Source organism: Hypanus sabinus, chromosome 6 (genome assembly GCF_030144855.1).
Source record: "Hypanus sabinus isolate sHypSab1 chromosome 6, sHypSab1.hap1, whole genome shotgun sequence".
NCBI lineage: Eukaryota > Metazoa > Chordata > Chondrichthyes > Myliobatiformes > Dasyatidae > Hypanus > Hypanus sabinus.
This window is the reverse complement of record NC_082711.1, coordinates 3,752,280-3,824,368: the sequence shown is the minus strand read 5'-3', so window position 1 is coordinate 3,824,368 and position 72,089 is coordinate 3,752,280. Positions and strand designations below refer to the sequence as shown.

The 72,089-nt window shown below is 42.2% G+C and overlaps 1 long non-coding RNA gene across 1 annotated transcript; it reads right to left on the bottom strand.

Moving 5' to 3' along the window:
• Positions 1-13,377: 13,377 nt before the first annotated feature.
• LOC132394950 (uncharacterized) lies at positions 13,378-68,202 on the bottom strand. Its single transcript, XR_009512458.1, has 3 exons — positions 68,107-68,202; positions 16,132-16,178; positions 13,378-13,456 (listed from the first exon to the last, which is right to left on the bottom strand). It is a non-coding gene; the product is annotated as an uncharacterized LOC132394950 (long non-coding RNA).
• Between the last annotated feature and the right edge of the window lie 3,887 nt (positions 68,203-72,089).

The following is a 72,089-nucleotide window of genomic DNA, read 5'->3' as shown; positions in this document are numbered from 1 at the left end:
AGGACATGTCTAACATGCCGAAGAGAGATGTTATGGATGCAATGAGAGGTGAGGACCTCGATACAATAGCTATCACTAAAGAGGTAGTGCTGAGCAAACTTGTGGCCCTGAAGATGGAGAAGTCCCCTGGTCCAGTAATTGTTATATGGTTATATAGGTTTGATATTGTCACTTAAAAGAAATTGTATAGGTATATGGACAGGAAAGGAAGGAGGGTTATGGGCTGAGTGCAGGTCGGTGGGACTAGGTGAGAGTAAGCGTTCAGCATGGACTAGGAGGGCTGAGATGGCCTGTTTCCATGCTGTAATTGTTATATGGTTATATGGTCCTGATAGAATGCATCCCAGGGTACTGAAAGAAAAGGCAGAGGTTATAGTAGTGGCGTTGGTGATAATTTACCAACATTCTCTGGACTCTGGGCAAGTCCCAGCAAACTGGAAGGTCTCGCCACTGTTCAAAAAAGCATGCAGGCAAAATGCAGGTAACTATGGGCCAGTTAGTTTAACATCTGCAGTTGGGAAAATGCTTGAAGCTATCATTAAAGAAGAAATAGCGAGACATCTGGAAAGAAATGGATCTGTCAGGCACACGCGGCATAGATTTAGAAAAGACAGTTCCTGTAGACAAACTTATTGGATTTCATTGAGGATATAATGAACACAGTGGATAGAGGGGAACAGATGGACGTTGATTACTTGGATTTCCAGAAGGCATTCAATAAAGTGCCACATAAAAGACTTAGCTATAAGATAAGGAAGGATGCATAGAATTGGGGGATGATGTATTAGCATGGATAGAGAATTGGTTAACTAATAGAAAACAGAGAGTTGGGATACATGGGTGTTACTCTGGTTGGCAATTAGTGGTGAGCCACGGGGTTCAGAGTTGGCCCTGTAAATGTTCACGATATGCATTAATGATCTGGAACTGAGTGTAGTGTATCTAAGTTTGCTGATGATACTAAACTGAGTGGAAAAGCATATTGTATAGAAGTTACGGAGAGTCTGCAGAGAGATATAAATAGGTTAAGTGAGTGGGCAAGGGTCTGGGAGTTGGAATACCTTGTTGGCAAATGTGAGGTCATCCACTTTGGAATGTAAAATGGGTCAGATTATTATTTAAATGGTGAAAGATTGCAGCATGCTGCTGTGCAGAGGGGCTTGGGAGTGCTTGTGCATGAATCACTAAAGGTTGGTTTGCAGGTGCAGCAGGCTGTCAAGAAGGCAAATGGAAGTTGGCCTTCATTGCTAGAGGGATTGAAGTTAAGAGCAGGGAGTTTGTGCTTCAACTGTATAGGGTACTGGTGAGGCCACACCTGGAGTACTGCGTGCAGTTCTGGTCTCCATACTTGAGGAAGGATATACTGGCTTTGGAGGTGGTGCAGAGGAGGTTCACCAGGTTGATTCTGGAGATGAGGGGGTTAGACTATGAGGCGACATTGAGTCGCCTGGGACTGTACTCACTGGAATTCAGAAAAATGAGAGAAGATCTTATAGAATCATATAAAATTATGAAGGAGGTAGATCAGATAGAGGCAGGAAAGCTGTTTCCACTGGTAGGTGAGAGTAGAATTAGCTGACATAGCCTCAAGATTTGGGGGAGATGAGGAGGAACTGATTTTCTCAGAGAGTGGTGAATCTGTGGAATTCTTTGTCCAATAAAGCAGTGCAGGTTACCTCAGTACATATATTTACAGCCATATAACAATTACAGCACGGAAACAGGCCATCTCGGCCCTTCTAGTCCATGCCGAACGCTTACTGTCATCTAGTCTCACTGACCTGCACTCAGCCCATAACCCTTCATTCCTTTCATTAGGGTTAAAACAAGGTTGGATAGAGTTTTGCATGGGAGGGGAATTAAGGGTTATGAGGAAAAGGCAGGTAGGTGGAGGTGAGTCCATGGCCAGATTGGCTACTGCTGCTCCGATTACTTATGTCCTTAAGTTTCCTGCTGTATGGATCCGTGATGATCACCAGGTGTGCAGATGAAAGGTTGGTTTTAGAGAATATGCTTAAGTAGGAAACAGACAAACCAGACTGGAGCAGGGCAAGGGAACGCAATTACAAACCTGCTTGTGCAGAGTCCAAAGTAGACTGGGAGTGGTTACTTGAGGAATACCTATACCAACATGTTGGAGTCATTCAGGTATGAAATGCTGAGAGTTTAGTTTCATTATGATCCTTCCAACAAATAATTTCACTCTTGCAGTGCGGACCCTAGCTTTATCCTTCTCTTAACCTCTTCTACTCCGCTCTTCTTTCCATCCAATCTCTCCTCTATCCGTACCTTGCCAACACTTACTCGCTTTCTGCTCCATTGATCATCACTACCGATCGCTCATCTTCTCCTCTATTTCCCTTCCTTCTCACGTTGTGATCTCTCTTTCTCTGTCCTCCCTTTTGCTCCAATTTGTTCTACTCCCCAATCCATCCAGTAATTTTGTCTCTTTCTTCTGTCTCATAGAAACATAGAAAACCTACAGCACAATGCAGGTCCTTCGGCCCACAATGCTGTGCTGAACATGTCCCTACCTTAGAAATTACCAGGGTTACCCATAGCCCTCTATTTTTCTAAACTCCATGTATCCATCCAGGAGTCTCTTAAAAGACCCTTTCATTTCTGCTTCCATCACTGTTGCTGGCAGCTCATTCCACGCACTCACGACACTCTGTGTAAAAAACACACACCTGACATCTCTTCTGTACCTACTTCCAAGCACCTTAAAACTGTGCCCTCACATGCTAGCCATTTCAGTCCTGGGAAAAAGCCTCTAACTATCCACACGATCAATGCCTCCCATCATCTTGTACACCTCTATCAGGTCACCTCTTACCCTCTGTCACTCCAAGGAGAAAAGGGAAAGTTCACTCAACTTATTCTCATAAGGCATGCTCCCCAATCCAGGCAACATCCTTGTAAATTTCCTCTGTACCCTTTCTATGGTTTCCATGTCCTTCCTGCAGTGAGGCGACCAGAACTGAGCACAGTACTCCAAGTGGAGTCTGACCAGGGTCCGATATAGCTGCGACATTACCTCTTGGCTCTTAAAATAAATTCCACGATTGATGAAGGCCAATGCATCGTATGCCTTCTTAACCACAGAGTCAACCTGTGTAGGAGCTTTTAGTGTCCTATGGACTCGGACCCCAAGATCCCTCTGATCCTCTATACTGCCAAGAGTCTTAAAATTAATACTATATTCTACCATCATATTTGACCTACCAAAATGAACTAACTCACACTTATCTGGGTTGAACTCCATATAGAACCATAGAACACCACAGCACAGTACAGGCCCTTCAGCCCTCCAAGTTGTGCCGACCCATATAATCCTTAAGAAAGGTACTAAACCCACACTACCCCATAACCCTCTATTTTTCTTTCATCCTTGTGCCTGTCCAAGAGGCTCTTAAATACCCCTAATACCCTCCACCACCATCCCTGGTAAGTCATTCCAGGCACTCACAACCCTCTGTGTAAAAAACTTACCCCTGATGTCTCCCCTACAGTTCCCTTCCTTAATTTTGCGCATATGCCCTCTGGTGTTTACTATTGATGCCCTGGGAAACAGGTACTGACTATCAATCCTATCTATGCCTCTCATAATCTCGTAGACCTCTATCAAGTCCCCTCTCATTCTTCTACGCTCCAAAGAGAAAAGTCCCAGCTCTGCTAACCTTGCTTCATATGACTTGTTCTCCAAACCAGGCAACATCCTGGTAAATCTCCTCTGCACCCTCTCCATAGCTTCCACATCCTTCCTATAATGAGGTGACCAGAATTGAACACAATACTCTGTGTGGTGTCACCAGAGATTTGTACAGTTGCAACGTGGCCTCTCTACTCTTGAACTCAATCCCCCTGTTAATGAAGCCTAGCATCCCATAGGCCTTCTTAACTACCCTATCAACCTGTGCAGCAGCCTTGAGGGATGTATGGATTTGAGTCCCAAGGTCCCTTTGTTCATCCACACTCTTAAGTAACTGACCATTAATCCTGTACTCGGTCTTCTGGTTTGTCCTTCCAAAATGCATCACCTCACACTTGTCCGGTTTGAACTCCATCTGCCATTTTTCTGCCCAACTCTGCAGCCTCTCTATATACTCTTGTAACCTTCGACCACCTACAGCTCCATCCACAACTCCTCCAATCTTCATGTCATCCACAAACTTACTCACCCATCCTTCCACCTCTTCATCCAGGTAATTTATACAAATCACAAATAGCAGGGGTCCCAGGACAGATCCCTGCAGCACTCCACTAGTCACTGACCTTCAGGCAGAATACTTTCCTTCCACAACTACCCTCTGCTTTCTTCCTTTAAGCCAATTTTTTATCCAAACAGCCAAGGTTCCACTTATCTGGATGAGTTGCTCATGAGGGACCTTGTCAAATGCTTTGCTAAAGTCCATGTAGACCACATCCACTGCCCTGCCCTCATCAATTTCTTTTGTTACCTCTTCAAAAAACTCAATCAGGCTCGTGAGGCACAATCTTCCCTTCACAAAGCCATGTTGACTATCCATGAATAGACTGTACTTCTCCAAATGCTCGTAGATCCTATCCTTAAGAATCCTTTCCAGTAGTTTGCATACCACTGACATAAGACTCACCAGTCTAAGTTCCCAGGTTTCTCCCTATTACCTTTTTTAAACAAGGGAACTACATTTGCCATTCTCCAGTCCTCCGGCACTTCCCCTGCAGCCAAAGAGGATTCAAAGATTATAGCTAATGCTCCTGTGATCTCTTCTCTCAGTTCCTACAACTACCTGGGGTGTATCATATCTGGCCCTGGGGACTTATAAACTTAATGTTTTTAAGAAGATCCAGCACTTCTTCTTCCCTAATCTCCACATTGTCCAGCACACAGGCCCACTCTACTTCGACCTCATCCTGATCAAGATCCTTTTCACTTGTGAATACAGAAGCAAAGTATTCATTTATGACCTCCCGAACCTCCTCTGCCTCCAGGCACATGTTGCCCTCTTTATCCTTTAGCGGTCCCACCTTTGTTCTCATCATCCTCCTGTTCTTCACATATGCATGGAATGCCTTGGGGTTCTCCGTAATCCTACATGCCAAGCCTTTCTCATGCCCGCTTTGAGCTCTCCTAAATCCTTTCTTTAGCTCCTTCCTGGTTACCCTATATTTCTCATGAGCCCCTCCTACTTCCTGCTTCTTATATCTAACATATGCTTCCTTTTTCCTCTTGACGAGTTGCGTATTTCAGCAGCCACAGTTCCCTTTTCCTACCATTTTTTCCTTGCCTCAGTGGGACAAACCTATCCTGAAGCCAGCTCAAGTGGTCCCTAAACTTCTCCCACATTACTTCTGTGCTTTCCCCTTTGAACATCTGTTATCAATTTACTCTCGCTAGTTCCTGCCTCATCCCTTCAAAGTTAGCCCTTCCCCAGTTAAGCACTTTACCATTTCATCTGATTTTATCCCTTTCTATAGCTATGCTGAAGCTAAGGGAGTTGTGGTCACTCTCACCAAAATGCTCCCCCACCAAAAGGTCTGTCACCTTACCAGGGTCATTACCCAGAACTAGATCCAGTATGACCTCTCCTTTCGTCGGCTGGTCCACATACTGTGTCAGGAATCCTTCTTGAACACACCTGGCAAAATCAGCCCCATCTATCCCCCTTGCACTCAGGAGGTGCCAGTCAATATGAGGGAAGTTGAAATCACCCATAACTACTACCCTGTATTTCCTGCTCCATTCTAATATCTGCCTGCTTATCTGCTCCTTGGTATCCCAAGGGCTATTTGGAGGCCTATAGACTACTCCAAGCACAGTGATAGATCCCTTCCTATTTCTGACTTCCACCCAGACTGACTCCGTGGACACTCCTTCTGCAGCGACCTCCCTTTCTATAGCCGTGATACTATCCCTGACCAGCAATGCCACTTTTCTACCTCCCATCCTATTCCTTTTAAAACACCTGAACCCCAGGACATGCATCATCCAATCCTACCATTCGTCCAACCATGTTTCTGTAACAGCCACAACATCGTAGTTTCACGTAATAATCTATCCTCTAAGTTCATCCTCCTTGTTCCTAATACTCCTAGCATTGAAATAGACACATTTCAACCCCTTCAACTGGCTATGATTATGTCCTGTCCCCTGCCTGTCCTTCCTCATCAATTCAGAACTCTTAGCATCATGCCCTTGTCCTTCTACCTTAATCTCTGCACTCACATTCTGATTCCCACCCCCCTGCCAAACTAGTTTAAACCCTCCCCAACAGCTCTATCAAACCTGCCCGCCAGGATATTGGTCTCCTTGGGATTCAAGTGCAACCCGTCCTTTTTGTAGAGGTCACACCCGCCCCAAAAGAGGTCCCAATAATCCAGAAATCTGAATCCCTGCCCTCTGCTCCAATCCCTCAGCCATGCATTTATCCTCCACCTCATTCTATTCCTATTCTCACTGTCGCGTGGCACAGGCAGTAATCCCGAGATTATTACCTTTGAGGTCATGCTTTTCAACTTCCTTCCTAACTCCCTGTAGTCTTCTTTCAGGACCTCTTCCCTTTTCCTGCCTATGACATTGGTACCTATATGTACCCCGACCTCTGGCTGTTCTCCCTCCTACCGCAGGATATCCTGGATGCGATCAGAAACATCCCGGAGCCTGGCACCAGAGAGACAAACTACCGTCCGAGTTTCTTTCCTGCATCCACAGGGTTGCCAGTCTGAACCCCTGACTATAGAGTCTCCTATCACTACTGCCTTCCTCTTCCTTTCCCTACCCTTCTGAGCCACAAGGCCGGACTCTGTGCCGGAGGCAGGGCCACTGTTGCTTCCTCCCAGGTAGGCTGTCCCCCCAACAGTACTCAAACAGTACTTATTGTCAAGGGGTACAGCCACAGGGGTACTCTCTAGTATCTGACTCTTCCCCTTCCCTCTCCTGACTGTGACCCATTTCTTTGTCCCCTGTGGCCCCAGAGTGACCACCTGTCTGTAACTCCTCTCTGTCAACTCCTCACTCTCCCTGACCAGACGAAGGCCATAGAAACATAGAAACTTAGAAATAGGTGCAGGAGTAGACCATTCGGCCCTTCGAGCCTGCACCGCCATTCAGTATGATCATGGCTGATCATCCAACTCAGAACCCTGTATCTGCTTTCTCTCCATACCCCCCGATCCCTTTAGCCACAAGGGCCATATCTAACTCCCTCTTAAATATAACCAATGAACTGGCCTCAACAGTTTCCTGTGGCAGGGAATCCACAGATTCACCAGTCTCTGTGTGAAGAAGTTTTTCCTCATCTCAGTCCTAAAAGGTTTCCCCTTTATCCTTAAACTGTGACCCCTCGTTCTGGACTTCCCCAACATCGGAAACAATCTTCCTGCATCTAGCCTGTCCAATCCCTTTAGAATTTTATACATTTCAATAAGATCCCCCCTCAATCTTCTAAATTCCAGTGAGTATAAGCCTAGTCGATCCAGTCTTTCTTCATATGAAAGTCCTGCCATCCCAGGAATCAATCTGGTGAACCTTCTTTGTACTCTCTCTATGGCAAGAATGTCTTTCCTCAGATTAGGGGACCAAAACTGCACACAATACTCCAGCTGTGGTTTCGCCAAGGCCTTGTACAACTGCAGTAGAACCTCCCTGCTCCTGTACTCAAATCCTTTTGCTATGAATGCCAACATACCATTTGCCTTTTTCACCGCCTGTTGTACCTGCATGCCCACCTTCAATGACTGGTGTACAATGACACCCAGGTCTCATTGCATCTCCCCTTTTCCTAATCGGCCACCATTCAGATAATAATCTGTTTTCCTCTTCTTGCAACCAAAGTGGATAACCTCACATTTATCCACATTAAATTGCATCTGCCATGAATTTGCCCACTCACCTAACCTAGCCAAGTCACCCTGCATCCTCTTAGCATCCTCCTCACATCTAACACCGCTGCCCAGCTTTGTGTCATCCACAAACTTGGAGATGTTTCATTTAATTCCCTCGTCTAAATCATTAATATATATTGTAAACAACTGGGGTCCCAGCACTGAGCCTTGCGGTACCCCACTAGTCACTGCCTGCCATTCTGAAAAGGTCCCATTTACTCCCACTCTTTGCCCCCTGTCTGCCAACCAATTCTCTATCTACATCAATACAATACCCCCAATACCATGTGCTTTAAGTTTGTGCACTAATCTCCTGTGTGGCACCTTGTCAAAAGCCTTTTGAAAATCTAAATATACCACATCCACTGGGTCTCCCCTATCCACTCTACTAGTTACATCTTCAAAAAATTCTATAAGATTCATCAGACATGATTTTCCTTTCACAAATCCATGCTGACTTTGTCTGATGATTTCACTGCTTTCCAAATGTGCTGTCATCGAGCTGCAGCTCCAGTTCCCTAACACAGTCCCTTAGGAGTTGCATCTCGATGCACCGTGTGTAGATGTGGCCGTCCAGGATGCTGGGAGACTCCAGGATTTCCCACGACTAATACCGACCACAGAAAACTGGCCTCAGACACATACTACCTCCTTTTGCAATCAACAACAGCCTCACCTTGTCCTGTTACCGGTGAAGCCTGTTGAGCCAAAGCCCTTTCACTCTGCTGCCCGCTCCCAATACTGCCCGCTGGATTTGGCTGCCTTCTTTTCAAACTGTTCGTGCTCAACTGACTGACATCACGCCCCTGTGCAGTCTGCCTTTCTCTTCCCCCGAGAGCTCAGCAAATTTACTTACCCCTTCCTCCATTTCCTTGTCCAGGTCATTTATGAAAATCACAAAAAGTAGGGGTCCCAGAACAGATCCCGACCTTCATGCAGAATATGACCACTCTTTGCCTTCTGTGGGCAAGCCATTTCTGGATCCACAAAGCAATGTCCCCTTGGATCCCATGCCTCCTTACTTTCTCAATAAGCCTTGCATGGGTACCTTATCAAATGCCTTGCCTAAATCCACATAATAGACAATAGACAATAGGTGCAGGAGTAGGCCATTTGGCACCCCCCCTGAGCCAGCACCACCATTCACTGATCATGGCTGATCATCCACTATCAGTACCCCGTTCCTGCCTTCTCCCCATATCCCTTGACCCCGCTATCTTTAAGGGCTCTATCTAACTCTTTCTTGAAAGCATCCAGAGAATTGGCCTCCACTGCCTTCTGAGGCTGAGCATTCCACAGATCCACAACTCTCTGGGTGAAAAAGTTTTTCCTCAACTCCATTCTAAATGGCTTAAACCCTTAATAATCCAATATATTTCAATCAGATCCCCTTTCATCCTTCTAAATTCCAGTGTATACAAGCCCAGTCGCTCCAATCTTTCAACATATGACAGTCCCGCCATTCCGGGAATTAACCTTGTGAACCTACGCTGCACTCCCTCAATAGCAAGAACGTCGTCCCTCAAATTTGGAGACAAAACTGAACACAATACTCCAGGTGTGGTCTCACCAGGACCCTGTACAACTGCAGAAGGACCTCTTTGCTCCTATACTCAACTCCCCTTGTTATGAAGGCCAACATGCCATCAGCTTTCTTCACTGTCTGCTGTACCTGCATGCTTACTTTCAGTGACTGATGAACAAGGACACCTAGATCTCATTGTGGTTCCCCTTTTCCTAACTTGACACCATTCAGATCGTTATCTGCCTTCCTGTTCTTGCCACCAAAGTGGATAACCTCACATTTAACCACATTAAACTGCATTTGCCATGCATCTGCCCACTCACCCAACCTGTCCAAGTCACGCTGCATTCTAATAACATCCTCCTCACATTTCACACTGCCACCCAGCTTTGTGTCATCTGCAAATTTGCTAATGTTACTTTTAATCCCTTCACCTAAATCATTAATGTATATTGTAAATAGCTGCAGTCCCAGCACCGAGCCTTGTGGTTCCCCACTAGTCACTGCCTGCCATTCTGAAAGGGACCCATTAATCCCTACTCTTTGTCTCCTGTCTGCCAACCAATTTTCTGTCCAAGTCAGTACCCTACCCCCAATACCATGTGCCCTAATTTTGCCCACTAATCTCCTATGTGGCACCTTATCAAAGGCTTCCTGAAAGTCCAGGTACACTACATCCACTGGATCTCCCTTGTCCATTTTCATAGTTACATCCTCAAAAAATTCCAGAAGATTAGTCAAGCATGATTTTCCCTTCATAAATCCATGCTGACTCAGACTGATCCTTCTACTGCTATCCAAATGTGTCGTAATTTCCTCTTTTATAATTGATTCCAGCATTTTTCCCACCACTGAAGTCAGGCTAACCGGTCTATAATTCCCTGTTTTCTCTCTCTCTCCTTGCTTGAAAAGTGGGACAACATTAGCCACCCTCCAATCAGCAGGCACTATTTCTGAATCTATAGAACATCGGAAAATGATTACCAATGCATCCACGATTTCTAGAGCCACCTCTTTAAGTACCCTGGGATGCAGACCATCAGGTCCTGGGGACTTATCAGCCTTCAGACTCAACAGTCTATCCAACATTGTTTCAAGCCTAAAATAAATTTCCTTCAGTTCATACTTTACCCTAGTTCCTTTGGCCACTATTAGATCTGGGAGATTGTCTGTGTCTTCCCTAGTGAAGACCAGATCCAAAGTACCTGTTCAACTCATCTGCCATTTCCTTGTTCCCCATAATAAATTCACCCGTTTCTGTCTTCAATGGCCCAATTTTGGTCTTAACTATTTTTTTTGCTACTCACATACCTAAAGAAGCTTTTACTATCCTCCTTTATATTCTTGGCCAGTTTACCTTCATACCTCAGTTTTTCTTAGTGTATTGCCTTTTTTGTTATCTTCTGTTGCTCTTTAAAAGCTTCTCAGTCCTCCGGTTTCCCACTCATCTTTGCTATGTTATACTTCTCTTTTATTTTTATACTGCCCTTTACTTCCCTCGCTTGCAACACTGTGTGTCAGCCAGAGTGGTCAGCAGCACTGGGGCTCCACAGGGGATTGTCCTGTCTCCCTTTCTCTTCACCATCTACACCTCGGACTTCAAATACAACACAGAGTCTTGCCATCTTCAGAAGTTTTCTGATGTCTCTGCCATAGTTGGATGCATCAGCAAGGGAGATGAGGCTCAGTACAGGGCTACGGTGGGAAACTTTGTCACATGGTGTGAGCAGAATCATCTGCAGTTTAATGTGAAAAAGACTAAGGAGCTTGTGGTGGACCTGAGGAGGGCTAAGGCACTGGTGACCCCTGTTTCCAAGGGGTCAGTGTGGACATGGTGGAGGATTACAAATACCTGGGGATACGAATGGACAATAAACTGAACTAGTCAAAGAACACTGAGGCTGTCTACAAGAAGGGTCAGAGCCGTCTCTATTTCCTGAGGAGACTGAGGTCCTTTACCATCTGCCGGACGATGCTGAGGATGTTCTACGAGTCTGTAGTGGCCAGTGCTATCATGTTTGCTGTTGTGTGCTGGTGCAGCAGGCTGAGGGTAGCAGACACCAACAGAATCAACAAACTCATTCGTAAGGCCAGTGATGTTGTTGGGGTGGAACTGGACTCTCTGACGGTGGTGTCTGAAAAGAGGATGCTGTCCAAGTTGCATGCCATCTTGGACAATGTCTCCCATCCACTCCATAATGTACTGGTTAGGCACAGGAGTACGTTCAGCCAGAGACTCATTCCACCGAGATCCAAAACTGAGCGACATAGGAAGTCATTCCTACCTGTGGCCATCAAACTTTACAACTCCTCCCTTGGAGTGTCAGACACCCTGAGCCAATAGGCTGGTCCTGGACTTATTTCCACTTGGAATAATTTACTTATTATTATTTAATTATTTGTGGTTTTATATTGCTATATTTCTACACTATTCTTGGTTGGTGCGACTGTAACAAAACCCAATTTCCCTCGGGATCAATAAAGTATGTCTGTCTGTCTGTCTGTCTGTCTTTGGTTGTAGGTCAAAATCAACAGATAGATATATAGGTGCATGGTCACTTACATCTATTGTCCCAATTCCACAGGTGTTTATTTTGTCCTTGTCTTTTCCAAATGTTATGAAATAGTCTATTCTTGTATATAAAGAACGGGGAGCAGAATAATGAGTGTAATCCCTTCTGTCAGGGAAAAGGTCTCTCCATATATCAATTAAACCAACATCCTCAAAAAGTGCGTTAACTTCCTTATGTAAAGATTTTGTTTAATGGGTTTTTCTATTGGAAGAGTCTAAGTTTAGTTGTAATTATAAATTTAAGTCTCCCCCACATATCTGTTTCCGTTACCATAATATCAGCAATTTTCTGAAAGAAACCAATATCACTTCCCGGGGGTGCGTATATATTCAATAGAGTAACTGAATTTCTGTCTATATTCCCCCTTACCAGAATACATCTGCCCTCTTTATCTCCCATTTTGAATACTTTTTTCAAAACTTAGCTTACTTGAGATAAGAATAGCAACTCCTCTCCTATGTCCTGATTTATATGAGGAGAAGAACAGATTAGTGAATCCCATTCTCTTCAGTTTTCCATGCTCATTATCACTTAAATGAGTTTCCTGTAAATATACTACATGGGCTTGTTCTTTTTTCACTTTGGTTAAAATTCTCTCACGCTTGATTGGATTTAATAGCCCATTGACATTAAAAGAAATGAATTTTACCTTGTCCTTAGCCATCTGTATTTATCTGTCAATGCATCATTGAAATTAGAATAAAACTTAATCAATCTAATCCCTGAACAAATAAGAATCAAGAAACGCAAATAATAACACAAATGGCAATGAATGTGTGATTCCAAGGCTGAGGTCTCTAGTAGATGACCCTGCGTTGAGCTAGAGGAAATGTCTAGCTGTGGGGGATAACCCCTCCTACTTGTGAGTTGAGGGCCCCTATTGCAGTATTCATAAAAGTCAGTAAACAAATCCATTACACAGAAAAGATTTCCCTGTGTACTCCTCCTATATATATATATATATATATATATGCACACACACCCACCCACACACACACAAATACATATATATTACATACACACACACACACAAATACATATATATTACATACACACACACACACACACACACACACACACATATATATGAGAATATATATATTGTCATTTTGGTGGGGATAAAGGAGTAAGTGAGTGAATAAAGAATAACAACTAAGTAATATAGAATCCACATTATAATATGTATTTCTCGAGATAGGTATATCACTGTGTACTTTTGCTTCTGTTTAGCTTCTCAACATTTTTAAAGTTAGCCAAACCTTATGGCTCTTCTGAAGGGAGTGAGGACTGTCTTTGGGAAACTCACAGTCTCTGCCTGATATATTTCTCTTGGCCTCCTCCCATCTCCTGCCTTCTCGACTCTCACACTATTTCCCAAGCAGAGTGGGATAATTCCTCTGCCAGGCTTCCCCTCGGTTTGGTCACGTTGACGGGAAACCCTCTGGACTTCATGTCTGTAGTCGCCTCTTCCACTGTCTGGTACAACTGCGCCCTGTTGTCATAAAACACTCGAAGTTTAGCAGGGTACAGAGTTTGAAATCTAATCTTTTTTTCTTTAGTACTTGCTTTACTTGAGAATATTCTTTACGTTTCTGTAGGACCGCGGTGGTGGTCGTGGGGGGGGGGGTAATCTTGGACAAAATATATTACTTTATCATCTAAAAACACTCTCTCTTACCCCAGGCCCTTTGTAGAATCTCTGTCTTGGTACTGTACCGAAGGAATTTAATTATTATTGAGTATGGCTTATCTTGGGTGGACTTCAGGACTAACGCATTCTCTTGATTTCCAGCTCCATAGCCGGGGGAAGCCCCAGCGCGTCCCACAGCAACTTTCCGACAAACTCCATCAGAGACAAGCCCTCTGCTCCTTCGGGAACCTTGTAGATTCTGATATTTTTCCGCCATGACCTTCCCTCCAGATCAAGCAGTTTACCTTCTTGGTGATTTAATATCTTTATTGTCTTACTCAGTATCCGTTCCACGTTTTGAACTCAATCTTTCACCTTCTCAATTCGAGTCTCAATTCGAGTTTTTTGATTGATGCTGATGAGCTCTGACTTACTATCAGGTAGCTGCTGCTTTATTTCTTTCTGGATCTCCATTATTTCTTTCAGAATTTCGATCATATTTGCCACGTTGCCTGAATGAGGCCCAGCATCCGCCTGGCTAGCACGCGGTCGGGTAGGAGAGCCGCTCGCTGCACTCCTCTCGGCCGCAGGCTCCGCAGTGTTGCTTTTTTTATTTCCATTCCTTATCCCCATTCTTGCCCCTCTTTTCAGTTCAAATACTTTTTGAAAAATATTATATTTGATGGGTTAACGGGGTTTAGTGCGCATTTTTCCAGAGGAGCTAGTGACTTAACCTGCCATTCTTGATGATGATGTCACCGGAAACCCCCGATGATTGTTAGGTTTACTCTTAGAACCCTTTTTAAACAATGGAACCACATGAGCAATACGCCAATCCTCTGGTACCATCCGTGTTTCTAATGACATTTGAAATATTTCTGTCAGAGCCCCTGCTGTTTCCACACTAACTTCCCTCAAGGTTCTAGGGAATATCCTGTCTGAACTTGGAGACTTATCCACTTTTATATTCTTTTAAAGCGCCAATAATTCCTCTTCTTTAATCATCATAGTTTCCATAACTTCCTTACATGTTCCCCTTACCTTACACAATTCAATATCCTTCTCCTTAGTGAATACCGAAGAAAAGAAATTGTTCAAAATCTCCCCCATCTCTTTCAGCTCCACACATAGCTGTCCACTCTGATTCTCTAAAGGACCAATTTTATCCCTCACTATCCTTTTGCTATTAATTTAACTGTAGAAACCCTTTGGATTTATTTTCACTTTACTTGCCAAAGCAACCTCGTATCTTCTATTAGCTTTTCTAATTTTCTTTCTTAAGGTTCTTTTTACATTCTTTATATTCCTCGAGCACCTAATTTACTCCATGCTGCCTGTATTTATTGTAGATCTGTCTCTTTTTCTGAATGAAGTTTCCAATATCCCTTGAAAACCATGGCTTTCTCAAACTTTTAACCTTTCCTTTCAAACTAACAGGAACATAAAGATTCCGTACCCACAAAATCTCACCTTTAAATTACCTCCATTTCTCTATTACATCCTTCCCATAAAACAAATTGTCTCAATCCACTCCTTCTAAATCCTTTCGCATCTCCTCAAAGTTAGCCTTTCTCCAATCAAAAATATCGACCCTGGGTCCAGTCCTATCCTTCTCCATAATTATATTGAAGCTAATGGCATTGTGATCACTGGACCCGACGTGCTCCCCAACACATACCTCCGTCACTTGACCTATCTCATTCCCTATCAGGGGATCCAACTCTGCCCCTTCTCTAGTCGGTACCTCTATGTATTGCTGCAAGAAACTATCCTGCACACGTTTTACAAACTCCAAACCATCCAGCCCTTTTACAGAATGGGCTTCCCAATCTATGTGCGGAAAATTAAAATCTCCCCCAATCACAACCCTGTTCTTACTACAAATATCTGCTATCTCTTTGCAAATCTGCTCCTCCAATTCTCGCTCCCCATTAGGTGGTCTATAATACACCCCTATAAGTGTTACTACACCTTTTCCATTCCTCAATTCCACCCAAATAGTCTCCCTAGATGAGCCCTCTAATCTATCCTGCCAAAGCCCCGCTGTAATATTTTCTGTGACAAGCAATGCAACACCTCCCCCTCTTCTCCCTCTGATTCTATCACACCTGAAGCAATGAAATCCAGGAATAATTAGTTACCAAGCACACCCCCCCCCCCCTGCAAGCATGTTTCACTAATAGCTATGACATTTTCAGGTATCAATCCATGCTCTAAGCTCATTCACCCTTCTTACAATGCTCCTAGCATTAAAATAAATGCACTTAAGAAATTCTCCACCTCTTACTCTCTGTTTATCACTAATGGTGCAAACAACTTTACTATCTTCTTTTTTTTAACATGCTCAAGCTTTTCAGTCTGCTGCAAGTCATCCTTGGGGAAGCAATAGTGGTCACGCCTCTGGCACAGAGTCTGGCCCTGTGGCTCAGAAGGGTAGGGAAAGGAAGAGGATGGCAGCAGTGATAGGGGACTCTATAGTTGGGGGGTCCGACAGGCGATTCTGTGGACACAGATATGAAACGCGGACGGTAGTTTACCTTCCAGGTGCCAGGGTCTGGGATGTTTCTGAACGTGTCCACGGTATCTGGAAGAGGGAAGGAGAACAGCCAGAGGTCATGGTACTGTAACGAACCCCGTAACTGGGTCACTTACCAGCAAAGATAGAGAGGTACACTGAAGTCTGATGATACTATTTTTAACAGTATTTATTAGTAAAAATACACAAAAATAATATCAATGCAAATATACAGATAATATACATCATCAATACTAAATCTAAAAGTGCAGGTATAATAATAATCAATAAGAAATAAGCTCTATCGTTGTCTAGGGGATAATATATTGTCCGATGGAAATATAAAGTTCACTCAGTTCATGCAGGCTGCAGCCTTTGGGGACTGCTGGGTTGCAATGGTTGGAGAAAGAGAGAGATTTGGAGAAAAACTTGCCGGCTTTCCTTTTATGACTTCAAACCATCAGGGGTCCCGTTGGTGTGGCCATTCACTCGTGGCCTCTCCTTTAGCTAAGCCGTTCGTCCGTGGTGAGCCCGCCAATTCCCAGGCAAAGGGAAAAGGACACACACGAGCCCCCCACCGGCTGTCGCTATAAAACGCTGTCACGGGATTTCTAGTGTTTCTCCTGGTGCATCTAAAGGGGTTGTTCCCCAGACCCTCTTTTATCCTTACTCACGGGGTCTCAGATGTCAATCAGGTTGGGATGATGCAATCCCTCAACCAGCCCACTCTGGTTGTCCCCTGAGGGATTTCAATGAATAGTACAGTACTCAATACACAATTCCGTCTCCAAGAGACAATGGCCGTTATCAGTGGTTCCGTTTCGCTGAGGCCAGGACACATTCCAAACCCTGTGTATTCTGCGTGTCTCTCTCTCATTTCCTGGGTCCCAGACCCAAATTAATAGTGATCTTGCGATTCTCAAAGAGGAGGGGGCGACTTTGTACCCTTTGGCCCCTCAGAGTTGCTGCACATTCATAACACCCCCTTCCTTCTAAGATTTTTATCACAGGTAAAAATTAATTAATACAGAGTCTTACAGGATTTCAGAATCTAACACAATACAAAAGAGTTTTTTTTCATTACAGAGTAACACAGTTATGCATTCAATTTAGCATCTAAACAGTTAGCAATTACATTGTCACTTCCTTTAATATCTTATACCTTAATAAATTCCTGTAGCATCAGACACCAATTTAATAAGCACCTATTTTTATTCCTGTTCTTTAGCAAACAAAAACTAAAAAGTTGTGATCTTAGCTTAAGTGTATATTACAAAAGTTCATGCAAATACTAATCTTTATTTTAGTTTCAAACTTAACAGTCAATCTTCCATGGGGGTTGTCGTAATTATTCACATGCTTTGTCAAAATCCCTTAAAACTGGATCCTGTTATTTAAAGTGACATCCCGTCAACCCTTGCCCCTTTTCCAGTTAACTCCCCACGTAGTTAGCTTGTGCACCAGTGTGGAATAGGCTTTTGCATGCTCCTTTCATAGGAGTTATTTTATCAACAATGTTTTCCAAACTTAGCCCATTTGCTGAATTTCCACCCAATTCTTTATTTTTAAGTGAGTTGTTAGTTTTATCTTCAGGACCCTTCATGCTATTATTTTTCAGTTTAATATCTGCAAGCGATCCCTCTTTGTCCAAACAGCATTTCAGATTCTGCCTCTTCACAGCACACTCTTGAATAACAATAGCGTGTGGGGCACCTTTACATTCCAAATCAACCTGTAACTGATTTGCAGGCATCATGTTAACAAGCCCTTGTCCCTGCAGCCTGGTTACTGCTTCTGACATCAATCCAGACTTTAAATTTTCTTCATTCAATTTAGGAACTACAATTTTCCCTTTCCCTTCAATAATGATATTCACCTCACCACCTTTTATCTCCTCACTAACTTTTAACACACCTTCGAACACAAACAACTAGGAATTCTCACTTCCCACTATTACCAAGGTTAACCCTTTCTTCACTGAACCAAGTCCATCTGACCCACAAGGACTGCATTCCTTTTCAACTGAATCAAATACCTCAGACTTCTTCTGAGTTCCATTACTAGGTTCAGTACCATGTGCATCCACATCTTGAACACACTCAAGCGGGACAGCTGCCTCTTCCAGGCTTTCAATACCCCAACCCTTTTCAAATTCTAAGTTCCCCTGATCTTCCCAGTTACTCTCAGGGCAACTCACTTCTGGAGTAAACTCAACCCTGTGGGCTGAAACAACCTCATCTGCTAACCCAGCAGACTTCTTCAAGGTAATGGCATCCTTTTCATTGAGGACTGCCCTCATTTCATTATCGGGAACACCTTTAAATTTTTCAACTTCTTCAAACAGTTCTGTCAAGCCAGACAGATCATCCATGTCCAACCCTGGACCTTCTAACTGCCTTATCTGTTTCTCATCTTTATTCTGTGCCTCTATAAATTTCCTCCTGGCTAAGGGCAGGACTACCTCCTCTCCCTTACTCTCTTTCACTTTCCTATTCTCCGTTTTACCACCCTCTAACTCCTCTTGGTACAGTGTTGGTAAAAACATCTCGGCCAAATCGATACTGGCTGGATTTAAACTAGTCTCTTTCTCAGCTGCCTTTCTCGACATGCTGCGAGTGATTGCGCATGCGGGATAGATCTTGGAATCTAGGGGCGGGTCCTCAACACTTACAGGCTGGCTCGGCAGCTCCATGGCCGACCAAACCTCACCACCAGCTAAATCGTTACCCAGAAGGACATCTACGTCAGTTCTTGGAAATTCTGACCGCACCCTTATTTCAAATGGTCCAGATGCCAGCTCACAAATTTTAATGATCCTATGCAAAGGCACCACTTCTGTCCCTTTTCCTATGCCTCTCAAAGCTACCTCTCCAGTCTTGGGGCCAAAATCCAGTACCTGACTGCTAATCAATGACAGTTCAGCTCCCGTGTCTCTCCAGATCCGCACTGGAACTGGTGTGTCTCCCTCTCTCACAGACATGTTTCTGTTTGACAGACAAGTCTCAGACCCTTCTCGTACTCTGTCTACCCGGGGCTCTCTCGTCGATTTACTGATCACCACAGCACATCCTATAGGGACTGCTGTTTTCCATTTTCCTGTCTCCTTCCTCAGAGCAAGGCACCTAGATGCAATATGACCCACCTTTCCACAATTAAAACAGGTCAAGCCAGGACCTCTCCTGCTGTCTTGCCTTTCCTCCTCCTTAATTTTACCACTAGCTCCCGGTGGGATCTCTGCCTCAGCCGGCGGGCTTTCTCTACCATTCCCACGGTCTCTCTGGTAACTTTTATTCAAGGAAAACTTTGTCTTGTGGGTTAGGGCATATTCATCTGCAAACCTAGCAAATTCGGAGATGGACTTATTCAGCTTCTCATTCAAATACATCCGGATATCCTCTGAAACACAACCTTTAAATTCCTCAATCAGAATTAACTCCCTGAGACGCCAAATATCCTCTTCCACCATTTCTGCTGTACACCAATGGTCCAAGAGCACCCCCTTCTCATAGGCAAACTCGGTATATGTCTGATTCCACCCTTTCTTTAAATTTCTGAACTTTTGTCTATAGGCCTCAGGTACCAATTCGTAGGTCCGAAGAATGGACTGCTTTACTTTCTCATAATTCTCAGACTCCTCCTCCTCCATGGACAATGTCGCATATGCCCGTTGTGCCTTCCCCTTTAACACACTCTGTAACAACGCCACCCACTGATCTCTGGGCCACTTCTGATTCACTGCCACCTTCTCAAAATGCAAGAAATAACTATCAACATCCGTCTCCTCGAACGGAGGTACTAACCTAAACTCCCGACTAACATTAAACCGCTCCTCTCGGTCTGACCCTTGAGCTCTTCACTCTTTCCTTAACTTCTCCATGTCCAGCTCATGTTGCCTCTGTTTCTCCTTCTCCTCATGCACCCTCTCCTTCTCTTTTTCAGCCCTTTCTGCTTTTTCAGCCTTTTTCCAGCTGCTTCCAGCTGTTTTAACTTAATTTCATGCTCCCTCTTCACCTCTAATTCCTTTAGCTGGAGCACATGCTCCCTTTGCTTTTTGGCTGCTTCCAGCTGCTTTAACTTAATTTCACGTTCCAACCTTAATTTCTCCAACTCTAACTGAGCCGTCCCACTAGCTGGTACCTTTTCAGGGATATTTTCCAATGCCTCAGCTGAAAACACATTCTTCACAATATAATACTGAGTTATGCCCTCCACACCTCCTGCTTTTTCATTGACAACCTCATCTCTGCGAGGTTTAGTCCCTTCGCAATATTTATCAAGTCCAACTTTGTGGCCGCCTCTAGCGCCTCCAGAGTCAGGTTTTCTATGAATTTGTCCACGTCCATCTTTGCTTGTTTCCCGTCTGGTTACCTGCGCAACCAGACCCATGTTTGGACTTAAAAGCCCGATTCACTGACCCTTCAATTTGGTATCAAATCTCGAGACGAGCCCCCACGTTGTTACGAACCCTGTAACTGGGTCACTTACCAGCAAAGATAGAGAGGTCCATTGAAGTCTGATGATACTATTTTTAACAGTATTTATCAGTAAAAATACACAAAAATAATATCAATGCAAATGTACAGATAATATATGTCGTCAATACTAAACCTAAAATTGCGGGTATAATAATAATCAATAAGGATTAAGCTATTGTTGTCTAGGGGATAATATATTGTCCGATGGAAATATAAAGTTCACTCAGTTCATGCAGGCTGCAGCCTTTGGGGACCGCTGGGTTGCAATGGTTGGAGAGAGAGAGAGTTTTGGGAGAAAAACTTGCCGGCTTTCCTTTTATGATTTCGATCCATCAGGAGTCCCGTTGGTGTGGCCGTTCACTCGTGGCCTCTCCTTTAGCTAAGCCGTTCGTCCGTGGTGAGCCCGCCAATTCCCAGGCAAAGGGAAAAGGACGCACACGAGCCCCCCACCGGCTGTCGCTATTAAACACTGTCACAGGATTTCTAGTGTTTCTCCTGGTGCGTCTAAAGGGGTTGTTCCTCAGACCCTCCTTTATCCTTACTCACGGAGTCTCAGATGTCAATCAGGTTGGGATGATGCAAACCCTCAACCAGCCCACTCTGGTTGGTCCCTGAGGGATTTCAATGAATAGTACAGTACTCAATACACAATTCCGTCTCCAAGAGACAATAGCCATTATCAATGGTTCCTTTTCGCTGAGGCCAGGACACATTCCAAACCCTGTGTATTCTGCATGTCTCTCTCTCATTTCCTGGGTCCTAGACCTGAATTAATAGCGATCTTGCGATTCTGAAAAAGGAGGGGGTGACTTTGTACCCTTCAGCCCCTCAGAGTTGCTGCATGTTCATAACAGTACATATTGGTACCAAAGACATAGGTAAGGAAAGGGAGGAGGTCCGGAAAGCAGACTACAGGGAGTTAGGAAGGAAGCTGAGAAGCAGGACCTCAAAGATAGTAATATCGGGATTACTGCCTGTGCCATGTGATGTGAGTATAGGAATCAAATGAGGTGGAGGATAAATGCGTGGCTGAGGGATTGGAGCAGGGTCGGGGATTCAGATTTCTGGATCATTGTTACCTCTTCTGGGGCAGGTGTACCTGTACAAAAAGGATGGGTTGCACTTGAATCTAAGGGAGACCAATATTCTGGTGGAGAGTTTTGCAAAGGCTATTGAGGAGAGTTTAAACTAGAATTGCTGGGGGGAGGGGGTGGGAACCAAACTGAAGTGATGGAGGAAGAGAGGATGGCTCACAAATAGAGAAAGATTAGAGACAGTGCAAAAGGGAGGATAGGCAGGTAATAGAGAAGGGACTCACTCACATTGATGGTTTGAGATGTGTCTATTTTAATGCGAGGAATATTATGAATAAAGTGGATGAGCTTAGAGCGTGGATCAGCACTTGGAGCCATTACAGAGACTGGACGGTGCAGGGGCAGGAATGGATGCTTCAAGTGCCAGGCTTTAGGTGTTTCAGGAAGGACGGAGGGAGGCAAAAGAGGTGGGGGTGTGGCACTGTTGATCAGAGATTGTGTCACTGTTACAGAAAAGGAGGAATTCCCCATGGAGGAGTTGTCTACGGAGTTTCTGTGGGTGGAAGTTAGGAATGGGAAGGGGTCAATAACTGTACAGGGTGTTTTTTATAGACCACCCAGTAGTAACAGGGACATCGAGGAGCAGATAGGGAGACAGATTCTAGAAAGGAGTAATAATAACAGGGTTGGCATGGTGGGAGGGTTGAATTTCCCTTGAGTGAGGGGTTTAGATGGGGTAGAGTTTGTTAGGTGTGTTCAGGAAGGTTTCTTGCAATCTATAGATAAGCCTACAAGAGGAGAGGCTGTACTCAATTTAGTACTGGGAAATGAACCTGGTCAGGTGTCAGATCTCTCAGTGGGAGAGCATTTTGAAGACAGTGATCACAATTCTATCTCTTTTACAATACAATTGGAGAGGGATAGGAGCAGACAAGTAGGGAAATGTTTAATTGGAGTAAGGGGAAATATGAGGCTCTCAGGCAGGAATTTGGAAGCATAAATTGGGTACAGATGTTCTCAGGGAAACGTACGGAAGAAATGCGGCAAATGTTCAGGGGATATTTGCATGGGCTCTACATAGATATATTGCAATGAGATGGGGAAAGGATGGTAGGGTACAGGAACAGTGGTGTACAAAGGCTGTTGTACATCTGGTCAAGAGGAATAGAAGAGGTTACGAAAGGTTCAAAAAACTAGGTAATGATAGAGATCTAGAAGATTGAAGGTGTATTGGCCTTCATCAACCATAAGATTGAGTTTAGGAGCTGAGAGGTAATGTTGTAACTATATGGGACCTTAGTCAAACCCCATTTGGAGTACTGTGCTCAGTTCTGGTCACCTCACTACAGGAAGAACGTGAAAACCATAGAAAGGGTGCAGAGGAGATTGGGGTTGCCTGGATTGGGGAGCATGCCTTATGAAGACAGGTTGAGTGAACTTGGCCTTTTCTCTTTGGAGTGATGGAAGATGAGAGGTGACCTGATAGAGGTGTATAAGGTGATGAGAGGTATTGATTGTGTGGATAGTCAGAGGCTTTTTTTCCCTGGGTTGAAATGGCTAACACAAGAGGGCACAGATTTAAGGTACTTGGAAGCAGGTACAGAGAAGATGTCAGGGGTAAGTTTGTTATGCAGAGTGTGATGAATGTATGGAATGGGCTGCTGGTGTCGGTGGTGGAGGCAGAAATAATAGCATCTTTTAAGAGACTCCTGGATAGGTACAGTACACGGAGCTTAGAAAAATAGAGGGCGGGGATCACGTGAGGCAGCAATGAGGTAAAACATGCTAGCATGAGCTCCCCGAGTGTGTCTCAATAGTTATCTTTATTTTGCTATGTTACTGTTAAAACCACATTCCTAAAATTTTTAAGACAAACCTCACTTGCTTGAGGTGCATGGCAAAGTATAACCTTAGAAGTAAGAAGGATATTTTATTGTCAATTGAAGAAACAATCAGACCCTCATATTTTATTAAGATGGCAGCCGACTCTGGAAAAGTGGGAGGAGAGGGAGCTTTCCCTAGAGACAGTCACGATGGCCATTCAGGAAAGCAAGGTAGAATCATCAACACAAATTGACACTAAAATGATTAACATCCAGTCCTCGCTAATTAAAGTAGAATCTGCGTTACCAACACTAGCTGACCAAGTTAGGGAAATGGAGGGCCGTGTATCTGCCAATGAAGGCAACATAATAGAAGTCACCATGCACATCGAGAAATTGGAGAAAGAGGTGCAATTGTTGAAAGACAAGGTGGATGACCTGGAAATCAGGAGTAGGCGGAACAATCTTCAGATACTGAATCTCCCTGAGAAAGCTGAAGGTCGCGATTCAGCTGGATTTTTGGAATGAATCCTATCAGAAATTTTTGGCATCAAAAACTTTCCTACCCCCATCACCTGCAAAAGACCCCTCCACCTGGGGGTGGTGACGACTCACGGAGACCGAGAGCTATGATTGTAAAGCTCTTCGATTTTAAGAACAAGAAGATTATGCGTCTGGCCAGGCAAAAAGGAGTGATTCACTATGAAAATAACAGGATTTACATATTTCCTGATTGTAGTCCGAGATTGGAACTCCTTAAGGACACCTTCAAAGAGGTTAAGAAGACCCTGCAGGAAAGAGGCATTGATTATTCCCTGCACTATCCAGCTAAACTTCAGATTACACATAAGGGAGTCACTAGGTGGTTTGTTACTCCTGGTGCAGTAATGGACTTTTTGAAAGCTATTGATAATAATGACTGATAGTCCTCTTGCTCCATGCACAACAGATGGGTTACTGTGATGCTTAAGCACTCTATACATTGAGTGACTTTTATTTAAGTGATTATTGGATGTACTGCTGTGACTGATATGAGGACATGAGTAAGTTTCACAATATGGATACTTTCCCACCTGGCTACTGTGGAAAGTGTGTCTCCTTAATATTTGATGACATTTTGTCTCACACTTGTGCCTGGAGAGGTTTTTGATTTGCAGTGTTCCTTTGCTAAACAGTTTTATATGTTGTAGTCTGAATTCTGTTCAAGTTGCTTTGCCAGGTTTTAAGTGTGTGCTCCCAGGCCTCGATTGTACTCGTTTAGAGACTGTAGAACCTAGAATTCTTAATTAATGTGGTTTAATGCTCACTCTATTATTCTGTAACTATTGAGAACCCTTGCATATTTAGAGAGAGTAGTCTACCCACTGGGGATGTTTAGTCTAGGGGATGTCAACGGGTGGGTTTCAGATGAGGATATGGTATGATTCTGTTTCTTAATTACTCTTAGAGTTCTTGGACTATCTTTATGCTCTGAGGTATCTATTATTTTTTTACTTTAAGGTATGACTAGTCAACTTAAAATAATCTCCTCAAATGAAAGGGGGAATAATTCTCCAATTAAGAGGAAAAAAATTCTTACATATTTAAAGAGACATTCCACTGATATAGCATTTATACAGGAGACTCACCTTTCTGACACAGAACACACAAAGTTAAAAAGGGATCGGATGGTCATGTTTACTATTCTTCATTTACCACAAAAGCAAGGGGAGTAGCTATACTCGTCAATAAAAACGTGAGGTTTTAATTAATAACAACAGAAAAAGACAAAGAACGGTTGATTTCTTTTAGTTAATTTTGAACTAAATATGAACAGGGTCACACTGATTAACGTATATGGCCCCAACCGTGACAATCCCGTTTTTTTAATGATCTGGTATTTAAATTTACGACAGCTTTGGACCACTGTCTGGTTGGTGGTGACTTCAATTTGGTCTTAGACCCAGCGATAGATCGATCCACATAGATCTTCGAATCGCTCAAGGGCAGCGTCAGTCCTGGATCAGGTCATGAGGGATCTGGGGTTTTGCAAGATTTGGCATCAACTTAAACCTAATGTAGAGGATTTTCAAATGTCCATGGCTCCTATTCTAGAATTGATATGTTTTTAATATCCCAAAGTAAGGTATCCAGGGTTATTGAATGCTCCTACTTTCCAGCTATACTCTCTGACCATATTCCAATAAAGATGACTTGGAGGATGGATATTACACAGTCATCATCTTATAGTTGGAGATTTAAAACATATATGCTTAATGATCCCAAATTTCTCAGATATATGAACAGCCACATTGATCTATTTATGGAAACTAATTCAAATTCTTCTTCCTATGCTAAAATATGGGAGGCTTTAAAAGCATATAAGAGAGGATATGTCCTTTCATATAGCACACATAAGATAAGAGAAAAAAAGGAAAACTCTTGTATAAGAGATTAGAAATCTTGAACATGAACAGGCTTTAACTAAAAGTGAAGAAATACTTAATACACTGACTTTAAAATGGATTCAATACAATAATTTAGGTACTAGTAAAGCTGAGGCATATATGGCCAGAACTAACTATCATTATTATGAATTTGGAAGCAAAACTAGTAAGTTACTTGCTTGGCAAATAAAAAAGGAAGAGACCGATAGATTTATCCAGTCTGTTGTTATGGATGATGGCAGATCCTTCATTAACCCACATGACATAAGTTAAGAATTCAGGAAGTTTTATGAAATGCTATATAAGACAGATCATGATATATAGAAAATACCAAAGCAACACATTTCTTGAACTCATTAAATCTGTCTAAGTTAGATCCTGAGGATAAAGATCATCTTGACTCTGATATCTCTGAAGAAGAGGTTCTTGGCGCTATGAAGTCTCTCTAGAAGAATAAAGCTCCGGGGCCAGATGGCTTTCCAATTGAATACGTCAAAGCCTTTTCAGATAAGCTTTTAACCCCTTTAACAAATATGTTTAAGGAGGCACTGATTAATAAAACTCTGCCTAGTTCTCTGGAAATGACTACAATAACATCACTGCCAAAACCTGAGAAGGACCATCAAAAATGTACTTCTTATCGGCCCCTTAGTCTTTTGAATTCAGATTACAAGATTTTATCAAAATTAATTGCATTAAGAATAGATGACATTATCCCTAAAATCATAAATGCTGATCAGACAGGTTTTGTCAGAAATCGATTGTGGATCTGATAATGTACGGAGACTTTTTCACATAATGGAAGAGGCTCATATGCAAAATGATCCCATGTTGATAATGTCGATGGATGCAGAGAAGATGTTCAACAGGATAGAACCTACCTTCCTTTTGCAAACTTTTAAAGCAATGAATTTTGGAGAGAGATTTATTCAATACATTGAAACAGTTTTTGCTGGTTCTAAAGCTCAAATTCTAACTAATGGAGTCCTGTCGGGTACATTCCCGCTATCCAGAGGAGTCCAAGTGCCCTGCTGCAGTTCTTAATAGCTGTTGAGCTGCTGGCTATTGCTATTCGTTCTAATCCCACCATTACCGGCATTAACTTTGGCTCAAATGAACACAAACTAGTCCCTTACGCCGACGATCTCTTAGTTTTCCTGTCTGATCCAGAAAAGTCATTACTCTCCCTTTTACATTGTTTCTAGCAATACAGTGCTGCTTCTGGATATAAATTAAACCTTTCAGAAAGTGAAGTCATGTCCTTTAATATACAGGATAATAACATTGAGAACCTAGTCAAACCCTACTAATGGTGCTTGAATAGATTTAAATATTTAGGCATAGAAATTAGGAGAGCAGCAGAAAAAATCCTTAAAAATAATTACATCAAATTATTGAATCAGGTTAAATTGGATATACAGAAATGGAGGGAACTGCCATTACCTTTAATTGGAAGAGTGAACTTAATTAAAATGAATATGCTCCTCAAATTTCTATATTTATTCCAATGTGTCCCAATTAAAATTCCCAAAAGTCTATTTAATTATTTAAAAAAAATAATGTCCAGCTTTTTATGGAAAGGTAAAGTCCCTAGAGTCAAACTCTCAACCCTTCAGGCCCCTTATGCCAAGGAAGGATTAAATCTTCCAAATTTTAAATGTTATTAACTTGCAGCTCGATTCCATTCAATATGGTGTTGGTTGCACTCTGAGGACAATGAGACTAGATGGATTCCTATCGAACAATATCCATTAAAAATGTTCCCTTAAAAGTTCTTCCTTTTTTAACATCTTTTTAAAAATATTACTAAGAACCCTATAATTTTAAATTCTTTTGCAGTATGGCAAGAAGCTCATGCAGTAATTGGTATAAATAAGTCATTATTTTGGAAAACTCCTCTATGGGATAACCCCAATATCCCCCACCTGAGTGCAGACGGAATTCTAAAAAATTGGGTTAATAGTGGTATAAAAACAGTTGAAGGCTTAAATAGCCAAGAAAACCATGCCAATTTTCAAAATTTGTCTGGTAAATTTAATCTACCAAATCATAATTTATTTGAATATTTTCAGACTGGGTCTGTAATAGTTATACAGGCTATCCACAAATTCCAATAAAATCCCTGTTTGAAAAGTACTTGCTTAGTGAAGCCCTGTACCCTACAAAGGATCTTATGTCATCTATTTATATTATTTTAAACAGCAACTTGCCAATCTATACTGAGTGATAATTAAAAATAAGTAGGAATCAGATCTTGAATGCAATTACAATGATGCTGATTGGTGTAATATCCTTCAAATGTCTCAATCTGTATTAATTTCAACTAAACATGGACAAATACAATAGACAATAGACAATAGGTGCAGAAGTAGACCATTCGGCCCCTCCAGTCTGCACCGCCATTCTGAGATCATGGCTGATCATTCACTATCAATACCCAGTCCCTGCCTTGTCCCCATATCCCTTGATTCCCCTATCCATCAGATATCTATCTAGCTCCTTCTTGAAAGCATCCAGAGAATTGGCCTCCACCGTCTTCCGAGGCAGTGCATTCCACACCTCCACAACTCTCTGGGAGAAGAAGCTCTTCCTCAACTCTGTTTTAAATAACTGACCTCTTATTCTCAATCCATGCCCTCTGGTACTGGACTCTCCCAACATCTGGAACATATTTCCTGCCTCAATCCTATCAAATCCTTTAATTACCTTAAACGTTTCAATCAGATCCCCTCTCAATCTCTTCAATTCCAGCGTGTACAAGCCCAATCTCTCCAATCTCTCTGCGTAAGACAGCCCTGCCATCCCAGGAATCAACCTAGTGAATCTACGCTGCACTTCCTCAATTGCCAGAATGTCCTTCCTTAAACCTGGAGACCAAAACTGTACACAATATTCCAGGTGTGGTCTCACCAGGGCCCTGTACAAATGCAAAAGGACATCCTTGCTCTTGTACTCAATTCCCCTTGTAACAAAGGCCAACATTCCATTTGCCCTCTTCACTGCCTGTTGCACTTGCTCATTCACCTTCATTGACTGGTGAACTAGGACTCCTAGGTCTCTTTGCATTTCTCCCTTACCTAACTCTACACCATTCAGACAATACTCTGCCCTCTTGTTCCTGCTTCCAAAGTGGATAACTTCACATTTATTCACATTGAATGACATCTGCCAAGTATCTGCCCACTCACCCAGCCTATCCAAGTCTCCCTGTATTCTCCTAACGTCCTCTTCGCATGTCACACTGCCCCCCAGTTTAGTATCATCAGCAAACTTGCTGATATAGCTTTCAATGCCCTCATCTAAATCATTGACATAAATCGTAAAGAGCTGTGGTCCCAATACAGAGCCCTGTGGTACCCCACTAGTCACCTCCAGCCAGTCCGAGAAACACCCATTCACTGCTACCCTTTGCTTTCTATCTGCCAACCAGTTTTCTATCCATGTTGAAACCCTGCCCCCAATGCCATGAGCTCTGATTTTACTCACCAATCTCCTATGTGGCACCTTATCGAATGCCTTCTGAAAATCCAACATCCACAACATCCACTGGCTTACCCTCATCTAACATCCTTGTTACACCCTCAAAAAACTCCAACAGATTAGTCAAGCATGATTTGCCCTTGGTAAATCCATGCTGGCTTGGCCTAATCCTATTTCTGCCATCAAGATGTGCCACTATTTCGTCCTTAATAATAGACTCAAGCATCTTCCCCACGACTGACGTTAGGCTAACAGGGCAATAGTTCTCCGTTTTCTCCTTCCCTCCCTTCTTGAAAAGTGGGATAACGTTAGCCACTCTCCAATCTTCAGGAACTGATCCTGAATCTAAGGAACATTGGAAAATGATTACATCCTTGTGCAGGATTTTCTAAAAGTTAACCTCCAACTTCAGTCCATAGTGAAGAACTTGAATGCATTGTTGGCATTCGTTTCTAGAGGTATAGAATATAGAGCAGGGATGTGATGTTGAGGCTCTATAAGGCACTCGTGAGACCACACTTGGACTATTGTGTGCAGTTTTGGGCTCCTTAATTTAGAAAGGATATACTGACGTTGGTGAGGATTCAGAGAAGATTCATGGGAATGATTCCAGGAATGAAAGGGTTACTGTATGAGGGACATCTGGCAGCTCTTGGGCTGTATTCCCTGGAGTTCAGGAGAATAAGGGGGGATCTCAAAGAAATATTCCAAATGCTAAAAGGCTGGAACAGATTAGATATGGCAAAGTTATTTCCTATGATAAGGGAGTTTAGGACAAGAGGGCATGACTTCAGGATTGAAGGACTTCCTTTTAGAACTGAGGTGTGGACAAATTTCTTTAGTCAGAGGGTGGTAAATCCGTGGAATTTTTTGCCACGAATGGCTGTGGAGTCAAGTCATTGTGTGTATTTAAGGCAGATATAGATAGGTTCTTGATTAGCCAGGGCATCAAAGGGGTTGGGGTGAAAGCAGGAGAGTGAGGTTGACTGGAAGAATTGGATCAACCCATGATTGAATGGTGGAACAGACTCGATAGGCTGAATGGCCTACTTCTGGTTCCTATATTGTATGGTCTTATGGTCTCTCCCTCCTCTTTGTGTTTTGGCCCTGTGCTCTCTCGCCCTCTCCTAGATCTGTCCTCACTACTGCTCCGTCATCTCGCTTACTACTCACCTTGTTCGTCTTCTCTAGCTCCACTCACCAATTTCCTGTCTCTTCGCTCTTTTTTCTTAACCCCTCTGTAGACCTGTGATACATATGCCTCATGTTATTTTACTTTCATGTTTTTTCTTTCCTCTCACTTGGTCGTACCTTTAGTTTCACTCCGTGTCTCTCCCCACCTCTCCTTTGCCTACCTGGACACATCCATGGACTTTATTTTCTGCAATGAATAACAACTTTATTTCCTTATCAATGAATAATGACCTTCCCTTCTTTCAGTGCATATCTTTCTTTGAGAAAGCTGTCATACGTACTCAACATTTGGGTCAGATTTCAAAAGCAAGAAAAGTAATCTCCATGATAAACAAGGAATTTACTTGGTAATAGTTGATGACTGTCTCATGAATCAAGGTGCAACGGAAAGCTCTTATTTCCTTGCCAAGTAGGCAGTGAATTGCATCGATGTTCAAGGCCTGCAGCAGATTTATTATCAAAGAATATACATGTACTCATTCACTTGCAGGCACTTAAGGGGAAAAAATGTAGTAGAATTTTATGAAGGAAAGAAGAGGGGAATGACAGACAACCATCTCCAAATCAATCAGAGCCAAACACTGCCAGACAACAAATTTGCAAAGATTAACTCTGCAAATAAATCCAAAAAAGAGAACATTATGTGCAAAGAATCACTTAACGTTCGTCAGTTCAGAGTTCAGTTGAGTTATCCACACCTGTTCAGGAGCTTTATTACTCACATCCTTCATTTACATGAGGAGTAAAAAAAAATTAAGTCATGTCTCCATCTAAATGTGCAATGTCCAATGCTTAATAATTTAATAATAAGTGGCATGTCAAACAGGACAATTCAATATAACCTAAAAATACAATTGTATCAGCATGAATTAATCAGTCTGATGGCCTGGTGGAAGAAGCTGTCCCGGGGCCTGTTGGTCCTGGCTATTAAGTTGTGGTAAATGTCCTGAATATTGGGAAATTCACATCTGCATATGTGCTGGGCTGTCCACACCACTCTCTGCAGAGTCCTGTGATTGACTGGAGTACAGGTCTCATACTGGGCAGTGATGCAGCCAGTCAATTGTGTCCCTGTAGAACGTTTTTAGGATTTGGGGACCATGCCAAACTTCCTGAACCATCTGAGTTAAACTAGGCACTGTTGTGCTTTTTCACCACACAGTGGGTATGTGCAGACCACGTGAGATCCTCGGTGATGTGGATGCTGAGGAACTTAAAGCTGTTCACCTTCTCAACCCCAGATCCATTGATGTCAATAGGGGTGAGCCTGTCTCCATTCCTCCTGTAGTCCACAACCAGCTCCATTGTGTTTGTGATATTGAGGGAGAGGTTGTTTTCTTGACACCACTGTGTCAGGGTGATGAGTTCTCTGTAGTCTGCCTCGTTATTACTTAAGATTAGGCCAATCAATGTACATCATCAGCAAATTTAATTAGCAGATTAGAGCTGTAGGCTAGAGGATGGGTCTATGGGACAAGAAATGTTGGGAGGTTCCCCCTGGGTGGGCCAGCTTCCCAGGCAGTAACATAGGGGCCTGGGCAGGTCACAGGGCACCTGGGCAGGATGCATGGCACAACGTGTCAGTAGTGAGTGGTAGGAAAGGGCAGAGACACCAGTAGACAATGGTAGTCCAGCCTGCTTGCCCAACAGAGGCAAGGGATAGGAAGGGAGCTCAGTCCAGGGTGACTCCGAGACTGACTCACAGAACTAGTTCATTGATGGTGGGTACTCTAAGCTGGGGCAAACGGGACAAACAGAACAAAACCAGAGAAGTATAGGTGGAGAAGATGCGATCAGACAGTACCCAGGAAAGGAGCCTATGCTGGCCGTGTATTTCTCTTTGTCCCGATCTAATCTCCACTAGTCTGTGGAGTACCACATATTCATGGTGGTTGGTCTCTGGAAAGTTGTTACTGCTTCTCATTTGAAGCCTCTGCATTTATCCTGTTTCCTCAACATTTCAAATGTCACATTCCTCTCTTATTCAATGTGGGTCAACTGACTGAAATATATAACCTTCCACTTGCCTCTGGTCCCAGCAAGCATCCATTCATTGCTGTCTTCTGCAATTGATAACTATTGCTCTTTAATTCTAAATCTGTTTCCAAACCCTTAACCAACTCAAATCACTCAGGGCATACATTAACCTCACCATTCACACACCTGCAAGTTAGATCATACCAAATAAGACAACACAAATAACTCCTTATTCGGAAGTTTTCCCTGGTCCAGCAGATTTCATGCATTATCATTGCTTCTACTTTAAAACATGGATTCAGCCAAGCAAAACCAGTTCACAAAATGGAGGATGCAGAACAGCTTCACAAAGTGCAGCAGCTATTCCTTCAACCTCATGACAAGAACAAAGACAATTGGTCTGTCTGCTTCCTCTGTCCTTGCTTCATTTGAATTCACTTATTTGTAGACTGGAGTTCATTCTGCCCATCAGATTCCTCCTCTTGATCTAAACATATTCATCCTAGGATCGTTCTCCTCCTCTCGTTCTGTTGATCACCCATACGACAGTCATGGAACCCCAAACGGTGTGCTACACTTGTATTACATAAAGATACTGAGTTCATGAACTCTTTACATGGAAAACCATCATCCTCTACCTTTTGCATAATTTCATCTTTCCTCCTTCTGGGGTGAATCACATTCAACCGTATAATTATCAGCATGCATAAAATTAATATTAGAGCAGCCTGTGATAATATCCTCACCCAAGAATGGATTTCAACATTTCATTCCCAATTCCAAAACTTATCCCACAAGCCTTGGTAATGCAATATTTCATTTGTCTTATCACTGTGTGTGTCGTAATTACTTCTGTAGGTTTAGTCCTTTGACGAATTATCTCCCTTCCCTCCTTCACAACTCTAGTCCATTCTGCAGTCAAGTGAGGAATTGGTGGCAACTTGGTAACAGCATAGTCCCTCGAGTATCGATCTGTGTCAGTTTGTTGGATTGTGAGTTTCTCCTTCCTCACAATATCCACTGATGGCTGAGGCAACATTTGTCCTCCAATAGTCGTATATCAAGTCTAGCTCTCAACGACAACATTGTGCCTTTACAAAAGACTTCTTAATAAATCTATCACTTTCTCTCTACCATTCCCAACAACAGCGTGTGTTGGTGAGCTGCCTGGTGTAGTTTCAATTACAGTAGTTAAGCTTGTGGGGTGGTCAATTTTCAAGCCATTTTGAAAGCCCAGAAAGGGCCTGCACCCTGAAAGAAACTATTATCTGTGTCCTTTAATGCCTCTGCGATTCTACTCTCCCCGAGTGCTATATTCTCCTGTAGACAGTTTATAATGATTGAAGCAATATTTGAGAAATGCTTGGTGTGGCCAGCCCAATTGATACACCTCGTGTGAATCAGTGTTCCTCTATATTCAGATATGTGTGATCCCACAGAACGGTCACCTTACCATGGCCAGTATTACCCGAGGGCTGTTCATTAATTAGATCTAAAAATTAACTATTATTCCCTCTGGGATATTTGACGTGAGCTTTCACCTTCATAACTGTGTTCTTCTACCCTCACATATATCCAACAAATGACTCTCCTCTCACCATTCTGTATAGCCAAGGAACTATTTACAAAAAAGGAGGTTTTCCTTTGAGTCTGTGTTCTCTGGTATTGCTTTCTGTTCTCTTTTCGATTCCCCCTTATTACTTTGATACAAATGGTCCCTTAAGGTCATTTGTGGTCGTGTCCTGACTCCTATGCAGTTTGCATCTGCAGCATCTGCAGATTTTCTCTTGTTTGTGAGCAGCTATATAAATATGTGATTTCAGAAGTTGAGGGAATTAAAGCTGAAATGGTGTTTGGATCAGTCCAATATTTAAAATAACCTTCCATTTGCAATTTACATGACAATGCAATGAATGCATCCAAAGCATGTTCCAAGGAAGGATGCTTACGTGAGAATGCCGTTTTTGGACTAGAATTCAGCATACAACACCATAATTCCCTCCAGGCTTGACAAGAAACTTAGAGACCTCAACCTTCACCCGCCTTGAGCAGCTGGATCCTGGACTTCCTGTCAGATCACCGGCAGGTGGAAAGAGTGGGCTACCTCACCTCTAACCTTTGACCCTTAATACAGGTGCCCCTCAATGTTTTAAGCCCCCTGCTTTACTCCTTGAATACCCATGACGGTGACACCACCCACGGCTCTAATCTGCTAATTAAATTTGCTGATGACAGTACATTGATTGGCCTAATCTGAAATAATAACAAGGCAGACTACAGAGAAGTCATCACCCTGACACAGTGGTGTCAAGTAAACAACCTCTCCCTCAATATCACAAACACAAAGGAGCTGGTTGTGGACAACAGGAGGAATGGAGACAGGCTCACCCCTATTGACATCAATGGATCTGGGTTTGAGAGGTTGAACAGCTTTAAGTTCCTCAGCATACACATCACCGAGGATCTCGTGGTCTGTACATATCAGCTGTGTTGTGAAAAAGCACAACAGTACCAAAACAGTACATAAAAGCACCAAACAGTAGCGTGGATATTGGTTACAAGTTGATTAGGGAGTTAGCATTAGCATGTGCTAAAGGTAATGCAGTCGTTATGGGAGATTTCAACATGCAGGTGGACTGGGAGAATCAGGTAGGTGCTGGACCCCAGGATAGGGAGTTTGTGGAGTGTCTAAGGGATGTATTTTTGGAACAGCTTGTGCTTGAGCCAACCAGGAATGAGGCTATTTTGGACTTGGTGATGTGTAATGAACAGGAATTGATAAGTGATCTTGAAGTAAAGGAGCCATTAGGAAGTAGTGATCATAACATGATAAGTTTTTATCTACAATTTGAGAGGGATAAGGGCAGATCAGAGGTGTCAGTGTTGCAATTAAATAAAGGAGACTACGGAGCCATGAGGGATGAGCTGGCCAAAGTTAAATGGGCGGATGCCCTGGCAGGAAAGACAGTGGATCAGTAGTGGCAGATATTCTTGGGCATAATACAAAAGATGCAAAAGCAGTTCATTCCAATGAGAAGGAAGGATTCAAAGAGGGGGAAGGGGCCACAGTGGTTGACAAAGGAAGTCAGAGATTGTATAGCATTAAAGAAAAAGAAGTATGACAGGGCTAAGATGAGTGGGAATACAGATGATTGGGAAAGTTTTAAGGAACAGCAGATCTTAACTAAAAAAGCAATACGGAGAGAAAAAATCAGGTATGAGCTCAGTCTAGCCAGGAATATAAAAGGGGATAGCAAAAGCTTTTTTAGGTATGTGAAGAGAAAGAAGATAGTTAAGAACAATGTTGGCCCCTTGAAGAATGAATTGGGAGAAATTGTTATGGGAAACAGGGAAATGGCAACAGAATTTAATGCGTACTTTAGATCTGTCTTCACCAGGGAGGACACAAGCAATCTCCCAGATGTATGGATGGGCCAGGGTCATAAGATATCAGAGGAATTGAGACAGATTGACATTAGGAAAGAAACTGTGATGAGTAGACTGGTAGGACTGAAGGCTAATAAATCCCCGGGTCCAGATGGCCTGCATCCGAGGGTTCTAAAAGAGGTGGCTCAGGAAATTGCAGATGCATTGGTAATCATTTTCCAATGTTCCTTAGATTCAGGATCAGTTCCTGAAGATTGGAGAGTGGCTAATGTTGTCCCACTTTTCAAGAAGGGAGGGAAGGAGAAAACGGAGAACTATCGCCCTGTTAGCCTAACGTCAGTTGTGGGGAAGATGCTTGAGTCCATTATTAAGGACGAAATAGTGGCACATCTTGATGGCAGAAATAGGATTAGGCCGAGCCAGCATGGATTTACCAAGGGCAAATCATGCTTGACTAATCTGTTGGAGTTTTTTGAGGGTGTAACAAGGATGTTAGATGAGGGTAAGCCAGTGGATGTTGTGGATGTTGGATTTTCAGAAGGCATTCGATAAGGTGCCACATAGGAGATTGGTGAGTAAAATCAGAGCTCATGGCATTGGGGGCAGGGTTTCAACATGGATAGAAAACTGGTTGGCAGATAGAAAGCAAAGGGTAGCAGTGAATGGGTGTTTCTCGGACTGGCTGGAGGTGACTAGTGGGGTACCACAGGGCTCTGTATTGGGACCACAGCTCTTTACGATTTATGTCAATGATTTAGATGAGGGCATTGAAAACTATATCAGCAAGTTTGCTGACGATACTAAACTGGGGGGCAGTGTGACATGCGAAGAGGACGTTAGGAGAATACAGGGAGACTTGGATAGGCTGGGTGAGTGGGCAGATACTTGGCAGATGTCATTCAATGTGAATAAATGTGAAGTTATCCACTTTGGAAGCAGGAACAAGAGGGCAGAGTATTGTCTGAACGGTGTAGAGTTAGGTAAGGGAGAAATGCAAAGAGACCTAGGAGTCCTAGTTCACCAGTCAATGAAGGTGAATGAGCAAGTGCAACAGGCAGTGAAGAGGGCAAATGGAATGTTGGCCTTTGTTACAAGGGGAATTGAATACAAGAGCAAGGATGTCCTTTTGCATTTGTACAGGGCCCTGGTGAGACCACACCTGGAATATTGTGTACAGTTTTGGTCTCCAGGTTTAAGGAAGGACATTCTGGCAATTGAGGAAGTGCAGCGTAGATTCACTAGGTTGATTCCTGGGATGGCAGGGCTGTCTTATGCAGAGAGATTGGAGAGATTGGGCTTGTACACGCTGGAATTGAGGAGATTGAGAGGGGATCTGATTGAAACGTTTAAGATAATTAAAGGATTTGATTGGATTGAGGCAGGAAATATGTTCCAGATGTTGGGAGAGTCCAGTACCAGAGGGCATGGATTGAGAATAAGAGGTCAGTTATTTAAAACAGAGTTGAGGAAGAGCTTCTTCTCCCAGAGAGTTGTGGAGGTGTGGAATGCACTGCCTCGGAAGATGGTGGAGGCCAATTCTCTGGATGCTTTCAAGAAGGAGCTGGATAGATATCTGATGGATAGGGGAATCAAGGGATATGGGGACAAGGCAGGGACTGGGTATTGATAGTGAATGATCAGCCATGATCTCAGAATGGCGGTGCAGACTCGAGGGGACGAATGGTCTACTTCTGCGCCTATTGTCTATTGTCTAACAGCACCTGCTTTAACTCAGACGGTTCAGGAAGTTTGGTATGGGTCCCCAAATCCTAAGAATGTTCTACAGGAACACAAATGAGAGCATCCTGACTGGCTACATCACTGCCTGGTATGAGATTTGTATTTCCCTCAATCACAGGACTCTGCAGAGAGTGGTGCAGACAGCCCAGCACATATGCAGATGTGAATTTCCCTTTATACAGGACATTTACCGCAGCTTAAAAGCCAGGATCAACAGGCTCTTGGACAGCTTCTTCCACCAGGCCATCAATTCAATGAATGGAAGAAAATGTTATCAAGATATATTTGGTATAACGCCTAGAGTTCATCTCAAAACTTTGCAATTAGCCAAGGAAAAGAGGGGATGGGGCCTAGCTTCTCTTAGAGATTCTTATTTTGCGGCACAGCTGAGAGTTGTGATATGTTGGTGCAACCCATCATATGACGCTCAATGGGAGAACATTGAGGAGGGGATACTTCCCATCCCCATACAGGCAATTGTTGCTGATAACAACCTGCAAAGCTACATAAATACTATTGATAACCCATGGGTGACATGGACTTATAAACTACGGAAAACTGTTATAAAAGAATATAAACTAGAGGGAGATATTGCAATTCTTAAGTGGTGTGCAGATAATTCAGATTTTATGCCAAATAAATTGGATGCCAGATTTAAGGACTGGACAGCTAAAGGACTAATAGTTCTTTACAATATAAAGAAAGAAGCAGCACTGTTCAGTTTTGAAATGCTCAAAGAGAAATACTTATTAGAAAAACAAGACTTTTATCAGTATTTACAAATGTGACAATATGTTAATAGGATGGTTAAAAATGTAACTAAGGCAAATGCATGTTTGATAGACCTCTTTAGAAAAGCATATAATTCAGATAACGGTAGTTGAATCATTTCAAGCGTGTGCAAGGGTTTGTCAAATCTTAAAACACTTTCAACTTCATACATTAAAACAAAATGGGAGAAGGAAGGAGGGATAGTTATATCTGAGGAAGAATGGACAATAACATGGAGGTATCAACGGCAGTGTACGAGTCCACAGAAATGGAGGGAGCTTGTATCGAAAAATGATAAAATATTTGATTACACCGTCTCTGAAATCACATTATGATAGTAACATCCCTGTTTGCTGGAGAAATAGTGGAAATCAGAATGCAAACCATTATCATATTTTCTGGAAATGTCCTGTTATCAAAGACTATTGGAGTGGGATATACAATGGAGAAGATAACAGCATCTGTTAATCATAATTTGGAACAATTTGATTCATATTGGGAAAATGGTTTAACTACATAACACCTCATAGGCCTGATTTTATTCTCACAAATCAATGAATATGTTGTAAAAAAAAAGATCACTGCCTACTTGTGCATAGTTTTCTCCTTTTGCTTGTTCTTTCTTTCCTCTCTTTTCTGTAAGTGTATAGCTCAGATAAATATTATGTAGAGATTTGTGGCATATATGACTATATGATATATATGTACACTATCTGAAATACATCTTATGGAAATGTTTGATGATGAACTTCAATAAAATATAAATTACAAAGAAAAAGAAAGTAGGGGTTCAGAGATACATATGTGTAGTGCGCTGTAATGTTTCACAGCCAATGTAATGGTTTCTCTGTAGTGGCAATGTTTAGGTTATGACTAGAGATAATGGGGTTTGGAATGCTGCTGTTCTTTCTAGTGAGTCTGGAAGAGAGATTTTTGTGGTATTTTGTTGGCGAGAGAAGAAGAAGGAAGATATTGGCGACACTTGGAGGAGCTCGATGGTTGATGAATGGCCATATTAGTGAGTTTCAAAGTGCACTTTTGACTTTTCTCTTATATTCGGCCCATTTTCTTTTGATTTTCTGTACTAACCCTATATTCAGATTAAGTTCAATCAGTGAATTGCATATGGTGTACTGTCTGATATTTTGCGCTGTGGATTCGAAACCGGGCAACACATCATGCAGTAACCTCAGAAACGAGATTTCTCAGTTTGGCAGGGCCAGAAGTTGTCTTCCCCTAGGCAAACATGTACTGGCCAAGAAATGGTACATAATGTACAGAGTGGTACAGAAATGAGACAGCATCAAGAAAGCGCATAGCACGATGGTCCTATGATCCTAAAAGCTTTTTTAAGTACATAAATGGTAAAAGAGAGTTGAGGGTAGATGTAGGACCAATAGAAAATGATGCTGGAGATATTGTAATGAGAGACGCAGAGATGGCAGAAGAACAAACTGTGTATTTTGCATCAGTCTTCACAGTGGAAGGCACCTGCAGTATACAGGACATTCAAGAGTGTCAGGGAAGTGAGGTTTGTGCAGTGAAAATTACGACTGAGAAGGTGTTCAGGAAGCTTCATGGCTTGAGGGTGGATAAATCTCCTGGTCGTGCTGGAATGCACCCTCAGGTTCTGAAGGAATTAGGTTGTGAGAATACAGAAGGCTGACAAAGTCCGGTCGAAGTCCAGGACTTAGTCCTGACCAAGGTTCTTGGCCTGAAACATCAACAGTGCTTCTCCTTATAGATGCTGCCTGCTCTGTGTTTCAGCAGCATTTTGTGTGTGTTGCTTGAATTTCCAGCATCTGCAGCTTTCCTCATGATTACAGAAGCATTATTGATGATCTTTCAAGAAACAACAAATTCTGGCATTGTACCGGATGAGTGGAAAATTGCAAATGTTACTCCAATATTTAAGAAGGGTGGGAGTCAGCAGAAAGGAAACTATAGACCTGTTAGCCTCACCTCAGTGGTTGGCAGGTTGTTGGAATCGATTGTTAGCGATGAGATTACTGAGTACCTGGAGGCACATGGCAAGATAGGCCAAAGTCAGCATGGTTTCCTGAAAGGAAAATCTTGCCTGACTAACCTACTGCAATTCTTTGAGGAAATTACAAGCAGGGTAGACAAAGGAGATGCCAGGAGACATGGTGTAATTGGATTTTCAGAAGGCCTTAGACAAGGTGCCGCACAGGAGGCTGCTTAGCAAGATAAGAACCCATGGAATTACAGGGGAGTTACTAGCATGAGTGGAGTATTGGCTGGTGAACAGCAATCAGAGAGTGGGAATAAAGGGATCCTATTCTGGCTGGCTGCCGGTTACCAGTGGAGTTCTACAGGGGTAGGTGTTGTGACCGCTGCTTTTTATGATGTATGTCAATGATTTGGATGATGGTATTAATGGATTTGAGGATAAATTTGCCAATGATACACAGGGAGGTGGAGGAGTGGGTGGTGTTGAGGAAACAGAAAGCCTGCAGAGAGACTTAGATAGTTTGGGGGAATGGGTAAAGAAGTGACAAATGAAATGCAATGTTTGAAAATGTATGTTCATGCACTTTGGTGTATGAAATAAACGGGCAGACTATTATTTAGATAGGGAGAGAATTCAAAATGCAGAAATGCAAAGGGACTTGTGAGTCCTTGTGCAGGATTTTCTAAAAGTTAACTTCCAACTTCAGTCCATAGTGAAGAACCTGAATGCATTGTTGGCATTCGTTTCTAGAGGTATAGAATATAGAGCAGGGATGTGATGTTGAGGCTCTATAAGGCACTCGTGAGACCACAGTTGGACTATTGTGTGCAGTTTTGGGCTCCTTATTTTAGAAAGGATATACTGACATTGGTGAGGATTCAGAGAAGATTCATGGGAATGATTCCAGGAATGAAAGGGTTACTGTATGAGGGACATCTGGCAGCTCTTGGGCTGTATTCCCTGGAGTTCAGGAGAATAAGGGGGGATCTCAAAGAAATATTCCAAATGCTAAAAGGCTGGAACAGATTAGATATGGCAAAGTTATTTCCTATGATAAGGGAGTTTAGGACAAGAGGGCATGACTTCAGGATTGAAGGACTTCCTTTTAGAACTGAGGTGTGGACAAATTTCTTTAGTCAGAGGGTGGTAAATCCGTGGAATTTTTTGCCACGAGTGGCTGTGGAGTCCGAGTCATTGTGTGTATTTAAGGCAGAGATAGATAGGTTCTTGATTAGCCAGGGCATCAAAGGGGTTGGTGTGAAAGCAGGAGAGTGAGGTTGACTGGAAGAATTGGATCAACCCATGATTGAATGGTGGAACAGACTCGATAGGCTGAATGGCCTACTTCTGGTTCCTATATTGTATGGTCTTATGGTCTCTCCCTCCTCTTTGTGTTTTGGCCCTGTGCTCTCTCGCCCTCTCCTAGATCTGTCCTCACTACTGCTCCGTCATCTCGCTTACTACTCACCTTGTTCGTCTTCTCTACCTCCACTCACCAATTTCCTGTCTCTTCGCTCTTTTTTCTTAACCCCTCTGTAGACCTGTGATACATATGCCTCATGTTATTTTACTTTCATGTTTTTTCTTTCCTCTCACTTGGTCGTACCTTTAGTTTCACTCCGTGTCTCTCCCCACCTCTCCTTTGCCTACCTGGACACATCCATGGACTTTATTTTCTGCAATGAATAACAACTTTATATCCTTGTCAATGAATAATGACCTTCCCTTCTTTCAGTGCATATCTTTCTTTGAGAAAGCTGTCATACGTACTCAACACTTGGGTCAGATTTCAAAAGCAAGAAAAGTAATCTCCATGATAAACAAGGAATTTACTTGGTAATAGTTGATGACTGTCTCATGAATCAAGGTGCAACGGAAAGCTCTTATTTCCTTGCCAAGTAGGCAGTGAATTGCATCGATGTTCAAGGCCTGCAGCAGATTTATTATCAAAGAATATACATGTACTCATTCACTTGCAGGCACTTAAGGGGAAAAAATGTAGTAGAATTTTATGAAGGAAAGAAGAGGGGAATGACAGACAACCATCTCCAAATCAATCAGAGCCAAACACTGCCAGACAACAAATTTGCAAAGATTAACTCTGCAAATAAATCCAAAAAAGAGAACATTATGTGCAAAGAATCACTTAACATTCGTCAGTTCAGAGTTCAGTTGAGTTATCCACACCTGTTCAGGAGCTTTATTACTCACATCCTTCATTTACATGAGGAGTAAAAAAAAATTAAGTCATGTCTCCATCTAAATGTGCAATGTCCAATGCTTAATAATTTAATAATAAGTGGCATGTCTACCAGGACAGTCAATATAACCTAAAAATACAATTGTATCAGCGTGAGTTAATCAGCCTGATGGCCTGGTGGAAGAAGCTGTCCCGGGGCCTGTTGGTCCTGGCTATTAAACTGTGGGACTACTTCCTGGATGGCAGCAGCTGGAACGATTTGTGGCTGAGGTGACTCGGGTCCCTAATGATTCTACCGGCACTTTCTACACACGTGCCTTTGTAAATATCCTGAATATTGGGAAATTCACATCTGCATATGTGCTGGGCTGTCCGCACCACTCTCTGCAGAGTCCTGTGATTGAGGGAAGTACAGATTTCATACCAGGCAGTGATGCAGCAAGTCAGGATGCTCTCATTTGTGTCCCTGTAGAACGTTTTTAGGATTTGGGGACCATGCCAAACTCCTGAACCATCTGAGTTAAAATAGGCACTGTTGTGCTTTTTCACCACACAGTGGGTATGTGCAGACCACGTGAGATCCTTGGTGATGTGGATGCTGAGGAATTTAAAGCTGTTCACCCTCTCAACCCCAGATCCACTGATGTCAATAGGGGTGAGCCTGTCTCCATTCCTCCTGTAGTCCACAACCAGCTCCTTTGTTTTTGTGATATTGAGGGAGAGGTTGTTTTCTTGACACCACTGTGTCAGGGTGATGAGTTCTCTGTAGTCTGCCTCGTTATTATTTCAGATTAGGCCAATCAGTGTAGTGTAGTCAGCAAATTTAATTAGCAGATTGGAGCTGTGGGTGGTGACACAGTCATGGGTGTACAGGTGTAAAGGAGGGGGCTTTGGACACAGCCCTGAGGGGCAGCTGTGTTGAGGGTCAAGGGGCAGAGGTAAGGGAGACCACTCTTCCCACCTGCCGGTGATCTGACAGGAAGTCCAGGATTCAGCTGCACAAGACTAGGTGAAGGTTGAGGTCTCTAAGTTTCTTGTCAAGCCTGGAGGGAATTATGGTGTTGTATGCTGAATTCTAGTCCAAAAACAGCATTCTCACGTAAGCATCCTTCTTTGGAACATGCTTTGGATGCAGTGAGTGTGTTGTCATGTAAATTGCAAATGGAAGGTCATTTTAAATATTGGACTGATCCATACAGCATTTCAGTGTTAATTCCTTCAACTTCTGAAATCACATATTTATCTAGCTGCTCACAAACAAGAGAAAATCTGCAGATGCAAACTGCATAGGAGTCAGGACAGGACCACAAATGACCTCAAGGGACCATTTGTATCAAAGTAATAAGGGGGAACCAAAAAGAGAACAGAAAGCAAAACCAGAAAACACAGACTCAAAGGAAAACCTCCTTTTTTGTAAATAGTTCCTCAGCTATACAGAATGGTGAGAGTAGAGTCATCTGTGGGATAGATGTGAGGGTAGAAGAACACAGTTATGAAGGTGAAAGCTCACGTCAGGTGTCCCAGAGGGAATAATAGTTAATTTTTAGGTGTAATTAATGAACAACCCTCGGGTAATACTGGCCATGGTAGGGTGACCGTTCTGTGGGATCACACGTATCTGAATATAGAGGAACACTGATTCACACGAAGTGTATCAATTGGGCTGGCCACACCAAGCATTTCTCAAATATTGCTTCAATCATTATAAACTGTCTACAGGAGAATATAGCACTCAGGGAGAGTAGAATCACAGAGGCACTAAAGGACACAGATAATAGTTTCTTTCAGGGTGCAGGCCCTTTCTGGGCTTTCAAAATGGCTAGAAAACTGACCACCCCACAAACTTAACTACTGTAATTGAATCTACACCAGGCAGCTCACCAACACATGCTATTGTTGGAAATGGTAGTGAGAAAGGGATAGATTTATTAAGATGCCTTTTGTAAAGGCACAATGTTGTCGTTGAGAGCTAGACTTGATATACAACTATTGGAGGACAAATGTTGCCTCAGCCATCAGTGGATTTTGTGAGGAAGGAGAAACTCACAATCCAACAAACTGACACAGATCGATACTCGAGGGACTCTGCTGTTACCAAGTTGCCACCAGTTCCTCACTTGACTGCAGAACGGACTTGAGTTGTGAAGGAGGGAAGGGAGGTAATCTGTCAAAGGACTAAACATACAGAAGTAATTATGACACACACAGTGATAAAACAAATGAAATATTGCGTGACCAAGGCTTGTGGGACAAGTTTTGGAATTGGGAATGAATTGTTGAAATACATTCTTGGGTGAGGATATTATCACAGGCTGCTCGAGATTACGAGTAACAAACGGCCAGTGTAGACTGCTTTCCTGGCTATTGTCTGACCGCATTTTCTCCATCTATTCTTCTCATAATGTTGTATTCATCTATCAAATCTCCTCTCAATCTTCTATGTTCCAAAGAATAAAGTCCTAATCTGTTCAATCTTCTGATCCAGCAATATCCTTGAAAATGTTCCCTGCACTCTTTCAAACGTATTCACTTACTTTATGTAGGTAGGTGAGCAAATCTGCAGATAATACTCCAAATTAGGCCTCACCATTCAACTTCAACAAAACGTCCCCTCTCCTGTACTCAATACTTTGATTTGTGAAGGCCATAGTGTTAAAAGATTTCTTAACGAACCGAGCAAGCCATGGCACAATTTTAATGAATTATGGGAGAATATCCTCAGGTCCCCTTGTTTTACAGCACTCCTCACTCACTGTGTAAGTCCTACCCTGTCTGGTCCTATCAAAGTGCAACATCTGACACTTGTATTTATTAAGTTCCATCTGCCATTTTGCAGTCCACATTTCCATCTAGTGCAGATCCTGCTGCAAACTGTGTTATTCCTCCTCGCTGTCCACTACATCCTGAATCTTGGAGTCATCCATAATTTGCTGATGTAGATAACCACATCATCATCCAGATCATTAAAACAGATACATGCCAGAAACCAACGGACCCAGCACAGATCCCTGCAGCACTCCACTAGTCACAGGCCTCCAGCCAGAGAGGCAACCATCTACTTCCTTTCTCTGGCTTCTCCCACAAAACCAATGTCTAATCCAATTTACCACCACATCTTCAATGCCATCCTCCCATGCAGGAGCTTGTCAAAAGCCTTGTTAAAGTCCAGGTAGACAACATTCACTGTCATGCCTTCATTAACCTTCCTGGTAACATCCTGAAAATATCGATATGTTGGTTAGACACGACCTACCACATATATCTGACAATCCTTTATCAGTACACATCTATCCAAATGCTCATAAGTCCAGTCCCTTAGAATGCCTTCTACCCCAGAGCTGTGGCCTCCATCGCATCACTCCCACAGAACAATGACTGATACTGTGAGCACACAGATGCATACACAAGGACTCAAATACTTGCACTAATGGCACTTTGTGCATTACTGTGATATTCTGGTGCTGCTGCAACTTAGTTTCTGCTGCTTATCTATTTAATACTGTTTTTCTATTACTGTCTTGTTTCTATATACTGCTATATTTAATTGCCTGAGAGGAAACGAAACAGATTTTCATTGTACCTATGTATAATGACAATAAAGATAATTCATTTCAATATATAGCAATCATTACAACAGAATATTAAAGTGGCTCAAGATAAACAGCAACTCAGTGCAGAACAGTGTATTAAAACTCAGAGAAAATACAGTGCAGGTAGACGGTACGATACGAGGTGAAACAAGATAAACTGTAAGATCAAGTGCCCATTTTATCGTACGAGGGAAGCATTGGATGTCCGTATTATAGCAGGATAGAAACTATCCTTGAGCTTGTTTGGTATCTCCTTCATGCTTTTGTGTCTTCTTGCTGCTGGCAGGTGGGTGAGAGAATAGAGAATGTCTGCGTGTGTGGGGTCTCTGATAATGCTAGTTGCTGTATTGAGGCAGTGACAAGTGTATACAGAGCCCTTGGAGGGATTATGGATGTTGTGATTTGCTGAATTGCTCACAGCTCTCTGTAGGTCTCATGGTCATATGCAAAATATTTGCCACAACAAACCAGGATGTATGCAGATGGATTCATAAAAACAGGTGAGGGTCAAAGAGACATCTCTAATTTCTTTTGCTTCCTCAGAAGTAGGGCATTTGCGAGCTTCCTTGGTAATGGATTCACCATAGTTGTACCAGAGTAAGCAATGTTCACACTTTGGAGGAGCTGAAGTTTTGAACCATCTTCCCCCTTAAACAGAAGCATTTGACCCATCCTCCTTTCCTGAGGCTAATGGCCAGCTCTTTTGTTTGGTGAGACAAGCTGTTTAGTTCTGCAGAGTGTAAATGTTTGCTGACGGTCAATGTGTTCTCACCGGGCGGAGAGGCCTGTCTCATTGTTCTGTGGCTCCTTGATGATATCCTGGAACACGTTGGGAATGTATTCATTGAAGTAAGAAAAAGACAAATTAGATTGGAACTTGTGCAATAAACATCAACGGTATAATTGGTGATGCAGAGTCCATAGTGCTCAGGCAACAGTAACTTCAGGGTAAAAAGAATATGGCAAGAAGACACTTCAAGATCCAGCTCATTGTCGTGCACGTTCCCAGCATGTTGGTGTGATACAAATGAGCGTGTTCCAGCAGTAGTACAGGAAGTGATTAACATGACAAAAGCCAACAACATAAAACTGAAATAACAACACCATACCTAATTTACACCGTAAGATACGTATAACATGAAAGTAGGGGTTCAAATATGGTCAATTATCAGGATACAAGTTCAACTTAGATAAAACCCAATTACTTTCATATTATTATAGTTCTCCAAGAGAAATTGAAAGTAGATATCCCTGGGCATGGCAAACAGAGTCTTACAAATATTTGGGCATCAGTATGCCAAAAGATTTGGCAAAATTATCAGAATATAATTATCAGCCTTGTATATAGAAAAATTAAGGAAGATATAACAAGATGTAATGTAATTCTTTTTTTCAGCTTCCGTTGAAGGATTGAATTTATTAAAATGCCCAGACTATTATATTTCTTTCAAACCCAACCAATAGAGATTAATCAAAAACAATTCAATGAATGGAACAAAGTGTTATCAAGATATGTTTGGCAAGGTAAAAGGCCTAGAGTCCATCTCAAAACTTTGCAATTAGCCAAGGAAAAGTGGGGATGGGGCCTAGCTTCTCTTAGAGATTCTTATTTTGCAGCACAGTTGAGGGCTGTGATATGTTGGTGCAACCCATCATATGACGCTCAATGGGAGAACATTGAGGAGGGGATACTTCCCATCCCCATACAGCCAATTGTTGCTGATAACCTACAAAGCTAAATAAATACTATTGATAATCCATGGGTGAAATGGACTCGTAAACTACGGAAAACTATTATAAAAGAATGTAAATTAGAGGGAGATATTGCAATTCTTAAGTGGTGTGCATATGACTCAGATTTTACCCCAAATAAACTGGATGCTAGATTTAAGGACTGGACAGCTAAAGGAATAACAGTCCTTTGCAATAAAAAGAAAGAAGCAGCACTGTTTCAGTTTTGAAATGCTCAAAGAGAAATACTTATTAGAAAAACAAGACTTTTATCAGTATTTACAGATGTGACAATATGTTAATAGGATGGTTAAAAATGTAACTAAGGCAAATGCATGTTTGATAGACCTCTTTAGAAAAGCATATAATTCAGATAATATTAGTAGAATCATTTCAAGCGTGTGCAAGGGTTTGTCAAATCTTAAAACACATTCAACTTCATACATTAAAACAAAATGTGAGAAGGAAGGAGGGATAATTACATCTGAGGAAGAATGGACAATACTATGGAGGTATCAATGGCAGTGTACGAGTTCACAGAAATGGAGGGAGTTTGGATGGAAAAACTGGATAAAATATTTGATTACACTGTCTCCGAAATCACATTATTATAGTAATATCCCTGTATTCTGGAGAAATCAAAATGCAAACCATTATCATATTTTCTGGGTATGTCCTGTTATTAAAGACTATTGGAGGGGGATACACAATGCCCTACAAGACATCTTTAAAGGTGAAATACCCTTAGAAATTAAGAGAATATATTTTGGATGTATACCTCAAGAATGGTTGAAAAGAGATATATATTTAATGAATATACTGTTGGTGGCTGGTAAAAAGACTCTTACTAGGAAATGGTTATCACAGGAGAGCCCAACCTTAAATACACGGATGGAAATTACAATGGACATTTACAAAATGGAGAAGATAACAGCATCTGTTAATCATGCGTTGGTGAGCTGCCTGGTGTAGATTCAATTACAGTAGTTAAGTTTGTGGGATGGTCAGTTTTCTAGACATTTTGAAAGCCCAGAAAGGGCCTGCAGTCTGAAAGAATCTAATATCTGTGTCCTTTAGTGCCTCTGCGATTCTACTCTCCCCAAGTGCTATATTCTCCTGTAGACAGTTTATAATGATTGAAGCAATATTTGAGAAATGCTTGGTGTGGCCGGCCCAATTGATATACCTCGTGTGAATCAGTGTTCCTCTATATTCAGATACGTGTGATCCCACAGAACCGTCAACCTACCATGGTCAGTATTACCCGAGGGTTGTTAATTAATTAGATCTAAAAATTGACTATTATTCCCTCTGGGACACCTGACGTGAGCTTTCGCCTTCATAACTGTGTTCTTCTACCCTCACATATATCCCACAGATGACTCTACTCTCACCATTCTGTATAACCAAGGAACTATTTACAAAAAAGGAGGTTTTCCTTTGAGTCTGTGTTCTCTAGTATTGCTTTCTGTTCTCCTTTCGATTCTCCCTTATTACTTTGATACAAATGGTCCCTTGAGGTCATTTGTGGTCCTGTCCTGACTCCTATGCAGTTTGCATCTGCAGCATCTGCAGATTTTCTCTTGTTTGTGAGCAGCTAGATAAATATATGATTTCAGAAGCTGAAAGAATTAATGCTGAAATGGTGTTTGGATCAGTCCAATATTTAAAATAACCTTCCATTTGCAATTTACATGACAACACACTCACTGCATCCAAAGCATGTTCCAAGGAAGGATGCTTACGTGAGAATGCTGTTTTTGAACTAGAATTCAGCATACAACACCATAATTCCCTCCAGGCTTGACAAGAAACTTAGAGACCTCAACCTTCACCCGCCTTGAGCAGCTGGATCCTGGACTTCCTGTCAGATCACCGGCAGGTGGCAAGAGTGGGCTCCCTCACCTCTAACCTTTGACCCTTAATACAGGTGCCCCTCAATGTTTTAAGCCCCTGCTTTACTCCTTGAATACCCATGACTGTGACACCACCCACAGCTCTAATCCGCTAATTAAATTTGCTGATGACAGTACATTGATTGGCCTAATCTGAAATAATAACGAGGCAGACTACAGAGAAGTCATCACCCTGACACAGTGGTGTCAAGAAAGCAACCTCTCCCTCAATATCACAAACACAAAGGAGCTGGTTGTGGACTACAGGAGGAATGGAGACAGGCTCACCCCTATTGACATCAATGGATCTGGGGCTGAGAGGTTGAACAGCTTTAAGTTCCTCAGCATCCACATCACCGAGGATCTCACGTGGTCTGCACATACCCACTGTGTGGTGAAAAAGCACAACAGCACCTACTTTTACTAAAGACGGTTCAGGAGTTTGGCATGGTCCCCAAATCCTAAGAACGTTCTACAGGAACACAAATGAGAGCATCCTGACTGGCTACATCACTGCCTGGTATGAGATTTGTATTTCCCTCAATCACAGGACTCTGCAGAGAGTGGTGCAGACAGCCCAGCACATATGCAGATGTGAATTTCCCTTTATACAGGACATTTACCACAGTCTAAAAGCCAGGATCAACAGGCTCTTGGACAGCTTCTTCCACCAGGCCATCAATTCAATGAATGGAAGAAAATGTTATCAAGATATATTTGGCAAGGTAAAACGCTGAGAGTCCATCTCAAAACTTTGCAATTAGCCAAGGAAAAGAGAGGATGGGGCCTAGCTTCTCTTAGAGATTCTTATTTTGCAGCACAGCTGAGAGCTGTGATATGTTGGTGCAACCCATCATATGACGCTCAATGGGAGAACATTGAGGAGGGGATACTTCCCATCCCCATACAGCCAATTGTTGCTGATAACAACCTACAAAGCTACATAAATACTATTGATAACCCATGGGTGACATGGACTCGTAAACTATGGAAAACTATTATAAAAGAATATAAACTAGAGGGAGATATTGCAATTCTTAAGTGGTGTGCAGATGATTCTGATTTTATGCCAAATAAACTGGATGCTAGATTTAAGGACTGGACAGCTAAAGGAATAATAGTTCTTTACAATATAAAGAAAGAAGCAACACTGTTCAGTTTTGAAATGCTCAAAGAGAAATACTTATTAGAAAAACAAGACTTTTATCAGTATTTACAGATGTGACAATATGTTAATAGGATGGTTAAAAATGTAACTAAGGCAAATGCATGTTTGATAGACCTCTTTAGAAAAGCATATAATTCAGATAATGTTAGTAGAATCATTTCAAGCGTGTGCAAGGGTTTGTCAAATCTTAAAACACTTTCAACTTCATACATTAAAACAAAATGTGAGAAGGAAGGAGGGATAATTATATCTGAGGAAGAATGGACAATAACATGGAGGTATCAATGGCAGTGTACGAGTCCACAGAAATGGAGTTTGTATGGAAAAATGATAAAATATTTGATTACACTCTCTCAGAAATCACATTATGATAGTAACATCCCTGTTTGCTGGAGAAATAGTGGAAATCAGAATGCAAACCATTATCATATTTTCTGGAAATGTCCTGTTATCAAAGACTATTGGAGTGGGATATACAATGGAGAAGATAACAGCATCTGTTAATCATAATTTGGAACAATTTGATTCATATTGGGAAAATGGTTTAACTACATAACACCTCATAGGCCTGATTTTATTCTCACAAATCAATGAATATGTTGTAAAAAAAAAGATCACTGCCTACTTGTGCATAGTTTTCTCCTTTTGGTTGTTCTTTCTTTCCTCTCTTTTCTGTAAGTGTATAGCTCAGATAAATATTATGTAGAGATTTGTGGCATATATGACTATATGATATATATGTACACTATCTGAAATACATCTTATGGAAATGTTTGATGATGAACTTCAATAAAATATAAATTACAAAGAAAAAGAAAGTAGGGGTTCAGAGATACATATGTGTAGTGCGCTGTAATGTTTCACAGCCAATGTAATGGTTTCTCTGTAGTGGCAATGTTTAGGTTATGACTAGAGATAATGGGGTTTGGAATGCTGCTGTTCTTTCTTGTGAGTCTGGAAGAGAGATTTTTGTGGTATTTTGTTGGCGAGAGAAGAAGAAGGAAGATATTGGCGACACTTGGAGGAGCTCGATGGTTGATGAATGGCCATATTAGTGAGTTTCAAAGTGCACTTTTGACTTTTCTCTTATATTCGGCCCATTTTCTTTTGATTTTCTGTACTAACCCTATATTCAGATTAAGTTCAATCAGTGAATTGCATATGGTGTACTGTCTGATATTTTGCGCTGTGGATTCGAAACCGGGCAACACATCATGCAGTAACCACAGAAACGAGATTTCTCAGTTTGGCAGGGCCAGAAGTTGTCTTCCCCTAGGCAAACATGTACTGGCCAAGAAATGGTACATAATGTACAGAGTGGTACAGAAATGAGACAGCATCAAGAAAGCGCATAGCACGATGGTCCTATGATCCTAAAAGCTTTTTTAAGTACATAAAGGGTAAAAGAGAGTTGAGGGTAGATGTAGGACCAATAGAAAATGATGCTGGAGATATTGTAATGAGAGACGCAGTGATGGCAGAAGAACAAACTGTGTATTTTGCATCAGTCTTCACAGTGGAAGGCACCTGCAGTATACAGGACATTCAAGAGTGTCAGGGAAGTGAGGTTTGTGCAGTGAAAATTACAACTGAGAAGGTGTTCAGGAAGCTTCATGGCTTGAGGGTGGATAAATCTCCTGGTCGTGCTGGAATGCACCCTCGGGTTTTGAAGGAATTAGGTTGTGAGAATACAGAAGGCTGACAAAGTCCTGTCGAAGTCCAGGACTTAGTCCTGACCAAGGTTCTTGGCCTGAAACATCAACAGTGCTTCTCCTTATAGATGCTGCCTGCTCTGTGTTTCAGCAGCATTTTGTGTGTGTTGCTTGAATTTCCAGCATCTGCAGCTTTCCTCATGTTTACAGAAGCATTATTGATGATCTTTAAAGAATCGATAAATTCTGGCATTGTACTGGATGAGAGGAAAATTGCAAATGTTACTCCAATATTTAAGAAGGGTGGGAGTCAGCAGAAAGGAAACTATAGACCTGTTAGCCTCACCTCAGTGGTTGGCAGGTTGTTGGAATCGATTGTTAGTGATGAGATTACTGAGTACCTGGAGGCACTTGACAAGATAGGCCAAAGTCAGCATGGTTTCCTGAAAGGAAAATCTTGCCTGACTAACCTATTGCAATTCTTTGAGGAAATTACAAGCAGGGTAGACAAAGGAGATGCAGTAGACATGGTGTAATTGGATTTTCAGAAGGCCTTTGACAAGGTGCCGCACAGGAGGCTGCTTAGCAAGATAAGAACCCATGGAATTACAGGGGAGTTACTAGCATGAGTGGAGTATTGGCTGGTGAACAGCAATCAGAGAGTGGGAATAAAGGGATCCTATTCTGGCTGGCTGCCGGTTACCAGTGGAGTTCTACAGGGGTAGGTGTTGTGACCGCTGCTTTTCATGATGTATGTCAATGATTTGGATGATGGTATTAATGGATTTGAGGATAAATTTGCCAATGATACACAGGGAGGTGGAGGAGTGGGTGGTGTTGAGGAAACAGAAAGCCTGCAGAGAGACTTCAATAGTTTGGGGGAATGGGCAAAGAAGCGACAAATGAAATGCAATGTTTGAAAATGTATGTTCATGCACTTTGGTGTATGAAATAAACGGGCAGACTATTATTTAGATGGGGAGAGAATTCAAAATGCAGGAATTGAAAGGGACTTGTGAGTCCTTGTGCAGGATTTTCTAAGTTAACCTCCAACTTCAGTCCATAGTGAAGAACCTGAATGCATTGTTGGCATTCGTTTCTAGAGGTATAGAATATAGAGCAGGGATGTGATGTTGAGGCTCTATAAGGCACTCGTGAGACCACACTTGGACTATTGTGTGCAGTTTTGGGCTCCTTAATTTATAAAGGATATACTGACATTGGAGAGGGTTCAGAGAAGATTCATGGGAATGATTCCAGGAATGAAAGGGTTACTGTATGAGGGACATCTGGCAGCTCTTGGGCTGTATTCCCTGGAGTTCAGAAGAATAAGGGGGGATCTCAAAGAAATATTCCGAATGCTAAAAGGCTGGAACAGATTAGATATGGCAAAGTTATTTCCTATGATAAGGGAGTTTAGGACAAGAGGGCATGACTTCAGGATTGAAGTACTTCCTTTTAGAACTGAGGTGTGGAGAAATTACTTTAGTCAAAGGGTGGTAAATCTGTGGCATTTTTTGTCAGAAGTGGCTGTGGAGTCAAGTCATTGTGTGTATTCAAGGCAGAGATCGATAGGTTCTTGATTAGCCAGGGCATCAAAGGGGTTGGTGTGAAAGCAGGAGAGTGAGGTTGACTGGAAGAATTGGATCAACCCATTATTGACTGGTGGAACAGACTAGTTGGGCTGAATGGCCTACTTCTGGCTCCTATATTGTATGGTCTTATGGTCTCTCCCTCCTCTTTGTTTTTTGGCCCTGTGCTCTCTCGCCCTCTCCTAGATCTGTCCTCACTCCTGCTCTGTCATCTCGCTTACTACTCACCTTGTTCGTCTTCTCTACCTCCACTCACCAATTTCCTGTCTCTTCGCTCTTTTTTCTTAACCCCTCTGTAGACCTGTGATACATATGCCTCATGTTATTTTACTTTCATGTTTTTTCTTTCCTCTCACTTGGTCGTGTCTCTCTCCAGCTCTCCTTTGCCTACCTGGACACATCCATGGACTTTATTTTCTGCAATGAATAACAACTTTATTTCCTTGTCAATGAATAACGACCTTCCCTTCTTTCAGTGCATATCTTTCTTTGAGAAAGCTGTCATACGTACTCAACATTTGGGTCAGATTTCAAAAGCAAGAAAAGTAATCTCCATGATAAACAAGAAATTTACTTGGTAATAGTTGATGACTGTCTCATGCATCAAGGTGCAACGGAAAGCTCTTATTTCCTTGCCAAGTAGGCAGAGAATTGCATCGATGTTCAAGGCCTGCTGCAGATTTATTATCAAAGAATATACATGTACTCATTCACTTGCAGGCACTTAAAGGGAAAAAATGTAGTAGAATTTTATGAAGGAAAGAAGAGGGGAATGACAGACAACCATCTCCAAATCAATCAGAGCCAAACACTGCCAGACAACAAATTTGCAAAGATTAACCCTGCAAATAAATCCAAAAAAGAGAACATTATGTGCAAAGAATCACTTAACGTTCGTCAGTTCAGAGTTCAGTTGAGTGAAGTTATCCACACCTGTTCAGGAGCTTTATTACTCACATCCTTCATTTACATGTGGAGTAAAAAAAATTTAAGTCATGTCTCCATCTAAGTGTGCAATGTCCAATTCATAATAATTTAATAATAAGTGGCATGTCAAACAGGACAATTCAATATAACCTAAAAATACAATTGTATCAGCATGAATTAATCAGTCTGATGGCCTGGTGGAAGAAGCTGTCCCGGGGCCTGTTGGTCCTGGCTATTAAACTGTGGGACTACTTCCTGGATGGCAGCAGCTGGAACGATTTGTGGCTGAGGTGACTCGGGTCCCTAATGATTCTACCGGCACTTTCTACACACGTGCCTTTGTAAATATCCTGAATATTGGGAAATTCACATCTGCATATGTGCTGGGCTGTCCGCACCACTCTCTGCAGAGTCCTGTGATTGAGGGAAGTACAGATTTCATACCAGGCAGTGATGCAGCAAGTCAGGATGCTCTCATTTGTGTCCCTGCAGAATGTTTTTAGGATTTGGGGACCATGCCAAACTCCTGAACCATCTGAGTTAAAATAGGCACTGTTGTGCTTTTTCACCACACAGTGGGTATGTGCAGACCACGTGAGATCCTCGGTGATGTGGATGCTGAGGAACTTAAAGCTGTTCACCTTCTCAACCCCAGATCCATTGATGTCAATAGGTGTTAGCCTGTCTCCATTCCTCCTGTTGTCCACAACCAGCTCCTTTGTGTTTGTGATATTGAGGGAGAGGTTGTTTTCTTGACACCACTGTGTCAGGGTGATGAGTTCTCTGTAGTCTGCCTCGTTATTATTTCAGATTAGGCCAATCAATGTACTGTCATCAGCAAATTTAATTAGCGGATTAGAGCTGTGGGTGGTGTCACCGTCATGGGTATTCAAGGAGTAAAGCAGGGGCTTAAAACATTGAGGGGCACCTGTATTAAGGGTCAAAGGGTAGAGGTGACGGAGCCCACTCTTTCCACCTGCCAGTGATCTGACAGGAAGTCCAGGATCCAGCTGCACAAGACTAGGTGAAGGTTAAGTCAAACCTGGAGGGAATTATGGTGTTGTATGCCGAATTCTAGTCCAAAAATGGCATTCTAACGTAAGCATCCTTCCTCGGAACATGCTTTGGATGCAGTGAGTGTGTTGTCATGTAAATTGCAAATGGAAGGTTATTTTAAATATTGGATTGATCCATACACCATTTCATCATTAATTCCTTCAACTTCTGAAATCATATATCTAAATAGCTGCTCACAAACAAGAGAAAATCTGCAGATGCTGCAGAACCAAACTGCATAGAAGTCAGGACCGGACCACAAATGACCTCAAGGGACCATTTGTATCAAAGTAATAAGGGGGAATCGAAAGGAGAACAGAAAGCAATACCAGAGAACACAGACTCAAAGGAAAACCTTTTTTGTAAATGGTTCCTCGGCTATACAGAATGGTGAGAGGAGAGTCATCTGTGGGATATATGTGAGGGTAGAAGAACATAGTCATGAAGGTGAAAGCTCACCTCAGGTGTCCCAGAGGAAATAATAGGTAATTTTTAGATCTAATTAATGAACAGCCCTCGGGTAATACTGGCCATGGTAGGGTGACCGTTCTGTGGGATCACACGTATCTGAATATAGAGGAACACTGATTCACACGAGGTATATCAATTGGGCCGGCCACACTAAGCATTTCTCAAATATTGCTTCAATCATTATAAACTGTCTCCAGGAGAATATAGCACTTGGGGAGAGTAGAATCGGAGAGGCACTAGAGGACACAGATAATAGTTTCTTTCAGGGTGCAGGCCCTTTCTGGGCTTTCAAAATGGCTTGAAAATTGGCCACCCCACAAACTTAACTACTGCAATTGAAACTACACCAGGCAGCTCACCAACACATGCTATTGTTGGGTATGGTAGTGAGAAAGGGATATATTTATTAAGATGCCTTTTGTAAAGGCACAATGTTGTCGTTGAGAGCTAGACTTGATAAATGACTATTGGAGGACAAATGTTGCCTCAGCCTTCAGTGGATATTGTGAGGAAGGAGAAATTCACAATCCAACAAACTGACACAGATCGATACTCGAGGGACTCTGCTGTTACCAAGTTGCCACCAGTTCCTCACTTGACTGCAGAATGGACCCGAGTTGTGAAGGAGGGAAGGGAGGTAATCTGTCAAAGGACTAAACATATAGAAGTAATTATGACACACACAGTGATAAGACAAATGAAATATTGCATTACCAAGGCTTGTGGGATAAGTTTTGGAATTGGGAATGAAATGTTGAAATACATTCTTGGGTGGGGATATTATCACAAGCTGCTCTAATATTAATTTTATGTATGCTGATAATTATACTGTTGAATGTGATTCACCCCAGAAGGTGGAAAAGTGAAATTATGCAAAAGGTAGAGGATGATGATTTTCCATGTAAAGAGTTCATGAATTCAGTATCTTTATGTAATACAAGTGTAGCACACCGTTTGGGGTTCAATGACAGTCCTATGGGTGATCAACAGAACGAGAGGAGGAGAACGATCCTAGGATGAATATGTTTAGATCAAGAGGAGGAATCTGATGGGCAGAATGAACTCCAGTCTACAAATAAGTGAATTCAAATGAAGCAAGGACAGAGGAAGCAGACTGACCAATTGTCTTTGTTCTTGCTGTGAGGTTGAAGGAATAGCTGCTGCACTTTGTGAAGCTGTTCTGCATCCTCCATTTTGTGAACTGGTTTTGCTTGGCTGAATCCATGTTTTAAAGTAGAAGCAACTGTAATGCAAGATATCTGCTGGACCAGGGAGAACTTCCGAATATGGAGTTATTTGTGTTGTGTTGTTTGGTATGATCTAATACACAGGTTTGTGAATGGTGAAGTTAATATATGCCCTGAGTGATTTGAGTTGGTTATTGGTTTGGAAACTGATTTAGAATTAAAAGAGCCATAGTTGTCAGTTGCAGAAGACAGCAATGAATGGATGCTTGCTGGGACCAGAGGCAAGTGGATGGTGATATATTTCAGTCAGTTGACCCACATCCAATAAGAGCTAAATGTGACTTTTGAAATGTTGAGGAAACAGGATAAATGCAGAGGCTTCAAATGAGAAGCGGTAACAACTTTCCAGAGACTAACCACCAGGAATGTGTGGTACTCCACAGACTAGTGGAGATTAGATCGGGACAAAGAGAAATACACGGCCAGCATAGGCTCCTTTCCTGGGTACTGTCTGATCGCATTTTCTCCATCTATACTTCTCATAATGTTGTATTCGTCTAACAAATCTCCTCGCAGTCTTCCACTTTCCAAGGAATAAAGTCCTAATCTGTTCAATCTTCTGATCCAGCAACATCCTTGAAAATTTTCCCTGCACTCTTTCAAAGATATTCACTTATTTTACGTAGGTAGGTGAACAAAACAGGTGTCAAGTTAGGCATCACCATTTAACGTCCCGTCTCCTGTACTCAATACTTTGACTTGTGAAGGCCATTGTGTTAAAAGATTTCTTAATGAACTGAGCAAGCTGTGGCACTATTTTAATGAATTATGGGAGAATATCCTCAGGTCCCCTTGTTTTACAGTACTCCTCACTCACTGTATAAGTCCTACCCTGTCTGGTCCTATCAAAGTGCAACATCTGACACTTGTATTTATTATGTTCCATCTGCCATTTTGCAGTCCCGATTCCGTCTGGCGCAGATCCCACTGCAAACCATGATATTCCTCCTCGCTGTCCACTACATCCTGAATCTCAGTGTCATCCATAATTTGCTGATGTAGATAACCACATCATCATCCAGATCATTAATATACATACATGACAGAAAACAATGGACTCAGCACAGATCCCTGCAGCACTCCACTAGTCACAGGCCTCCAGTTAGAGAGGCAACCATCTACTTCCTTTCTCTGGCTTCTCCCACAAAACCAATGTCTAATCCAATTTACCACCACATCTTCAATGCCATCCTCCCATGCAGGAGCTTGTCAAAAGCCTTGTTAAAGTCCAGGTAGACAACATTCACTATCATGCCTTCATTAATCTTCCAGGCAACATCCTGAAAATATCAATATGTTGGTTAGACATGACTTTGTTACAAGGGGATGTGGAGACTGGACCCAAATGCAGGATGCAGGCACTGAAGTACTAGGGGCAGGATAGGAACAACTATAGGAACAAACAAGATGGGGAGACCATGGCATGCATGAGGGATGCAGTGTTCAAGATTACCCTGGGGTTCTGAGACAGTTCAGGGCAAGGCAGGATCATGGCTAGGCTAGAGAATGGGTCCATGGGACAAGGAATGCTGGGAGGATAGCCCCTGTGCAGGCCCCAGAGCTACTGGGCAGGGCCTTGCCTCCCAGACAGGAACACTGGGGCCTGGGCAGGTCACAGTGCACCTGGGCAGGATTCAGGGCAGAACCAATCAGAAGGAAGGGGTAGGAAAGGGTAGAGACACCACCAGGCAACAGCAGTCCAGCCTGCTTACACAACAGAGGCAGGGTATAGGAAGGGAGCTCAGTCCTGTGTGACTCCAAGACTGACTCACAGAACTAGTTTATTAATGGTGGGTACTCCAAGCCAGGGCAAACGGGACAAACAGAACAAAACCAGGAGAACAGCCCAAGCAGGGTAAACATGACACACAGGTTGGAATAGGGTAAACGGGGCAACCAGCACAAACAGGACAACCAGGTCAAAACAGGATAGATAGTCAAAAAGCACAACAGCACAAACAAGGCAAACCAGACAGAACAACAGGACCAGCACATACAAGACAAAACAGAGCAACACCACAATTGGACTTAGTCCCAGCGCCCCTTATATCCACCTGCCAGCTGATAGGCAACAGGTGCGCCTCCTTAAGCCAAGATAATCCTATTTGGGTTTAAGGGTGAAAGGAGGGACAGCTACAAGACCCGGAGTCTGGAGTCTGCGGATCAAGCCCTGGCATGCGGGCTCAGGACCGGACCATAACAGACCTACCACATATATCTGACAATCCTTCATCAGTCCAGATCTATCCAAATGCTCATAAATCCAGTCCCTTAGAATGCCTACCAATAACATTCTCACTACTGATATCAGGGTCACTGGCCTATAATTTCTTGTTTTAGTTTTAAAGCATTTCTTAAACAGCTAGACAACTTTGTCTATCCTCCAATGCTCCAGATGTTTCATTTTGGGAGAGCAAACCTGAGAGGAAAGAGATAAGAGCAATAGGAGCATTGTTGTACATAGAATGGCATGTTTGGGAATACAAAGACACAAATTCAATATTTTCCCATTCATTTCCTCTGGTTTGCTCTCATATCCTAAAGTGCATGTTGTTGGTGTGTTGATGGGGGTGTGGTGCAGTGTGGTAGAATTCAAGAGATTGTGGGGGTACGTGATGACTGTAAGTTGCTGATTACACACACCTGGCCTGATTATAATCTAACAGTGCCACAGTGTGGTGTGCCAGCTGCACAGCCGCTGAGCGACAAGACCTGCATGGCGTGGTGAAGGCGGCCCAGTGAATTGTCAGGATGGAGCTCCCAGGACTGGACACCATCCACTCCAGCAGAATCAGGAGGAAAGCAATCAGCATAACCTGAGACACCACATACTGCGGCCACTCCCTGTTTGACCCGCTGCCATCCAGCAAAAGGTTCAGGACACTAAGAGCCAGAACAAATAGACTGAGGAACAGCTTCTACCCCAGAGCTGTGGCCTCCATCACACCACTCCCACAGGACAGTGACTGAAACTGTGAGCACACACAAGGACTCAAGTACTTGCACTAATGGCACTTTGTGCATTGCTGTGATATTCTGGTGCTGCTGTAACTTAGTTTCTGCTACTTATCTATTTAATATTGTTTTTCTATTACTGTCTTGTTTCTATCTTGATAAAATATTTGATTACATTCTCTCAGAAATTGCATTATGATAGTAATATCCCTGTTTGCTAGGGAAATAGTGGAAATCAAAATGCAAACTATTATCATATTTTCTGGGAAAGTCCCGTTATCAAAGACTATTGGAAGGGGATACACAATGCCCTACAAGACATCTTTAAAGGTGATATACCCTTAGAAATTAAGACAATATATTTTGGGTATATACTTCAAGAATGGTTGAAAAGAGATAAATATTTAATGAATATACTGCTGGTGGCTGGTAAAAACACTCTTACTAGGAAATGGTCATCTAAGGAGAGCCCAACTTTAAATACTTGGATAGAAATTACAATGGACATTTGCAAAATGGAGAAGATAACAGCATCTGTTAATCATAAGTTGGAACAATTTGATTCATACTGGGAAAAATGGTTTAACTACATAAGACCTCATAGACCTGGTTTTATCCTCCGAAATCAATGAATATGTCGTAAAAAAAAGATCACTGCCTACTTGTACATAGTTTTCTCCTTTTGCTTGTTCTTTCTTTCCTGTCTTTTCTATAAGTGTATACCTCAGATAAATATTATATGGAGATTTGTGGCATATAGGACTATATGATATATATGTACAATATCTGAAATAAATCTTATGGAAGTGTTTGATAATGAACTTCAATAAAATATAAATTACAAAGAAAAAGAAAGTAGGGGTTCAGAGATACATATGTGTAGTGCGCTGTAATGTTTTACTGCCAATGTAATGGTTTCTCTGTAGTGGCAATGTTTGGGTTATGACTAGAGATAATGGGGTTTGGAATGCTGCTGTTCTTTCTTGTGAGTCTGGAAGAGAGATTTTTGCAGTATTTTGTTGGCAAGAGAAGAAGAAGGAAGACATGTATGGAGAGAGCTGGTAGACCACTGGACGGAGTGGACTGGGAGTGAGTGTCTGGATGTTGGCGACACTCGGAGGAGCTCGATGGTTAATGAATGGCCATAATAGTGAGTTTCAAAGTGCACTTTTGACTTTTCTCTTATATTCAGCCCATTTTCTTTTGATTTCCTGTACTAATGCTATATTCAGATTAAGTTCAATTAGTAAATTGCATTTGGTGTACTTTCTGATATTTTGCGGTGTGGATTCGTAACCGGCCAACACATCACGCAGTAACCACAGAAACGAGATTTCTCAGTTTGGCAGGGCCAGAAGTTGTCTTCCCCTAGGCGAACATGTACTGACTGAGCCTGAGTGTTACAGAAATGAGACAGCATCTCATAGCACGATGGTCCTCTGATCCTAAAAGCTTATTTAAGTACATAATGGGTTAAAGAGAGTTGACGGTAGATGGAGGACCAATAGAAAATAACGTTGAAGATATTGTAATGAGAGAAGCAGAGATGGCAGAGGAACAAACTGTGTATTTTGCATCAGTCTTCACAGTGGAAGGCACCTGTAGTATACCGGACATTCAAGAGTGTCAGGGAAGTGAGGTTTGTGCAGTGAAAATTACGACTGAGAAGGTGTTCAGGAAGCTTCATGGCTTGAGGGTGGATAAATCTCCTGGTCATGCTGGAATTCACCCTCAGGTTCTGAAGCAATTAGGTTGTGAGAATACAGAGGCATTAATGATGATCTTTAAAGAGTCGATAGATTCTGGCATTGTACCGGATGACTGGAAAATTGCAAATGTTACTCCAGTATTTAAGAAGGGTGGGAGTCAGCAGAAAGGAATCTATAGACCTGTTAGCCTCACCTCAGTGGTTGGGAAGTTGTTGGAATCGATAGTTAGGGATGAGATTATGGAGTACCTGGAGGCACATGACAAGATAGGCCAAAGTCAGCATGGTTTCCTGAAAGGAAAATCCTGCCTGACTAACCTACTGCAATTCTTTGGGGAAATTACAAGCTGGGTAGACAAAGGAGATACAGTAGACATGGTGTAACTGGATTTTCAGAAGGCCTTTGACAAGGTGCAGCATATGAGGCTGCTTAGCAAGATAAGAGCTCATGGAATTACAGAGAAGTTACTAGCATGAGTGGAGTATTTGACAGAAAACAGAGAGTGGGAATAAGGGGATCCTATTCTGGATGGATGCTGGTTACCAGTGAAGTTCCACAGGGGTTGTTGTTGTGACTGCTGATTTTTATGATTTATGTCAGTGATTTGGATTACGGTAATAATGGATTTGAGGATAAATTTGGCCGATGATACAAAGACAGGTGGATGAGTGTGTGGTGTTGAGGAAACAGAGAGCTTGCAGAGAGACTTAGATAGTTTGGGGGAATGGGCAAAGAAGTGATAAATGAAATGCAAGAATATGGAGAGACAAATTACCTTTTGTTTTGAAGAGGATATGTTAGAGGAGACTTCTAGTCTTATCAGACGAGATGCCTTTAAAGCATATATTAGCGGACAAGTTATTTCTTATACTGCATGTATTAAGAGGAAAGCTAATAAAGAAAGAAGTGATTTAGCTAATCAACTGAAACAGTTAGACCAAGGATATGCCTTTGCTCCAGAACCTGTTTTACATAAAAGACGTGTTGAAATTAAAACTAAATATGGTCTTCTTTTAACTTATCCAATTGAAACCCAACTCTTAAAAGATAAAAGCTAATTTTATATTCATGGTGATAAAACAGGTAAAGTATTGGCTGATCAAATTAAAACCTTTAGAGATAAACAACAGGTTAAAGAAATATGCAAAGCTATTTGTGATAGGACAGCTGATTATATAGAAATAAATTATACTTTCAGAGAATTTTACTCTAAACTTTATTGTTCTGAATTTTCTAAGGATGATAATGTAATGAACAATGTTTTAGATCAATTAAACATTCCTACAATTTCTGCCAACAACAGAAAATTGTTGGAACATCCTATTTCTTTTGAGGAAAATATCGAGGCTGTGTGTTTATTATGATTGAGGAAAGCTCCAGGTCCAGATGGATTTTCTAGAGAATTTCACAAGACCTTTTCCTCACTGCTTATACCTCAAATATGTTCAGTTTTTTCAGATTCATTTAAGTTGGACAGACTTCTTCAATCTTTTTTTGAGGCTTCCATTTTGCTCATTGTTAAAAAGAATAAGAATCCAACTGAACGCTCTTCTCTTAGACCAGTTTCTTTACTTAATGTTGATGCTAAGATCTTATCTAAAGTTTTGGCCGATAGGATTGAAAATATTTTACCATCTGTCATTTCTGATAACCAACCGGATTTATCAAAAATTGATATTCTCACTTTAATATTCACTGGTTAATAAATGTTATTTATTCTGCTTCTAACATGGTATCGGAATATGTGGTATCCCTAGATGCTAAGAAAGCTTTTGTCAGAATTGAATAGAATTATTTATTTAAAATATATAAAAAATAATTTTGGACCTGTTTTCTTTCAATGGATTAAATTACCTTACGCTAGGGTTATCTCTAATTTTCATAACTCCAAACCATTTAAGCTTCAACATGGCACTAGACAAGGTTGTCCATTGAGCCTTCTGCTTTTTGATCTGGCCTTAGAACCTTTAGCCATTGCTTTTTGAGAATCTAATGATATCAACAGTATTTTAAGGAGAGACACTAATCATAAAGTCTCGTTGTATGCTCATGTTGCTATTTATTTCTAATGTTGAGACTTCATTACCCCATGTGCTTTTTTTGCTCTCCTGTTTTAGCCAGTTTTCAGGTTATAAATTAAACCTACATAAAAGTGAACTTTCCCCTTTGAACGATTTGATACCAACAAATTCTAACCTTCCTTTTAAAATTGTAAGAAACCAATTTACCTATTTAGGTGTAACAGTCACTAACAATTTTAAGTGTCTATTTAAAGAAAATTTTCTTACTCTATTGAATCATGTAAAAAGAATACTATCAAATTGGTTGCCTCTTTCATTTTCATTAATTGGTCAAATTGACTATTATATCTTCTTATATATGGAAGAACAAGTGTTCGAGATTAAATAAAATTCATCAGAGACATAAAAAGAATGGAGGATTAGCTTGACCAAACTTTGGATTTTATTATTGGGCAGTTAATATAAGAAATCTTACATTTTGATTATATTGTATAAATCATGAGGATTGCCTGATGTGGGATTTTTAAGAAGCTAATTCTGTTAATAAGTTCTCTATTATTTCTCTTCTTGGATCCTCACTTCCTTTGTCTTTGAGTAAGTTAAATAATAATCTGATAGTTAAACACACTATGATGATCTGGATACAATTCTGAAAATATTTTGGCTTATTGACATTTTCACTTTCGAGGCTGATTTTTTCTAATTATTTTTTTAAACCCTCTATGACTGATGTGGCTTTTAAAAAATGGGATAGATTTGGTATTAAATGCTTTCAGGACTTGTTTTTAGTGGGAAGTCTTTTCTTGTTTGAATGATTCTCAACTAAATATAGTTTACCCCAAATGCATTTTTTCGATATCTACAAATAAGACATTTTTATGGTCTCAAATAAGTACATTACCTGGAAGTCCTGATACAAATCTAGTAGATGTATTCTTTAATCTGAAATCATTTTATAATGGATCTGTATCTAATATTTGTAATATGCTGTTGGGAATGAGAAGTGTTCCTTCAGATACAATGAAAAATCTTTGGAAAGAAGATTTACAGACTTCAGTTTCTGAGGAAACTTGCAATCAAATATTTAAATTGGTCCACACTTCAGCGTTATGTGCCCGTCACTCTCCTCTTCAATTTAAAGTGGTCTGTAGGGCCCACATGAGTATGGATAAGTTGTCTCATTTTTATTCAGATCTATCTCCATATTGTGTTAAATGTAATAATGGAGAAGCTTCACTCATTCATATGTTTTGGACTTGTACAAGTCTTGGAAAATATTGGAAAGAAGTATTTCAAAGATTTTCAATACTTTTTAAAGTAAATTTCAAGCCTAATCCTTTGAAGTTTGTGTGAATCCTGTTCTCTATTTTACTTTTAAACTTAACATTCAACCAGTCAATCTTCCATGGTGTTTTTATCTTTCACATGCTTTGTCAAAAAAAAAAATCAAATTCCCGCAAAACCAGATCCTGTTATTCAAAGTGGCATTTGTTCAACCCTTGCCTCTTTTCCACTTAACCCTCACGTGGTTAGCTTGCTCACCAGCTTGGAACAGGCCTTCACAGACTCCTTTCACAGGAGCTATCTTATCACCAATGTTTTCCAAACTAAGCCCATTTTCTGAACTTCCACACAATTCATTAATTTTAAGCAAGTCATTAATTTTATCTTCAGGATCTTTAATTCTGTTAGTTTCCAATTTAACATCTGCAGGTGATCCCTCTTTGTTAAAACAACACTTTGGATTCTGTCTCTCCAAATCACATCCTTGAACAACATCAAGTTGTTTATCCTTAAATTCCAAAACAAACTGTAATTGATTCGCAAGCACTTTGTTAACAAGCCATTGTTCAGTTAACGGTCCCTTCCCTTTTGTCAACAATTTTGGAACCAAACCCGACTTTAAATTTACTTTTTTCAAAAGTTTAGGAACAATACTTTTACTTTTTCCTTCAATAATATTGATCTCACCGGCTTTCATCTCATCGCTAATTTTTAATACAAGTGACTGAGAATTCTCACTTCCTACTGGTGCCAAGTTTAACCCTTTCTTCACTGAACCAAGTCTATCTGACCAAAAAGGACTGCATTCCTTTTCAACTAAATCAGATACCTCAGACTTTTTCTGAGCTTCAACACAAGGTTCAGTACCCTGTGACTCCACAGGTACCTTCACATCCTGAACACAAGCAAACGGGACATCTGCCTCTTCTAGGCTTCCAATACCAGTCCCTCTTTCAAATTCCAAGTTCCCCTGATCCTCCCAGTTACTCTCTGGGCAACTCCCCTTCGGAGTAAACTCAACCTTGTGGGTTAAAATAACCTCGTCTGCTAACCCAGCAGACTCCCTCAAGGTAGCGGCATCCTTTTCATCTAGGACTGCCCTTATATCATCAGGAACACACTTAAATTCTTCAACTGAAAACAGCTCTGTCAAGCCAGACAGATCATCCGTGTCCAACCCTGGACGTTCTAACTGCCCCAACTGTTTCTCATCTTGCCTCTGTGCCTCCATAACCTCCTTCCTCACTCCAAAATGTCCACCTAGGGGTATCTTATGAGTCAGGTTCAAAATCTCGTTCCCTGACAACACAAAATCTGCTTCGTCTCCCTTACTTTCCTTCACTCCACTATCCTCCGTTTTACCCTCCTCTAACCCCTCTTGGTACATGGTCGGTAAAAACGTTTCTGCTAAATCAGCACTGAGCTCATTTAAACGGGTTCCTGTTTCAGCTGCCTTTCTAGACATGATGCGAGTGATTGCGCATGCGGGATAAATCTTAGACTCTATGGGCGGGTCCTCAGCATTTACAGGCTTACTTGTCAGCTTCACTGCGGAATACACATCACCACCTGCCAGATCGTTACCAAGTAGGACGTCCACACCGTCCATCAGTAGTTTCGACCGCACCCCATTTTCGACTGGTCCAGATACCAGGTCACATTTCAGAAACATCCTGTGCAAAGGTACGGCCTCGGTCCCTTTCCCGATACCTCTTAACACAACCTCCCCAGTCTCAGTCTCAGGACCGAAGTCTAACACCTTCCTTAAAATCAATGACTGTCCAGCCCCAGTATCTCTCCAGATCCGCACTGGAACTGGGGTTTCTCCTTCCTTCACAGAAACCGTCCCTTCCAAGATAAACTTGTCACGCCCCTCATGTGCTCTATCTAACTTCGCCTTTCTCATCGATCTGTTGACCGACTCAATGCAACCAGTCGGAGCAAAGCACTTAGATGCTATATGACCAGCTTTCCCACAATTATAACACATAAAGCTGGGAACGTTCCTGCCAGCCTGCTTTTCCTCCTCCTTACCTTTTCCACTAGCTCCTGGCTTGTTCTCTACCTTAGCTGGTGGGCTTTCTCTGCCATCCCTACTGCCTGTCTGGTAACTCTTATTTGAGGAAAACTTTGTCTTGTGGGTTAAGGCATACTCGTCTGCTAACTTGGCAGTCACAGACAGAGTCACTGTCTCCTTCTCGTCATAATACGTCTTCATACCTTCAGGGATTCATCCTTTGAACTGCTCAATCAGCATTAACTGTATCAGTTTATCATAATCTGCAACGACCCCTTTTGAAGCGCACCAACGCTCACAATACATTTGCATCTCACGGGCAAACTCTAAATACGTGCGGTCCCACGGCTTTCTGAAGTTCCGGAACTTCTGCCGGTATGCTTCTGGCACAAACTCATAACTCCTCAGTACAGCCCTTTTCACTTCCTCATAATCCTTAGACTCATCCATGGACAATGCCGAATATGCTTGATGAGCCTTCCCCCTAAGTACGCTCTGTAACAGAACAGCCCATTTTCTCTCAGGCCAGTTCTGATTCACAGCCACTATCTCAAAATGGAGGCAGAACTTATCGACATCCATCTCCTCGAATGGAGGTACTGACGGTATCTCCTGACCAATCTTGAACCCCTCATTTGGGTCTGCTGCCCGGTCTCTTCCCTGCGATGCCTTTAACCTCTCCATTTCCAACTCATGCTGCCTCTCTTTCTCCCTTTCCTCCTTCTGCTTAACAGCTTCTTCTCTCTGCCTTGCAGCTTCTTCTCCTTTATCTGGAACTCATGCTCCCTTTTCTCCTTCTCCGCAGCCAACATTAATCTTTCTATATGTAACTGATCCTCTCCCGCGGCTGGTTTCCTCTCAGGGAACAAGTCCAATGCCCTCGATGGAAACACACCTCCCGGGATACATAATACTCAGCTATTGCTCTCTGTATTTCCAACTCTCTCATCGCCGGTTTCACAGCTGAGAGATTCAATCGTCTCGCAACACTCACCAATTCCAACTTCCTGGCATCCTCTAATGCCCCCGTAATCAGTTCTTTTAAAAATTTGTCAATTTCCATCTCTGCTGGTTTCCTGTCTGGTTGTCCACACAACCAGATCAGATAAGGGACTTTTATCCGAATTCACTGGCCCCACAATTTGGTAATCAAATCTCAAGACGAGGCCCCAATTTGTTACATACCCCGTATCTGTGTGTCAGACCAGCAAAGATAGAAGTATCCGTTGGAGTCTGGTGGTACAATATTCAAAAGTGTTTATTTTTTAAATATGCAAAACAATACCAATACTGCAAATATACATATAACACAAGTTAGCAATAATAAACCTAAAAGTGTAGGAATAATAATAAGGAATAATAAACAAGCTCTATCGATGTCTAGGAGTAAATTAATTGTCATAGGAAAGTATAAAGTTCAGTTCATTTCACGCATGCTGAGGTAGTTATGGTTGTTGTGTGGTAATCGTTGGAGAGAGAGAGAGCGAGCGAGATGTAACAGCTGCAGCAGACAAACCTTCCTGTGGCTTTCTTAATTCGTCGTGTCGTTGCGGCCATTCAGGTATGACCCCTCCAGCTAGACCGTTCTTCTGTGGTGGACTCGTCACTCTGGCATGAGTGGACACACACACAAGTCCCCACCGGCCCCGCTGTTACACTGAGAGTTTTACTAACCGATCTCCTGATTCGGTCTCCGAAGCCCCCACCTTCCGGTGAGTTCCACAACACTCAGTGTCCACTGGTGTGTCTGAAGGGTGTCTCTCCAAACCTGCCTTTTATCCCTACTAACGGGGTCTCAGCTATCCATCAACTCTGAATGACTGTGTCCATCAAATCAGGCCACTCCTGCTGTCTCCTGAGGAATGTTAACGAGCAAAGTACAGTCCTTGTAGTGAAAGGTAAATAATCCAGGAAGAGCCAAATTACAGTAAATCAACAGTCCCTCTCTGCCTCTTACCTGGAGCAAATGTTCGTGCCTGTGTTTCATCTCTCTCTCCCTCTCATGAGCAGCATAGCAACAGCAGTAGTTCATGGTTCTCGGGGGTGGGGGGGCAATGGTTAACTCTGCACCCCATTGTCCATCAGGTCTGTTCATCACTCATAACACACCACACAGCCGATATGTACAGACCACGTGAGATCCTCGGTGATGTGGATGCTGAGGAACTTAAAGCTGTTCAACCTCTCAGCCCCAGATCCATTGATGTCAGTAGGGGTGAGCCTGTCTCCATTCCTCCTGTTGTCCACAACCAGCTCCTTTGTGTTTGTGATATTGAGGGAGAGGTTGTTTTCTTGACACCACTGTGTCAGGGTGATGACTTCTCTGTAGGTTGTCTCATTATTATTTAAGATTAGGCCAATCAGTGTAGTGTCGTCAGCAAATTTAATTAGCAGATTAGAGCTGTGGGTGGTGACACAGTCATGGGTGTACAGGGAGTAAAGGAGGGGGCTTTGTACACAGCCCTGAGGGGCAGCTGTGTCGAGGGTCAAGGGGCAGAGGTGAGGGAGACCACTCTTTCCACCTGCCGGTGATCTGACAGGAAGTCCAGGATCCAGCTGCAAAAGGCTGGGTGAAGGTTGAGGTCTCTAAGTTTCTTGTCAAGCCTGGAGGGAATTATGGTGTTGTATGCTGAATTCTAGCCCAAAAACAGCATTCTCACGTAAGCATCCTTCTTTGAAAAATGCTTTGGATGCAGTGAGTGTGTTGTCATGTAAATTGCAAAAGGAAGGTCATTTTAAATATTGGACTGATCCATACAGCATTTCAATGTTAATTCCCTCATCTTCTGAAATCACATATTTATCTAGCTGCTCACAAACAAGAGAAAATCTGCAGATGCTGGAGATCCAGGCAACACCTGAGAAGTACTGAAGGAACTCAGCAGGCCAGGCAGCTTCTATGGAAATAGTGTTCCTGGCTGATACCCTTCCACATCACTGGAGGAAAAAAGATAAGGAGACAGAGTTACAAGCTGGGGTGAGGGGAGAAAGGTGATAGGTGAAGCCGGGAGGGGAGGGGTGAAGTAAATAAAATGTCTTTTTCAGTCAACCTTGGCACTGCTGGGTTGTGATGTAGTTCTAAAGGATATTAAAGTTTCCACCCTCCTTGCAGATAACCTTCAGTGCAATGGAGAACTGCATAGGAGCCAGCACATGACCACAAATGACCTCAAGGGACCATTTGTATCAAAGTAATAAGGGGGAACCGAAAGGAGAACAGAAAGCAAAACCAGAGAACACAGACTCAAAGGAAAACCTCCTTTTTTGTAAATAGTTCCTTGGCTATACAGAATGGCGAGAGTAGAGCCATCTGGGGGTTATATGTAAGGGTAGAAGAACACAGTTATGAAGGTGAAAGCTCACGTCAGGTGTCCCAGAGGGAATAAATGTTAATTTTTAGGTGCGAGAAGGAAGCAAGGAAAGTGGGGAAGAAAGGACACTGGAAATGACACAGGTCCTGGATGAGACAAGGATTCCAGGCCTGGGCTAGGACTTGACTAGGATAGCGGAACCAGCACATGGAACTGGGTACTAGGAGCCTGGGCTTGGACTCCAAGCCAGACACTGGACAAAAACCTAGAATCTGGGTCTTGACGCGGGCTCAGACCCAAGAACTAGGCGAGGACAAGACATGGATACAGGATGAGGAGAGGTAACAGGACTGGATGCGAGACTCCTGGACAGGACAAGGGAACCCCAGCACCGGGGTGGGCGAGGTACTCCTGGGCTGGGCTAAGCACATGGACAAGACGAGACCACAAACTCGTGGCTTGGACAGGACAAGTTTCTTGGACATGTCTAGGACTGGACGATACCCCAAAGCCTTGACTTGGTCAAGGGAGAGACAGGAACTCAGAGCCTTGGTCGAGAAAGAGGCAGGAACATGGAACACTGAGCCGAGACCCCCCCCTTGGGTATAGGACGTGGGGCCAGGACTCATAACACAGAATGCAGAATACAATGAGACGGTTCCCAATACAAGGTAGCAGCAGACGGCCGGACCTACCTGGCAAAGGTGAGGACACAGACAGTTCAAAACAACAAAAAGCAGTTCCTTATCTTGCTCTGGTGGTTAAACTTGACAGCAGTGAAGGCAAAGGTTACAGGCGAGGCAAGGCAAGACGAGGCAAGGCGAGGGGAAGCAAGGCTCCAGGTGAGGAGAGGTAAGGCTCTAGGCGAGGGGAGG